The sequence below is a fragment of the Rhinoderma darwinii genome, chromosome 3 (genome assembly GCF_050947455.1).
Source record: "Rhinoderma darwinii isolate aRhiDar2 chromosome 3, aRhiDar2.hap1, whole genome shotgun sequence".
Lineage (NCBI taxonomy): Eukaryota > Metazoa > Chordata > Amphibia > Anura > Rhinodermatidae > Rhinoderma > Rhinoderma darwinii.
Window position 1 is genome coordinate 115843884 of NC_134689.1, and position 72089 is coordinate 115915972.

General features: G+C 44.1%; 1 protein-coding gene across 1 annotated transcript; it reads right to left on the reverse strand.

Annotated features, from left to right (window-relative positions):
* Positions 1-23568: 23568 nt before the first annotated feature.
* Positions 23569-41640, reverse strand: IL17B (interleukin 17B). Its single transcript, XM_075860042.1, has 3 exons — positions 41350-41640; positions 31119-31432; positions 23569-23971 (listed from the first exon to the last, which is right to left on the reverse strand). Exons 1-3 carry the CDS (start codon positions 41368-41370, stop codon positions 23716-23718), a joined length of 591 nt encoding a protein of 196 aa, XP_075716157.1. The 5' UTR covers positions 41371-41640; the 3' UTR covers positions 23569-23715.
* Positions 41641-72089: the final 30449 nt, after the last annotated feature.

Here is a 72089-nt window from a genome sequence, read left to right on the forward strand (position 1 = left end):
ATTTCAAAAGGCTATTTTTACAGGGGCCAGTTCAGTTGTGAAGCGGCTTTTAGGGCCTTATATATTAGAAACCGCCAAAAAGTCACCCCATTTTAAAATCTTCACCCCTCAAAGTATTCAAAACAGCATTTAGAAAGTTTCTTAACCCTTTAAACGTTTCACAGGAATTAAAGCGACGTAGAGGTAAAATTTTCAAATTTCATTTTTTTTTGCAGAAATTCATTTTTATTCTATTTTTTTTGTAACACAGAAGTTTTTACCAGAGAAACGCAACTCAATATTTATTGCCCAGATTCTGCAGTTTTTAGAAATATCCCACATGTGGCCCTAGTGTGGTAATGGACTGAAGCACCGGCCTCAGAAGCAAAGGAGCACCCAGTGGATTTTGGGCCTCCTTTTTATTAGAAAATATTTTAGGCACCATGTCAGATTTCAAGGGCTCTTTCGGTGCCAAAACAGTGGAAATCCACCAAAAGTGACCCCATTTTGGAAACTACACCCCTTGAGGAAATTATCTAGGGGTATAGTGAGCTTTTTGACCCCGCAGGTTTTTTGCAGAAATTATTGGAAGTAGGCCGTGAAAATAAAAATCGTCATTCTTTCAAAGATTATGTAGGTTTAGCTAATTTTTTCTAATTTCCACGAGGACTAAAGGAGAAAAAGCACCACAACATTTGTAAAGCAATTTCTCGCGAGTAAAACAATACCCCACATGTGGTTATAAACGGATGTTTGGACACACGGCGGAGCTTAGAAGGGAAAGAGCGCCATTTGGCTTTTGGAGCTTAAATTTAGCAGGAATGGTTTGCGGAGGCAATGTCGCATTTGCAAAGCCCCTGAGGTACCAAAACAGTGAAAACGCCAAAAAAGTGACTCCATTGAGAAAACTACACCCCTTGAGGAATCCATCTAGGGGTGTAGTGAGCATTTTGCCCCCACAGGTGTTTCATAGATTTTATTAGAATTGGGCAGTGAAAATAAAAAAAATCCTTTTTCTTCAATAAGACGTAGCTTTCGCTCCAAATTTTTAATTTTCTCAACAAATAAAGGAAAAAAAGAACCCCAATGCTTGTAAAGCAACTTCTGTGGAGTACGCCACACGTGGTCGTAAAATGCTGTTTGGGCACACGGCAGGGCTCAGAAGGGAAGGAGCGTCATTTGCTTTTGGTGTACAGATTTTGCTGCATTTGGTTTCTGGTCGCTATGTTGCATTTGCAAAGTCCCTGTGGGACCAAAACAGTGGATCCCCCCCAGAAGTGACCCCATTTTGGAAACAACACCCTCAAGGTATTCACCTAGGGGTGTAGTGAGCATGTTAACCCCACAGGTGTTTTGCAGAAATTCGTGTGCACACGATGTGGGAGAATGAAAATGGGAACTTTTCCTTAGATACGCCAATATGTGGTGCCCGGCTTGTGCCACCATAACAAGACAGCTCTCAATTATTATGCGGTGTTTCCCTGTTTTAGAAACACCCTACATGTGGCCCTAATCTTTTGCCTGGACATTCGACAGGGCTCAGGAGTGAAAGAGTACCGTGTAAAATTGAGGCCTAATTTGGCGACTTATAAAGTATTGGTTCACAATTGCAGAGGCTTTGATGTGAAATAATAAAAGAAACCCCTGAGAAGTGACCCCATTTTGGAAACTGCACCCCTCAAGGCATTTATTAAGAGGTGTAGTGAGCATTTTCACCCCACGTGTCTTTTCCATAAATGATTGCGCTGCGGAAGGTACAAATTAAAATGTTTCCCTAGATATGCCAATTCAGTGTCAAATATGTCATGCCCAGCTTGTGCCACTTTTTTTTTTATATACACCGTTCACCGTACGTTATAAACTACATGTTACCTTTATTCTGAGGGTCAGTACGATTCCGGCGATACCAAATTTATAGAACTTTTTTATAACTTTTTGCACAATAAAATTACTTTTGGAAAGAGAATGTATTTTTTTCTGTCGCCAAGTTGTGAGAGCCATAACTTTTACATTTTTTCATCGATGGAGCTGTGTGACGGCTTGTTTTTTTGCGAGACGAGGTATAGATTTTATCGCTACCATTTTTGGATACATGCGACTTTTTGATCACTTTTTATTTCAATTTTTGGAAGACAGTGACCAAAAAAACAGTAATTATGGCAGTGTTTTTGAGGTTTTTTTTTTACGGAGTTCACTGCGCTGGATAAATAACATAATATTTTTATAGTTCAGGTCGTTACGGTCGCTGCGATACCAAATATGTATGGCTTTATTATTTTTTTTCAATAATAAAGGACTTATAAGGGAAAAAGGGCGATTGTGTTTTGTGTTATTATTTGAAACTTTTATTGTATGTTTTCCAACTTTTATTTTTACTTTTTTTACACTTTTTTTTACACTTTTCTTTAGTCCCACTAGGGGACTTGAATGTCCAACTGTTTGATGTTCTAATACATTGCACTACCTATGTAGTGCAATGTATTGGAACTGTCAGTTGTTCACTGACAGCAAGCCGATCAGGCTCCGCCTCTGGGCGGGGCCTAATCAGCTTACGTAATGGCAGACAGGAGTCCATTGTTAGGGCTCCTGTTGCCATGGTAGCAGTCGCCAGCCTTGCCATCGCATGGCAAGGCTGCCGATTTTCTACAAACCTCTAGGATGCAGCGATCACAATGGATCGCTGCATCGAAGGGGTTAATGCCAGGAATCGGAGCTAGCTCCGGTTCCTGGCGATAGATCGGGGTGTCCGCTGTAACATACAGCGGACACCCACTGCTGATGACGCCGGCTCAGCTTCTGAGCCGGAAGCTGAGCCGGCGCCATCTTGCCGATGTTACCGGAAGCCTCCTGGGCTCCGCCGACGACGGGGCATAGGAGGATTCCGTTACAGGCTGATCGGGAGGTAAGCATTAGCCCTCCGATCGCCTTTGCAGCCACCGGCAACCCAGCGATCACGTTGCTGGGGTGCCGGTGGCTATAAACTCCTCACATGCTGGGGGGCGTGGCCAGGCACTGATGTGAGCGGTCGCACTGAACCTTAGCTCCGTGTGCTGAACCCTGTATTTCATCCTGTGGAGAAAGTATTTCAGCCAAGATTCCTTACCTGTTGAGAAAGAAGGGTAGGAAACCCACTCGACAAAATATGGGACCCTCCAAGACATCGGGAGCGGTGGAAAAACTGAAAGAGTTCGCCAGGAACTCGGGACAAGATGGCGCCCGGGGGGAGCAGTCCTCGTCGGCACATGTTCAGGAGAGACGGCCTGCTGCACTCACCGAGGCAGGGGAAGCGGCGCCCCCTGAGTTAACGCTGAAGCAGGTGACGGAGACGCTCCTGGCGGCGATTCTGGAGACACGTACCTCGGTAACAACGAAGGTGGAGGAGGTGAAGGTGGATGTCGGGCTGATGCGGCAGGACCTCCATAATCTGAGAGACCGGGTAACTCAGGTTGAGACAAGGGTTTCGGACCTGGAAGATGTGACGGCAGCAGTACCGCGCATGCTGAGAGACCTGTCGGGGAAAGTGGAGTTGTGGCGCCAAAAAGCAGATGATCTCGAGAATCGACTGAGAAGAAATAATTTGAGGATAATAGGCCTCCCTGAAAGGTCGGAGGGGCCTAGACCAGATGAATTTGTGGAGAAGTGGCTGAAAGACCTATTTCCGGATACAGTATTTTCAATGGCCTTTGCAGTTGAAAGGGCGCACAGGGTGCCAGCGAAACCACCACCACCCGGGGCGAATCCCAGACCATTGCTGGCGAGATTGCTAAATTGCAAGGACCGAGATTTGTTGCTGCAGGCGGCAAGGTGCAAAGGAGTGATCAGAGTGGAGAACACGACGGTGTCCATTTTTCCTGATTTTTCCCCGGAGTTACAACGACAGAGGGCCTCGTACATCCACGTCAAGAGACGACTTCGGGAGCGTCAGATCCCATACTCTATGGCGTACCCTGCGCGACTGAGAGTGGTGGATGGAGAGAGATCCATGTTTTTCACTACCCCTGAGGCGGCTGATGAGTGGCTCACCAGACATGGACGGTCTCCTCGACGCTGACTTGGAGACCACGTTGTATATGAAGGGGACAGTGAGTTTACATGATTGCAATATGCATTTATTGAGGGGTCCCTATGCAGTGGATGTTTAATCTCACACACACACGTGGGTTATATACAAGTGTATATAAGTGTTCTTGATGTACTGAATATATGTATGTACTAAACCTTGAAGAAGATAAAGGGAGAGGGGCAGATATATTGAGGCGGCAGAGGAGTAAAATGTTATAGTCTAAATAACTGGATTAATTACCCTCATGTGTATCTAAGTTATAAGGAAAGAAACATGGAATCTTATATGGCTGAAATACAGCTTAACAAAGGGTGAAGCCATTGAAAAGGTACTATTGCTTATCTTGATTCCTCTGTGTCACTAACCTAAGCAGTGGAAACTTCCCCCGTTTTTATGCACTTTGCATTTTTTATGCCTTGTAGGCTTAAAGAGGCTCTGTCACCAGATTTTGCAACCCCTATCTGCTATTACAGCAGATCGGCGCTGCAATGTAGATTACAGTAACGTTTTTATTTTAAAAAAACGAGCATTTTTGGCCAAGTTATGACCATTTTTGTAGTTATGCAAATGAGGCTTGCAAAAGTCCAAGTGGGTGTGTTTAAAAGTACAAGTCCAAGTGGGTGTGTATTATGTGCGTACATCGGGGCGTTTTTAATACTTTCACTAGCTGGGCGCTCTGAAGAAGAGGCTGGACGCAGCTGCAGGCTTGAGGGAAGCCGACATGACCGTCCTGGTAGGGAAAGGGTTAATGTTAAGAGGTGAGGGAAAGGTGAAGGAGCTGAAGGAGGGACGGGGAGGAGCTAGGGGGGACGGGGGGGCCGTTACTGCGCTTCCCGCTGTTTCTCGGCATTGAGCCGGAAGCAGCGGGAGGAGTAATACACAAGAAGCAAAGCTCCCCGTTGCCCGGTTTTTTAGTATGGCAGAGGCCCTGATTTTAGAGCGGCTGCGTGCCGCTGCTGTGCACCACGGTCCCGGATGGCTGGAGGAGACCGTGGCTGCATTAACGCGGATCCCGGACGCCGTTTCGCCACGTCGGGCACGGCGTTCGGGGTCTGTTGTAAGGGACAGGCTCCCCTCCCCCGGCCCCCCTACGAGCATGGCTATGGCGGCGGGGGGGGAGTCGGCAACAACCGCTCCTGCGCTGGGCAGGCAGAGAGCGGTAGCAGGGGTGACGGCGATGCAGGCTGTGTCGACCCGTCCCTCTCGGCGGTCCCGACCTCCAGAGCGCCTGAGTCCGGAGGTAGTCCCGCGGACACGGCGTCGCAGAGGGAGCCCGATCCCGGACGCTGCAGGCCAGGCAGCTGGGAGGACCGCCCCTTCCCAGGCCCTGCGTCCTGGCAGGAATCCCAGGCCGCGACGGGGTCCGGCGGTAAGCAGGGAGTCGCAGGCCGGGCTCCCTGTCACCCCTCCCCCATCAGATGGAAGATGTCGAGAGCAAGGTACGGCCGCCCCGCATGGTGATGTTCCGGCCAGGGGGCAGGCTTCGTCAGGATCGTCTAGACGGACGACTAGATCTGCAGCGACGTCGAGGCAACAGGTCCGGTCGGAAGTCTGGGTCCCGGCGGTCGGGCGGCAGGTTGCCGGCCCATCGGTCAGCGCGTCCTCATCCCCTTTCCGAAGAGGTCGTTGGGAGGGACAGTCGTCGGCGAGAGAAGAACTGGAGGAAGGTGAACTGGACGTCTATCGTCGAGGTCAGGATGGTCCGGCTGACGGGAACACAGCGCCTGTGCAGCCCGGTGAGTGTATAACTCCATTATTGTCTTATCCAGCGATTTTTATGTCGGGTGTCGGCGGGGGGGCTGCTAGCATAGCATCGGGGGCCGGTAGTGGCGCGGGCGGACGCGACGGAGCGGGTTTGGCAGATTTAGTGGGTTGCTTACGGGAGCTGGTGGGGCGCCTGGATAGGGCCGCGGCGCCGGTAGTAACGGAAGTGTCCCCTGCGGTAGTTTGGGAAGGCCCCAGGGAAGTGGGATCGTTGCAGGCGCGTCCTGTGGTGGCGGTTAGAGAGGCGGTCGCGGTGTCGGTGCAGACTGAGGCACAGAAGGACGGCGATCGAGCGCGCATGGACGATCGTGCTCGGGGGGAGGTGTATGTTTGTTTTGAGGGTCCGTTGGGGGCGCATTTAAAGCAGGAGGTGCGTGATCGGATCTGGAAAGATGAATATGTTGAAATTTTTTCTCTCTTGCCGCTGGCTAAATTCAATTTGGATAAGAGCAAGCGGGATGAGAGTAAAAAGGACGAGGAGGAACGGCGGCGGTATAGGCTTATCCCGCAGACGTTCGTTAATTGGTCGCAGGCGTTCGCCATATTGGCTAGTGTGATAGGGGAAAAGGCGCCGGAAAATTGTTCGGCGTTATTTTGTTATTTTGATGCTATTGGGGAGGCTCATAGGGCGTATGGGGGTCAGGCGTGGCTGCGATATGATGAGCAATTCCGTCAGCGGAAGGCGGTTCGGCCGGCGATTCGGTGGGACCAGAAGGATATTGCTCTCTGGTTACGGGTTACGGCTCCGGTTAGGCAGCCCTTTCCCGGGAGCGGTGGCCAGGGAGGCCAGACTAGTCAGAGTGGACCAAGCGGCGGGGGAAAGGCGGGGTTTTGCTGGCAATTCAATGAAGGCCAGTGCAAGTTCGGGGCCACGTGCAAGTTCAAGCACGTGTGCTCCGAGTGTAATGGGGCATCACACGGGGCGGCAAAATGTCTGCGGAAAAAGAGGTCCGGGAACCAGCACGGGGCTGGTCAAGGGGGTGTCGCCGGTGAGGGTGGAAAGGATGGCCCCTTATCTAAATGAGTATCCGGATAGGGCGGCAGCTAAGTTGCTTTATGAAGGGTTTAGTGTTGGTTTTGTTATTCCTCCGCCTCCTTATGAGGTTCCGGTTACGCGGAGAAATTTAAAATCGGCTTACTTGCATGCGGAAGTCGTGTCGGAAAAGTTGTTAAAAGAAGTTTCGTTGGGGCGCATGTCGGGGCCATTTGTGGAGTCGCCGGTGAAAGATTTAGTTGTGTCCCCTTTGGGTATTGTCCCTAAACGCGAGCCCGGAAAGTTTCGTTTGATTCAACATTTATCGTATCCCAAAGGTTCGTCGGTAAATGACGGGATTGATCACGAGTTGTGTTCCGTAGTTTATACCTCATTCGATAAGGCGGTGGGGTTAGTGCGGGCTGCGGGTCCGGGGGCGCTGCTAGCAAAAACCGACATCGAGGCGGCGTTCAGGTTGTTGCCGGTGCATCCAGAAAGCCAACGGCTGTTGGGTTGTTTTTGGAATGGGGCCTTTTACGTGGATCGGTGCCTTCCGATGGGGTGTTCTCTTTCTTGTGCATACTTCGAGGCGTTTAGTAGCTTCGTGGAGTGGGTAACGAGGGGAGTATCCGGGGTCGATTCGTTGATCCATTACTTAGATGATTTTTTGTGCGTTGGCCCGGGGGGTTCGCCGGTTTGCGGTAACTTGCTTCATGCCCTGCAGAAGGTGGCGAGGGATTTTGGGATCCCTTTGGCGCCGGAAAAAACGGAGGGCCCGGTAGCGACGATTTGTTTCTTGGGAATCGAAATTGACTCGGTGGCAATGGAGTGTCGGCTCCCGGCGGATAAGCTGGGTTCTTTGAGGCTGGAGGTGCGACGGGCTTGTAGAAGGAAGAAAATGTCGCTGAGGGAGCTTCAGTCGCTGCTGGGGAAGTTGAATTTCGCCTGCCGGATTATGCCGATGGGGAGGGTGTTTGGTAGAAGGTTGGCGGCGGCAACGGCGGGAGTGCGGGCGCCGCATCATTTTGTGAGGCTCAAGGAGGAGCACCGAGCTGATCTTCAGGTTTGGGATGACTTCTTGGGCCAGTACAATGGTCGCTCGCTATGGATGGCCCCAGCGCAGGATACGAGTGATCTGAATATTTTCACGGATGCGGCTGGGGCGGGTGGCTTTGGAGCTTACGGGGGAGGTCCGTGGTGCGCAGGTCAATGGCCGGCTAGCTGGGTGTCCAGTGGATTGACGCGGAATCTGGCCCTGCTCGAGCTGTTTCCCATCGTGGTGGCGGCTACCATTTGGGGGGACAGGCTCAGGGATAAGAAGGTCCGTTTTTACTGCGACAACATGGGGGTGGTGCTTGCCATTAATAACATCACGGCGTCCTCTCCTCCGGTAGTTCAATTGTTGCGACATTTAGTGTTGGTGTGTTTGTCGCTGAACGCGTGGGTGGTGGCGGTGCATGTCCCGGGTGTACGGAATTGTGTTGCTGATGCTCTTTCTCGCTCGCAGTGGGACCGGTTTCGGCAATTGGCCCCGGGAGCGGAACGTCTCGGTTTGGCGTGTCCGGATCATCTATGGGATCTGGTATCGGTCCCGTAGAGCAGCTGTTACAAAGGTCTTTGGCGCGCACGACGTGGAGGGCTTATGCTGCTTGTTGGAGGCAGTGGGAGGAGTGGGTAAGAGAGTTGGGTGATGTTAATACGGATAGAGACAGGTTGGTGGCACTTTTGTATTGGTTAGGGGATGCCTGGGAGGGGGGGTTTTCAGTAGCGAAGGTGAACCGGTTTATATCCGCGGTGGCGTTTGGGCTTAAGTTGCGGGGCTTGCGGGATGTATCGAAGGAATTTCTGGTATCGCAGGCTTTGAAGGGGTTGCGCAGAGGTAGGGTGGAGGCGGATAGTAGAAGGCCGGTGTCGTTTGCTTTGCTGGGCTTGTTGGGCGGTTCATTGGCATCGGTATGTCGTTCTTCAGATGAAATAGATTTGTTTCGGTTGGCTTTCTCGTTGGCGTTCTTCGGAGCATTTAGAATAGGTGAGTTGGTGTCGCCAAGTACTAAACAGGCAGGGGGGCTGAGATCTGGGGAGGTGAGCCTTTTTGCAGATCGGTTGGAGGTATGGTTGCGTAGATCAAAAACTGACCAATTAGGGAAGGGAAAACTGATAGTTTTGTTCGCTCTCCCGGGGTCGGTCATGTGCCCAGTAGAGTGCATGCGGGGTTTTACAAAAAACAGGGGGTCTCCAGATTTGCCTTTGTTACGTCATGTGGACGGGTCGTTCTTGTCCAGGTTTCAGTTTGGAGCTGTTTTTAAAAAATGTTTGACGGCGGTTGGGGTTGCGGCAGGCTCATATTCATCTCATTCCTTCCGGATTGGCGCAGCAACGGAAGCAGGGCGCTGGGGGTTGGATGATGAGGGGGTGAGGCGTATTGGTCGTTGGGAGTCAAAAAGGTTTAAGTCCTATGTCCGCCCCCATATGTTGTAATTTTGTTGTTTATGCTTGCAAATGTTATATGGTGGTGCCTAACTGTGTTTTCCGTTTCAGATTCGCCTCCTTGTCTGGTGTGGTTGATGGGTCATTCGTACGTGCACTGGGGGGCTTTGAGGGCGGACGTCCGCCCGGATGGTCGCCAGTTGCGCATTCCGCGACAGGATGCGGTTGTGCATTGGCTGGGGTTTAGAGGTATGTCGTGGAACAGGGTGTTGGCGGAATTCCAGACATATGTGCGGCTTGATAGGGTTCCGGAGGTTTTAGTGTTGCACGTGGGTGGGAATGACTTAGGAGTCCGCCCTTTTCGTGAGTTGGTGCGGGATATCAAACATGATTTGTTGTGTTTGTGGGTATCTTATCCCAAGTTGGTGGTAGTGTGGTCGGACATAGTCCCAAGGAAGCATTGGCGGTTAGCTAGATCGGTGGAGAGAGTCAATAAGGCTCGGATAAAAGTTAACCGGGCGGTGTCCCGTTTTGTGGCAAAGAACGGGGGCATTTGCGTGAGGCATAGGGATTTGGAGTCAGGATTGGGGAATTTCTGGAGGAGTGACGGGGTTCATCTGACCGAGGTTGGCATTGATATTTGGAGCTTGGCTATAGCAGAAGGCATAGAAAGGGCGGTGGTGGTGTGGAGGAACTCACAGGCTTAAGGTGGTCAAGGCCTGTTTCGCGGTGGCGGGGGGAGTCCTTGAGGCCAGTCAGTACAAAATGGTGGGGGGGTCGCATCGGGGGTATGCGTCCCCCAAAAAAGGTACATGGTTGAAGACTTCATCGGGTGTTATCCCTTTGAAGTGGTCTTCTGGTAGAAGGTATGTCACTTGAAGGCTTCATCGGGTGTTATCCCTTTGAAGTGGACTTCTAGTGGTCGGTATATCACTTGAGGGCTTCAACGGGTGTTATCCCCTTGAAGTGGACTTCTAGTGGTTGGAGCCATCTGCAGAGGTGAACGGTGCTTCCGAGCTGGTTTACGGCTGGAGGTAATTAGTGGTTTGCAGATGGCTAATTCGGTGTGTTCTTGAAAGGAACATCTGAAGGGGCTTCAAGGACTTCCTCTGCTCGGGTTAATGTTAACGTTTAATTGTTATTTATGATTCTGACCCATGTTGGGTCATGTGAATTATTAGGAGGAATTCTCTGGTGGATTCCTAACTAGTTATCCGAATGTTTCGGATTTAAATTGTTTTTATAAAACTGTGAAATTAATAAACGGCTGCTGTGGCCATTTCACATCCAACCTCGGTGTCATGTGTCGTTACTAAATGGGGGTGGGGGATAGTATGGTTTAAGGTTAACACACGACTCTACCTAGGCAGGTCATGAGAAGTAACATCCTCTTCTCTTCAGAACGCCCAGCTTGTGACAGTGCAGATCTGTGACGTCACTCACAGGTCCTGCATCGTGACGGCCACATCGGCACCAGAGGCTACAGCTGATTCTGCAGCAGCATCAGCGTTTGCAGGTAAGTCGATCTTACCTGCAAACGCTGATGCTGCTGCAGAATCAGCTGTAGCCTCTGGTGCCGATGTGGCCGTCACGATGCAGGACCTGTGAGTGACGTCACAGATCTGCACTGTCACAAGCTGGGCGTTCTGAAGAGAAGAGGATGTTACTTCTCTTCACAGCGCCCAGCTAGTAAAAGTATTAAAAACGCCCCGATGTACGCACCTAATACACGCCCACTTGGACTTTTACTTTTAAACACACCCACTTGGACTTTTGCAAGCCTCATTTGCATAATTACAAAAATGGTCATAACTTGGCCAAAAATGCTCGTTTTTTAAAAATAAAAACGTTACTGTAATCTACATTGCAGCGCCTATCTGCTGCAATAGCAGATAGGGGTTGCAAAATCTGGTGACAGAGCCTCTTTAAGCAGCTCCTGATGAGCTTAATTGTTCAAAGTTACTGGTTTAAGGTTCAAGTCGGTTTTGCATGCCTGCTACATGATGACATGGGAACAGGGTCCCATTATTACTGCTCGCTGATTGTGGGGGGAGGGTGCCTTCACATAGAGATATGGTATAGAGTGGAATATGGCGACACTTAAATTCATGTCCTGGAATGTGAGGGGGATGGGAACGCCGGGTAAGAGAAATGTGATCTTTTCTATTCTACGGAGGCATATGCCTCATATTATATGCCTTCAGGAAACGCATCTTACGGCAGATAAGGTGCATATGCTGAGTAAATCTTGGATTCAATGGGGGCGGCATGCTACTAGATCCGCAGCATCACGGGGAGTATCATTGCTAGTACATAGGAACTTACGCTGGGAGGCGTTGCATACAAGAATAGATACTGATGGTAGATATGTGATGGTTCATGCTAATATAAATTCTGTCCCTTATGTCATAATTGGTATCTACAACCCGCCACAGGGCTCAATGAGTATACTCAGAGAGGCCATCACATTCGCATCCACTTATCAGGAGGCGCGAGTTATACTAATGGGGGACCTGAACCTCACCATAGACCCTCTGTTGGATCGCTTTACTGCTAGATCGGGCCCCCGGGACCCCACGAGCCCCACTCCGCTAGCATCTATGATAGAGGAGATAGGATGGTTGGATCTATGGAGAGTGAGCCACCCGGGAATAAGGGAATACACGTGCCATACTCCGCAGTTTAACGCTTTGTCTCGCATTGACTACGTGTTGGGATCTCCCGCCATTTTCTCAAGCATGGCTTCTATAGAGCACTTGCCCAGAGGGGTGTCGGATCATAGCCCGATTCTCTTACAGTTACATCAACGGGAAGAGGGAAGGAGGGGAGCTCTTAAGATACACCCATTTTGGTTGCAGTTAGATGTCTTTTTAGAAGCGCATTCACAAGAACAAAATAGGGCACTGGTTTGGGATACATTAAAAGCGTATTTGAGAGGGTGCTTGAAATCCTCTATTTCCTATGTTAAACGCTCCTCAGCCAAACAAGAAATGGATTTAGCACAACAATGCAGGGGTTTAGAGGATACTTTCGTACGGGACCCATCCCAGGGTAACAGAGAAGCGTGGCTGGCAGTGGGTAGACAATACTTGCTTCTAGTCAAAGAAAAGGCAGCAAGAAGGATATTCTTCTCTAAACAATCCTTTTTTGAGCACGGTAATCAGTCGAGTAAGCTGCTTGCACAAATAGCGAAACAGAATACCATGTCCCCCCCAGTGCTACGTATATCCCAACCAAACCAGGGTACAGCTAATACACCATTAGACATACTGAATAGATTTACAGATTTTTATGGGGAACTCTACACTTCGCAGGCACAGTATTCGATGGAAGAATTGAACTCCTATTTAGACGTGGCAAACTTCCCAGGGTTGTCGGAGGAGAATAGAATCAAGTTGGAGGCCCCTTTCTCGATACAGGAGATAGAAGAATGCTTAGCCTCCATGACAAAAGGGAAAGCGTCAGGTCCGGATGGTCTACCTCTAGAGGTGTATATTAAATATGCAGATACTCTAAATTCCCAGCTATTAACTGTATATGAGGACGCCTTTCAGAAGGGTGAATTGCCAGTCTCGATGAAGGATGCCACTATAGTTGTCATTTTGAAACCAGGAAAAAATTCAGAGGAATGTGAGTCGTACCGCCCGATATCCCTACTCAATGTGGATTATAAAATCCTAACCAAACTTTTAGCTAATAGACTTAGTGGTGCTATCACAGATATTATTCATCCGGACCAATCCGGTTTTATTCCAGGCAAATCAACATCGGATAATATCCGCAGAGCTCAGGTAGTGACCCAGATAGGGTGGTGGGAGCAGCAAGACTGGGCATTGGCCTCGCTGGACGCGGCTAAGGCCTTTGATTCAGTAGAGTGGCCTTATTTGTTTGAGGTCCTTCGCAGATTTGGATTTGGCGAGAGATTCCTTAAATGGATTAACATCCTATACAAAGATCCGAAGGCATCGGTGTTGGTCAATGGGATTTTGTCTCCCTCCTTTTGTCTCCATAGAGGTACGAGGCAGGGATGCCCCCTGTCCCCTCTTCTGTTTGCAGTGGCCATTGAGCCCCTGGCTATCCGCATCCGTCTAGATGCGGCTTTTCAGGGTATCCGCATAGGACCACGGGAGGATCGGATTGGTCTTTATGCCGATGACATGATTTTGTATATGGCTAATCCAAACGCCTCCTTACCAAGAGCAATGACAATACTGGAAGAGTTTGGACGGTTCTCAGGCCTATATATCAACTGGAGTAAGTCATTTCTTATGCCCCTTAGACCCGATAACTGTGGGTGGGATAGGGACTTCCAGGGCCTGCAGGTGGTTTCCTGTTTTAAATACTTAGGGGTCCATATAGTTAGGGATAGTGGCGCTTCATATGATCTAAATATATATCCCCTGTTGACATATCTGAGGGATAAGTTTGTTGTTTGGAAGGCGCTCCCTATATCGACGGCAGGAAGAATAAATTTAATTAAAATGATAGTGTTGCCCAAAATGTTATACCTCCTAGAACACGCGGACACCCTGGTCCCTAAACGATTTTTCAACTTGGTAAGCTCCTTATTTTCCTCATTTGTATGGGGGGAGAGTCGCCCCAAACTCAAACTTAGCACGCTCCAACGCCCCAAGGAACAGGCAGGGGCTGCTCTACCTGACGTGTTTTTGTATTACTTGGCAGGCCAATTAAGATTTATTAAAACATGGGTGGCGGAGGAACCAATGCCTAATGCAGATCTCCACTTGGCCCATTTTCTTAGGATTCCCTCTTTGTGGCCCATACTTGAGCCGCATGGATATAGCCCCAGGCATTCCTTGCCAATAATTAAACTAGCCAAACAGGTTTGGTCACACGTTAAGAAAGTTCTGGGATGGGAGGACATAATTGCAGAGCTGCCACTTTGGTCTCATCAGGGTCTTTCTCATTTTAAGGGGATGCAGGATTCTGATTTTTGGATCGAAGTAGGTGTAGCGCAGGTACAAAACCTGATAGATGACGAGGGACATATGATATCAGCCAGAGAGATACAGGATACATTCCGGATCCCTGAGAGAGACGCATTCCGCTGTGTACAAATCAGGCATGCTTTAAAATCCCAGTTCAGGGAAGATCAGAGATCCATTTCTTCACTTCCACTCATTGGTATTCTGAGAACACAGGGACCAAGGGGAATGTTGTCTGCACTTTATACTTACCTCCTGTCGCAGAGGGTCGCTCACGCTGAAATGTCGGTTGAGGTTGGATGGAGGGGTCTTATTCCTACATTATCTAGTAAGGACTGGGGGGAGGCCTTGGGATCACATCTCTTGGTCTCGCCTGCAGCGAACAATAAATTGACACAATTGTACATCATACACAGATGTTATATTACCCCCATTAGATTATATCGAATGGGAAGGGTACCTAACACACAATGTCCTAGATGCTCTCAAGATCAAGCTGGCTTTGATCACATGATGTGGTTATGCCCAGTCATAGCCAATTTCTGGAAAGAAGTGACGCAAATACTGTCCTCAATTATGATCAACCCGATTCCATGTGAACCAGGTCTATGTTTATTGGGGCTGTTGGGAGAGAGACCCCGGACACACTATGAGGGTATCTTCCTGCGAGAAGCCCTGTTCTTAGCCAGAAAAGCGATAGCCATCCGATGGATGGGGGACACTTTTCCGGATACATCGCAATGGAAAAGCCTGGTCAATGCTATTCTCCCATATGAAAATATAGTATATAAACATAGAGGATGTCAATATAAATTCTTGAAAATCTGGGGAGAGTGGTGCTCCTCACCTCTTGCCTCTTTCAGCGTGGGTGACCTTAGAGAATCCTTACCACTTCAAGTAGGAGGGATCTGAGATCTATATGACCGGGTATTTTGATGCCCTAGATGTGAGAATGGAGCTTGATCCTGGTAAATAACTGCGACCTGTATGTCTATAGATTCACAAATAAGTGTGACACTGACCTGCCTGCGTGCAGTGAGTATTTGGAGTCTCCTGTGACTCGCTTTCATGTATAAATGTAAACTGCAAACTCTTGTTTCTAATGTGTATTCATGGTATGCAGGAATGTTAATGTTAATGTCATTATTCTGTTTCCATTTGCTGATGATTTTTGTATGTACTTTTACAATAAACCGAGTTTAAAAAAAAAAAAAACTCCTCACATGCTGCGATCTCTATTGAACGCAGCATGTGAGGGGTTAATCGGTCGGATCGGAGGCTAGCTCCGGTCCTGGCCGATACCTTAGGGTGCCAGCTGTAACATACAGCTGTCACCCGGTGGTGATGTCGCTGGCTCAGCTCCTGAGCCAGCTTCATCTCCATGACGTACATTTACGTGAAAAGGCGGTAAGCCACCGATTTTAATGACGTTTATATACGTGATCCGGCGGGAAGGGGTTAAAGGTGCCTAAATGTTAACTAAATTTAATTTTAATAAAGACATTTTGATACATAGATTCAAATACTTGTTTTCCTTTTTGAGATCTCACACCATGTGGGTCCATGCACACGGCTATAATATGGATCATAATACGGCTCCTGTGAAAGTGATTAGAATATGTTTAAACAATAACATTTTGCATGGACTCCATCTTGTATAGTAGGCGTCCATTTTGGATCGTTGGAATCCATCTTTTGGCCTGAAGGAGCCATCTTGAGATTAATAAGTAAAAAGTAATATGTTAATCTAAGTCAGCAGCTGTCTTGAAGCAATTCTATGTTATGTGTTCTTGAATTTAATGTTTTATTACTCTTGTAAGGAGCAGATCAATTGTCTTTGGGACAATGGCATTGTTTACCATAAGGGAGGGGATGAGCCTTGGAAAAGGGCTCTGTTTAAATGATTTAATGTTGGGCCATCTTATCTGCAGTCACCATTCTCTAGTGAGATAGAAAGTAGAGACAAATTAACTTGTAGGAGCCTTGGAGGGTGAAGAATTATTATAATGCATTGAAATATTCTCATTGGCTGAATCAGAGTCATTATCATATTGTATATGATTGGCTGAAATCAAAGCCGACACCTTTCCTGTCATTATACTTGTTTGGATCAATAAAAATCAGAGAAGGATTTTGAGCATACAAGCATGGTCATGTTCCATACTGTGCCCCCAATTTATCCGAAAGCGCACAGACAATTATTTTCTCACAGAATTTGCGAAAATACATGATAAAAAATGGTGGCATGGTCCATTGCATGCTGCATTATGGAGGTGTTCTCTTCAGAAGCTTTGCTTCAAGAGGAGAATATGGTGCATCACAGAGACACATTATGGCAAAACAGAGTACATACTGGTCAATAATATGGCTTAATAGGTTCCCGACCGCTGGCTGTATTTTTACGGCCAGCGGTCATGGTCTCTGAAGTCCGCCGTATAGACTAATTACGGCGGCACTTCAGAGACTGTGCACGCGCGATTGCGTGCACACAGCTCTGTGCCCTGGCTGTTGCTAACAGCCATGGGCACTGGGCAGAATGTCAGGGGCCAATCTTTTGGCCCCTAAACATGTGATCGCTGTGACAACCAATCACAGCGATCACATGCGTTTCTATGTATAATACAGTGTGCACATGATCGCGTGCACACAGCCCTGTGCCCACGCTGTTACCAACAGCTCTGGGCACTGGGCAGAGTATCAGGGACCAATCTGATGGTCCCTGAACATGTGGTCGCTGTGAAAACCTATCACAGCGACCACATTTGTTTTATTTTGACTTTTCTGGCAGCAAATCTCCTGCCTCTTTTCTTCTCCTCAAACATTGTTTCAGTGTGAGGAGAAGAGACTTGAGAGAATTGCTGCCAAAAGAATACAGTTACAAAAAAAATACAGTTACACTCTATAAAACATTCTCTGTATAGATAGATTTCTATCTATCTATACAATCTATCCATCTATCTTTTTTTCTATCTACCTTTCTTTTATTCTATTAGAATAGGCAGGTAGGGAGTATATAATTATTTATATATATATATATAATATATATAGCAATAGCGGTTTATTTTTTTGTTAGGCCTCATGCACACGACCGTAGCCGTGTGCACGGCCGTGATTTTCAGGTCGGCCGGCTGCGGACTGTCAGCGGGCTGTCAGCCGCAGGCCGCCTGCAATTCGCGGGACATGCACATGGCTGCCGCCATTGTTTTCAATGAGCCCGGACCGCAGAACCGGGCCGTAATAAGACATGCCCGTTCTTTCTGCGGTCCGGGCTCCCGGGCCGTGCAAGGACCGCAAAAAGTACGGTCGTGTGCATGGCCCCATAGAAAAGAATGGGGCCGCAATTCTCCCGTGGATTTTCGGGGGAATTGCGGCCGCAAAAACACGGTCGTGTGCATGGGGCCTTAGCGGTAGTGTAGATATATATACCAGTTGGTTTGTGTGTTTTATAAAAAAAAATTGTTTAGTGTTAGTGACGTTATGGCGAGGAAGTCGTTTAGCGCCGAGGAGGCATACGCCATGCTGTGGTCTGAGTCGGAGACCGCATCAGAGATGGTACCGGTTTTGGGCAGTGACGATGATAGCGTCACTTCAGGTTCATCTTCAGGGGACGTTGTCCCTGATGCAGTTGAAACTGCAGAACATGGAAGCGCAGGGCCAAGTAGCGCTGTAGCACGGGACAGCCTGGTCCCTCCAGTCCAGGCGCTTGTATGGGCACCTGCCCCATCTTTTGGGCCTAGAATCCACAGATTTACTGCCACTCCTGGCATAACCGTGGACAATACAAATTTTGTCCAAATGGATTACTTCCATTTATTTATAACTGACGACATCCTAAATCTGATTGTCCACGAAACTAATTTATATGCCGCTCAATATATAAGGCAGAAACCTTCATCCACCCATACCAGAGATTGGATGCCCACCAATTTGCAGGAATGAAATTTTTTTTTGGGGCTCACCCTAAATATGGGTATTGTCAAAAAGCCCTCCATTAGGTCTTACTGGTCAACAAGACCCGCCCAAGCCACCCCTGTATATTCTGCAGTAATGCCCAGGTCTCGTTATGAGACAATAATGAGGTTCCTCCACTTCAACGACAACGCACAGGCCCCCCCCCCAAGTACCGATGCAAACCGGGATCGGTTGTTCAAAATAAGACCGCTAATAAATTCCCTGAATAATTTATTTCTGCAACTCCACACACCTGAGCAGAATGTAAGCGTGGACGAATCCCTCCACAATTTCCATGGAAGACTTAGCTTTCGCCAATATCTACCTTCCAAAAGGGCAAGGTATGGCGTTAAGCTTTATAAACTGTGCGAAAGCGGGTCAGGATATACCACCGCCTTCAGAATTTATGAACGGCGGGACCACTCAATAAATGTTCCTGGATGCCCCCCTGATCTTTCCACCAGCAGTAAGATCGTGTGGGAGATAATGCAGCCTCTGCTTCACAAGGGGTACCACCTGTACTGTGATAATTTTTATTCTAGTGTGCCCCTGTTTAGGCATTTGCATGCTGCAAGGACTGGGGCATGTGGTACCATGCGCAAAAAACAAATTGGTATTCCACAGCAATTAGTGGGGAAGCGCATGGTAAAGGGGGACTCCTGTGCTTATGCATCTGAAGAATTGCTGGCGGTCAAGTACAGGGATCGCAAAGACGTGTATGTACTAAGCACAATACATACCGCAGGAACAGTGGCAGTGAGGGAAAGAGGGGCAACATCGGACCAGCACAAACCAGTGAGCGTGTCCGAATATAACAAGTACATGGGGGGGGGATGGATTTAAAGAGGCTCTGTCACCAGATTTTGCAACCCCTGTCTCCTATTGCAGCAGATCGGCGCTGCAATGGAGATAAGAGTAACGTTTTGTTTTTTTAAAAACGAGCATTTTTGGCCAAGTTATGACCATTTTTATATTTATGTAAATGAGGCTTTCTAAAGTACAACTGGGCGTGTTTAAAGTAAAAGTACAACTGGGCGTGTATTATGTGCGTACATCGGGGCGTTTTTACTTCTTTTACTAGCTGGGCGTTGTGTATAGAAGTATCATCCACTTCTCTACACAACGCCCAGCTTCTGGCAGTGCAAAGACACAGCGTGTTCTCGAGAGATCACGCTGTGACGTCACTCACTTCCTGCCCCAGGTCCTGCATCGTGTCGGACGAGCGAGGACACATCGGCACCAGAGGCTACAGTTGATTCTGCAGCAGCATCAGCGTTTGCAGGTAAGTAGCTACATCGACTTACCTGCAAACGCCGATGCTGCTGCAGAATCAAATGTAGCCTCTGGTGCCGATGTGTCCTCGCTGGTCCGACACGATGCAGGACCTAGGGCAGGAAGTGAGTGACGTCACCGCGTGATCTCTCGAGAACACGCTGTGTCTGCCCTGCCAGAAGCTGGGCGTTGTGTAGAGAGGTGGATGATACTTCTATACACAACGCCCAGCTAGTAAAAGAAGTAAAAACGCCCCGATGTAACGAACACAATACACGCCCAGTTGTACTTTTACTTTAAACACGCCCAGTTGTACTTTAGAAAGCCTCATTTACATAAATATAAAAATGGTCATAACTTGGCCAAAAATGCTCGTTTTAAAAAAAACAAAAACATTACTCTTATCTCCATTGCAGCGCCGATCTGCTGCAATAGGAGATAGGGGTTGCAAAATCTGGTGACAGAGCCTCTTTAAGCGACCAGGTTTTATAGCCCTATTTAGTAAAGCGAAAAACAAAAACCTGGTACAAAAAAGTGGCCATTTATTTGTTACAGGTGCCCATCCACATTTCATTTGTGCTCTACAAAAAAAACAGAGGCAGAGACACATACCTGGATTTGCAGGAGAAAATTATTGAAGGCCTCATTTTTGATGTTCAGGACACCAGAGAATGCCACCAGTCTGAGGATGTCACGCGACTGACTGAAAGACACTTCATCAGTCGGATTCCCCCAACACCAACCAGAAGCAACCCCCAGATAAAGTGCCGTGTCTGCAGAAAAGACGGGCACCGCAAAGATTCCCGATTATTTCTGTCCATCATGTCCCTCGCAACCAGGCCTGTGCATTGAGCCATGTTTTAAAAAATACCACACTGTTCTGAATTATTAGATTTTAGTTAATTAGTTGAAAATATATTTGCCCTACATTAAATTTTTATTTTTCCCCTGATTTTACTCCAAGGGTGAGGGAGGGAATGGGTGGGGGGTGGATGTCATGTTTGCATGTTTTCTAAAGTTCATCTGCTGGAGAGTTCCATTTGCATAAACCTGCAATTTCTTATTTTAGAAAACTCCAAAAAATTAATTCCCATTATACCCCGAGATGAATATTTTGGGATCTCTGCTTCAAGAGCAGATATTTTGGAAGTGTTAGGGTATGTTCACACGCTGAGCCAAAAACGTCTGAAAATACGGAGCTGTTTTAAAGGGAAAACAGCACCTGATTTTCATACGTTTTTTGAGCAACTCACGTTTTTCGCAGCGTTTTTCGCACCGTTTTTGGAGCTGTTTTCAATAGAGTCTATGAGAAAACGGCTCCAAAAAGGTCCCAAGAAGTGTCCTGCACTTCTTTTGACGAGGCTGTAATTTTACGCGTCGTCTTTTGACAGCTGTCAAACGACGACGCGTAAATTACAGGTCGTCGGCACAGTACGTCGGCAAACCCATTCAAATGAATGGGCAGATGTTTGCCGACGTATTGAAGCCGTATTTTCAGGCGTAAATCGAGGCATAATACGCCTCGTTTACGCCTGAAAATAGGTCGTGTGAACCCAGCCTTATAGAAACTCTGTTGAGTTTTGTAAAACCAGCTTTGAAAAAAGGCGATTTGTGAAATAAGCTTCTTCTATCGCCCGCCCTCCTACAGTTCTATGTGATAATAAGGCCCACATATTTGGTATCCCCATGCTCAGGAGAAGTGGAAGAATGAGAAAGGAGATTAATTTTGTCCGTGGTCTATACTGTGTGTGAAAAATGCTGGCATAAACTGACGCAATTGCTAAATTCTTGCATTTTTTTCCAATTTTGCCCACTTTAGAGAAAAAAAGAAAAATGATATATAATGACAAATGCCACTAAAACAAAGCCGTATCTGTCCTTTAAAAAGAGTGTAAAATTCAAAGATGAACTTTATTCACCTGCAGAGTTATAGTCATCTAAAGAAGCGCATAGCAAAATTGTGAAATTTGCTCTGGTCATTTAGCTGTAAAACAGCCTAGTCCTTAACCGGTTAATAGGAGATTCTCTAGAATTTTGTAAGTGGCTAAAGTACCAGATTCATACTCCTTTTACACTGTGGTCATGGCTTCCATTCTTGGAGCACTAGAACCTCAACAAAACAGGTAAAAATGCTAATGTGTACAGATCCTAACAGAAAGGAGCACAGCTATAGGTGGTCTCATTCGCAGCTGTTGCCTGAGGAGACCCAAAGACCTACCACATACAAAGACACAAGTATTATAAATAGCACATGGTAGGTTTGGGGCCCTGTAATGTATTTTGCAGTGAGGCCCCGATGCTTCAAGTTACGCCTCTGCTTACAAGGTATGACTAGTACACTCGTTTTAATTGCCTCCAATTGCTTACCTCAATAACCATGGCTGCAGAAGGGAGATTTGTATATTACCGTACTCACACGAGCCAGACTATGACCATATTCAGTATCCTATCTAATGGTTTACAGAGGAAGACTCCTGTAGGAATGTTGCAATATGTTATGCAGCTCTCCTGATAAGTTTCCATAGAGAACATGTTAATACGCCATTAGACGGCTCAATATCAGGAAAAAGAAAGAGAAAATCCAGCGCTGTGTTTGATTAAAAAGGAAAATTGTTCCCAATTTTATTGAAAAAATGGTTAAAAGTTACACGGAGACGCAGTCTCAAGGTGTATATATAGCGGGCTGGATGACCTTGGCCTACACGTTTCGAGCAAGCGTGTTGCTCTTAATCATGGCAAAAAGGATATGAGTGCCCCCAATGCTGTGTCTGCTTTATATACAAAGCAAACTACTATTCCAGAGTCAGCATAGGCTGACATTGATTGATAATGAATTCCGCAGGTGGAAACTTTAACCCATGTAGTGAACATGGGTGGAGTGTGTTTTCGTTACTTTGTATAACATGGTAAATTGGCTCTGAGTATCAGCGATCCACTGGTTGGTTTTTTACAAAACCAGAGCACTAATATAATGCTCTGGTTTTTCACATCGTATTTATTGAACCTTGGATCGTTTGATATTGATTTTATTATGAGTACTGGCCAGAAATACAAATTGAGATAGTCAGCGAACAGAAAATAGACTCAGCATAAAAGGGGCAAACATATATTAAACATTCCAAATATATAACAAGCGAAATAAGAATAAAAGTAAAAATGAATACAGATATAAAAAGACATTTACAGATCATGATCTAGTAATCTAGCTTCTAATATATCTGAATCACATTAGGATATAAACAAAAACAACGAGACATCTGCTTGTATATAATATTTAAACAGAACATTGTATTGCCCCTTTTATGCTGAGTCTATTTTCTGTTCGCTGACTATCTCAATTTGTATTTCTGGCCAGTACTCATAATAAAATCAATATCAAACGATCCAAGGTTCAATAAATACGATGTGAAAAACCAGAGCATTATATTAGTGCTCTGGTTTTGTAAAAAACCAACCAGTGGATCGCTGATACTCAGAGCCAATTTACCATGTTATACAAAGTAACGAAAACACACTCCACCCATGTTCACTACATGGGTTAAAGTTTCCACCTGCGGAATTCATTATCAATCAATGTCAGCCTATGCTGACTCTGGAATAGTAGTTTGCTTTGTATATAAAGCAGACACAGCATTGGGGGCACTCATATCCTTTTTGCCATGATTAAGAGCAACACGCTTGCTCGAAACGCGTAGGCCAAGGTCATCCAGCCCGCTATATATACACCTTGAGACTGCGTCTCCGTGTAACTTTTAACCATTTTTTCAATAAAATTGGGAACAATTTTCCTTTTTAATCAAACACAGCGCTGGATTTTCTCTTTCTTTTTCCTGATATACCTACCGCTGGCCGTAGCGGGGATCCGTGCGAGGTGTCTGGAGACGCAACTACTGGTGAGCTGGAGGTCTCCTCCTTTCTTTACTATAATCAAGACGGCTCAATAGTCATAGTTATCATACTGTACAATATACGAAGCATAAATATTATATTGTGTAATAATATCCAGCAAACCTACTAATCATATACATGGGGATTATTAATAAACTATGCTTCAATTATGATTTCAATATTTTTTTTTATTTAGATATGTTTGTCTCAAGCTTTATTAAAGACATGCATGATTTTGCGGTAATTTTCGTCTGTCGAGTCTGCCATGTTTAGAATTGTTGGTTTTGAAATAAATAGATGAAAAGTTATCTTTGAAACATTTATACAGTGTATAGGGAGAATGGTACACAGTGCACATATGTTCTGCCACTGAATTACTAACTTTTTCCCATTGCTACTATATTATATATAGGAATGAAGATATGGGAGTATAAGGGGAAGCAGCACTGTCTTCAGAAGATACAGGTACAGCCTACAGCTATATTTTCCATCACTGCAGTGGATTCTTTGTGACACTTCTTCCTTCTTCTTCCCTTTAGTCCAGGGGAGCTGTTCTCACAAAACCGCCTGCGTACAGGTATCTTGCTATAGATGGGAATACTGGACATGCTCAGGTCCTCCTGCATGGTAAAAGGATTGATGCAGCCGGAGCACAAACATCGAGCTTCTGGTATGTCGACTGGGATGCGGTTCTCATCATGGTTTATACTGGAAGGAGACAAACAAATATTCTATGAATATTGATCAAACCTAATCAGGATGACAATACTGCTCCGACCTCAATGTTTAATAGGGTTGTGAATGAGATTCAGCTGCAATACCAGACACAGCCCATGGACAAGAGTGGTGCTATTTCTGAAAGAAAGCAGCCATGTGTTTGTAATCTCATACAGCCTATTTAATACCCTTGTACTTTTCAAGGAAGTCATTTGTTATATAATAACTTTGGATCTTATAACCTATCTAAAGTGGGAACATTCTATCAACAATAACTTATTATATAACTTGTAATACTTACATTTTTTTGCAAAAAAAAAAATGCAGAATTAGCTATACACATCTCAGTTTCGGTCCACTCAGGGCCGTGCAGGATCGTGATGTCAAATGGAAGTGTATGAGAAGATAAAATAAAATATCGGATCCTTTTTTCTGGTGCTACTAGATAAAATAGTAAAACAGCGCTAACCAATTTTCCAGGGCCTATCCATACTGTACTAATGATTTTTGTCAATCTGTTTGAAAAACAGTTTGTTTCGTCCAGTTGCGCCATTAAAAAGGATCCGATATTTTATTTTATCTTCTCCACTCCATTATTCTGGACGGAATCGGCCCAGTCTGGGATCCAGGCTGCAACTGTGTCTAACCATCACTCATTGGTGTGTTTTGGGCCTACGCTTATTTGGATGTTGTGTTCCTAGCACAACTGTATCAGGTGAGCTTTATTGACCACTTTTCCATCCAAACATATTGCATTTTATACAGGTTCATGCACTATGTGCGCTGTGGTTTTTCTTTTTCACCCACATATCAAATGGAAGAGTATGTCACACAGACATTTTACAACTTATTTGGATAAGTCTATTTATTGATGATCCTGGCACATAAGGAGTCTGGGCAGATGCCTCCTTTCACTGAGAAACCTGCATGTCATGTCTATGAATACCCGCAATTCTCAGCTGTCAGAAACCCTAACAGATTTTGTGAAGTAAATGTCAATAATAAAATACCAAAATATTTTTCACTCCTGCTTCTCAGATTTTTTTGTTTTTATGGACCCCTAGTCATGGGAACTTGAAAACTCGTATCCGAAAATGCATTGGGATTTTTATGCAGTCTAAGGCCTCATGCACACGACCGTAAAAACACCCGTTATTACGGGTCGTAATTACGACCCGAAATAACGGGCCCATAGACTTCTGTTGGCCACGGGTACCTTCCCGTTTTCTCACGGGAAGGTGCCCGTGCCGTTGAAAAAGATAGAACATGTTCTATTTTTTTCTTTTACGGGCCGTGCTACTATACTTTATAATGGGAGCACGGCTCGGAATAACGGCTGGCGGGCCGTGCCCGGCCATGCTCGTAATTACGAGCACAGTCGTGTGCATGGGGCCTAAGGCCTCATGCACACGACCGTATTTTTGTCCACCCGTAAATTCTGGCGGAAATACGGGTACTTGGTCACACGTAATCGACCCGTATTGCACCAGTATTTATGGACCCGTGCCCGTAAATACGGGTCCGGTGTCACCCGTATTCCACTCATATTCCACCCGTATTTACGGGCACGTTTTCGCTGCAAAATTACACTGCAGTAATCGGCAGCCCTTCTCTCTATAAGTGCAGGATAGAGAGAAGAGACAGCCCTTTCCGTAATAAAAGTAAAATAAAAATTCATACTTACCTGGCCGATGTCTTGGTGACGCGTCCCTCTCTTGACATCCAGTCCGACCACCCTGGATGACGCACAGTCCATGTGACCGCTGCAGCCAGTGATTGGCTGCAGCGGTCACATGGGCTGTAACGTCATTCCAGGAGGCCGGACTGGAGGAAGAAGCAGGGAGTTCTGGGTAAGTATGAACGTCTTTTTTTTTTTTTTTACAGCTTTATCTATATTGTGATCGGTAGCCACTGTCCCTGGTGCTGAAAGAGTTACTGCCGATCGTTTAACTCTTTCAGCACCCTAGACAGTGACTATACACTGACGACACCTAGCAACGCTCCCGTAATTACGGGTGCACACACGTAGTCACCCGTAATTACGGGAGCCCCATAGACGTTTATGGGCCTGCCCGTGCCGTAATTGCGGCCTAAAATAGGACATGTTCTATATTTTTCAACGGCACGGGCACATTCCTGTAAGCATACGGGGAGGTACCCGTGGCCAATAGAAGTCTATGGGCCCGTAATTACGGGAGTTTTTTGACGGTCGTGTGCATGGGGCCTTAGAGATATTTTAGGAGCCAAAATGAGACTGATGCCATTTGCTACATACCCTGATCATAAACATTTTCACTTTCCCTCCAAGAAGACTTAGGAGAGGTTACTTGTAGTCTGTAGGGTCTTTCCTGTTACTCCACAGAGTGGGAGTCTCTATTATGCCTTGAAAAGTCAAAAACTATAGTGCCCTATAGTTTTTTTTTATTTTTTTAATCTATTAACCGGTATAGAAGTAGGAGTATATTTCCAAATCTTATTATAAGCATTGATTTTATTCTTTTTTTTTTTTTCTGTTTACCCATAGAATGTACTTATTATAGTTATTGTAATAAATTGTGCCTTTCATTAGAGAGGAATTAAAAAAAACTCCAATAAGACTAAACTAATCAAGCACTAGAAATGCCCTTACATTGTTATACCTACACTATTATAAGTTCAATCCAAAATCACTGGTATCTCTGAAGTCACTAGGCAGGCAGGGTAAAGCTTGTTTATGGACAGCACGTTCATGGACTTGGGATAGGTACATAGACTAAATATTCCTCCTATTTGACCACAACTTATTTTTAGAAAGAATCCCCCCTCCTTTTATTTTTACAGGTGTGGCCCCGCAATATTAGGACTCAGGGCCCAAGCTTTAATATGCATATTGTAACGGCCGCAGACCGTTGGGATTACTCACCCCTGACGGCCGCAGCCATGGATCTGTGAGCGCTGGCCTGCATCTCCTCCCCAGGAGACGCCAGCGCTCACTTTCGCTCCGTTCTGTGTCCCGTAGGGTGCACGCTCGTGCCCGGCCTTAAAGGGCCATTCCGCGCACATGAAAATCATCAATTAACCCATGATCACCCTGGACTATAAAAAGGTCTCTCCCCTTTGATTCATTGCCTGAGCGTTGTTGTGTTTACCCGTGTTAGTCTTGCAAATAGTCCCTTAGTGTTAACCTGTTACCGTACCTGTATCCTGTGCTACCGTTGTTCCTGTGTCTTAGAAAGTTGGAATCGAGTTGTGCCATCGGTCACGCCTGCTGTATTGCACAACGCCTGGTGTCTGCTGCCGAAGTCCCATCTGAGCCGTTACTACGGTCTCAACTGCTACAGGTACCCTTGTTCTTGGAGTATATAGACATTGACTTGGTACACTGTTTGGCCAGCTAATATCCCGCTACGGCAGTACGGCCCAGTGGGTACACATACCCACAGATCGTGACATATATATGAAGTTAGAGCATGTCTAATGCTCTTTTATTTTAGCCTATAAAGTATATAATACTTTAATAATATACTAAGAGCTACAATATAACATACCGTATTTTTAGGACTATAAGACACAGTTTTTAGCAAGAATAAATCTTGCTACAGAGTCCCTGCGTCTTATAGTCCGCAGTCATCGCCGGGCCCCCTGACCGCTTCATTCATTACTTAACCCCTTCCCGAACCATGACGTGCCAGCACATCATGCAGTGGGGGGGGGGGGGGGGTGTATGCACAGGATAGGGGATACATGTGTAATCGATTAAGGAGAACGGGGACCGAAAGTTACCAAGAGCGCTGCATGAGAAGCTGTGACTTCCACGTTCTGTGTCCGCCAGTTTCATAGAGATCAATGGGATTCTTCTGCGCATGCGCGAGCGTCTCTCCATTGATCTCTATGGAGCTGCTGTACAGATAAGCCGTACACAGAACCCGGAAGTCCAGGCTTCACATGTAGCGCTTTGGGTGACTTTCGGCACATTGTTCTCCTTATCGCTCGGGGTCCCAGCGGTCGGATCTCACGTGTAACCCCTATTCTGTGGATAGGGGATACATGTGTTTTATGACAAACCCCTATAACTAGTTAAATGCCACGGTCAATAGCGACCGGGGTTTTTCAATGAAGGACATTTATGACATATCCACAGGATATCAGAAAAAAGGAGATTTTTGAAGCAGCACTAGTCCCGAGTATGGTGCGGTGCACGCTGTCAAGCCAGGCAAACCCACTCCAGCACGATGTATATCCAAAGAAGTAGTAGGACAACAGCACACGTCTTCAAATCATCAAAGTGGTTTTATTGTCAAGACATCCACAAACGACAAGCAAAGTTTCGACCCATAGTGAGTGAAGGGTCTTTGTCAAGCCTAGTGAGTGAAGGCTTGACAAAGACCCTTCACTCACTATGGGTCGAAACGTTGCTTGTCGTTTGTGGATGTCTTGACAATAAAACCACTTTGATGATTTGAAGACGTGTGCTGTTGTCCTACTACTTCTTTGGATATCCACAGGATATGTCCTAAATGTCAGATAGATACGGGTGTCACCTCTGGGACCCGCACCTATCTCTAGAACGTGGCCCCCTAAACCCCGTTCTAGCTTTCTGAGCTCTCCCGGCCACTTGATTGCATGTGGAGTTACTGAAACAGCGTAGCTCGAATGCTATGCTGCTTCCGTAACTGCCATTCACTACTATGGGAGTTAGGGAAACCGCGTAGCTCACCTAGTTACGCTGTTTCAGTAACTCCACATGAAACCAAGTGGCCGCTGGTTCAAGTGCCCTAGGGGAACTAATAAAATGTGTAAAAAAAAATAAAAAGTTAGATACATTTTCAGGAGTGTAAAAAAAATAAAGTGTGAAAAGTTGAAAAAAAACAACTTTTCCCATTTTTTCCCAAGCACAATGTAAAAAATTTAATAATTTGGTATCGCTGCGTCTGTGAAAGTCCAATCTATTACAATATACCATTATTTAACTCGTACGGTGAGTTTAAAAATTTAAAACATCAAAATCGTTTTTTGGTCACCTTAGCGCTTAAAAAATTTAATAAAAAAGTGATAAAAAAAATCGTATGTCCCAAAAAATGGTGCCAATAAAACTACAGCTCGTCCCACAAAAAATAAGCCCTCACACCGCTCAATAGATGAAAAAAATATAAAAAAAAGTTTTGGCTCTCAGCATGTGGTGAAACAGAATAAATTATTTTTTAACAAATAATTTTTTTCCTATTTTCTGTTGTCTAAAACCTGGGTGCGTCTTATAGTCCGAAAAATACGGTAATGTATTCACTTTCATAGCTGTTTTGTGGCAACAGCATTCATTTGTTAGGCTGATTATTCCCTCAAATATGTAATTCTCTTGAAGTAGAACTTCATATTCTAGAGTTGTGTTTGTTTTCATTTACTTAAAAAGCTGATGACCACAATTTGCAAATAAAGTTGGTGAGACGGTACCCAAAGCAGACACAAACGTATTTCTAAAGTACATTATCTTGCTCTGCCTGAGTATTTAGAGGGTTTCCAAGCACCTCAATTAGTAACTGACCCAGCTACTTGAAAATTGAATGTGAGCTGAGTCCTGACACGTTCTTTGCCGGCTGGCAAAAGATAAAGGGCATACAGAATAGAGGAAAAGTGTGTGTGAAACTTGGAATGAGAATAAAGTGACTATAATAACCCAATGTGGTGAAAAGCATTTGAGAGGGATTTTAGATTCTTGGGTTGATAAGAAAAATGAGTGATCTACAAGGTTAATTTTGGAGATGTTAGATGTCAAGGAGGTTCTCTATAATGGAGTACATAGTATATACACTGTTTAGCCATATCAATAAAACCTCCTGCCTAATATTGTATAGGTCCCATTTGTGCTGCCAAAACAGCTCTGACCTTTCGAGGCATGGACTCCGCAAGACCTCTGAAGGTGTCCTGTGGTATTTGGCACCAAGACGTTAGCAGCAGATCTTTTAAGTCCTGTAAATTGTGAGATGAAGCCTTCATGGATCGGACTTGCTTTTCCAGTACATTCCACAGATGCTCAATTGGATTCAAATCTGGAGAATTTGGAGACCAAGTCAATACCCTGAACTCTTTTTCATGTTCCTCAAACCATTCCTGAACATTTTTTGCAGTCTAGCAGGGCGCATTATCCTGCTGAAAGAGGTGGTCAATAAACTTCTGACACGTCATAGTGACATGTCAGAAGTTTTGATTGGTGGGTGTCCAAGCACTGAGACCACCACCAATCGCTAAAACTAAGCTGCAGAAACACTCGTGTGAGGGCTTCGATTTAGTTCGGCTTTTTCTGGAAATCGATTGTAGTGGTGTACGGGCTCAATAGAAATTCAATGAGCCCGTACTCCGCTACATCGGCTTTCCGGAAAAAGCAGAACCGAAACTAAGCGGCTCAGCGCTCACACGAGTGTTTCTGCCGCTTTATTTTATCGATTGGTGGGGGTCTCAGTGCTCGGACCCCCACCAATCAAGACTTGATATGTCAGAAGTTTGTTGAATGTTTAATTACACTTTCTAGTTCGGTTTTATAGCCACAACCCAGATTCCAGTACTTTTATGAGAGCCATAACTTTTATATTTTTTTCATCGATTGAGTGGTGTGAGGGCTTATTTTTTTTGCGGGACAAGCTGTAGTTTTTATTGTTACATACGATTTTTTTGATCACTCTTTATAAAAAAAAATTGACCGCATAAGGAGACCAAAAAACACGATTCTGGTCCTCTAAATAAAAAAATATTATGCTGTTCACCATGCGAGTCAAATAATCGCACATTGTAATAATTCGAACTTTTACGGACACGGCGATACCAATTTTTTTTTTAAATATAATTTTTTCATTGTGCTTGGGGAAAAATGGGAAAAGTGTTTTGTTTTTTTTTTTTTTTACTTTTAAGATTTTTTTTACACTTTGTTTGTTCCCCTAGCAGACTTGAACGCTGCTTCCGTAACGGCCATTCACTACTATGGGAGCTGTTTACGTAACTCCCATAGAACTGAATAGTAGTTACGGAAACCGCGTAGCTCACATGATACGCTTCATCTGTAACTGCCATTCACTACTGTGGGAGTTACAGAAACAGCATAGCTCAGCGAGTTTATATAGGCCTTTCTATTAGCCAGTTAAACATGTTGGTTAGCTGTGGGTTAACGTACCTGTAAGTCCAGGGTGAAAGACTTCTTCTGTTAGAAAGCCAGAGCCTCAGGTTCACTTCACATTTTCCACCAGAGGATTCTGAGCCATTTCGTAGCTGATTCACCATCTCCATTAAACTTTGTTCATATTCCTCCACTAAACTATAAATTTGTGAAGGGGCAAAAGAATTTACTCCTAGAACAGGGTCTGGAGATGTCTTCCCATGAGAACTCTCCTTTCCTTTGGTTTGACCTCTTTTCCTGTTTTTAGAAGGCTTCGATGTGTCTGAGCTGAAGACATGGACGAGGAGGAGAGAACTGGCATACAAAATGAGCTATGAGGGTAGACAAAGTTTCATCAGTATAAATGGTTACCATACAACTGTCATTTTCCAGTTTACCGCTAGCAATCTGTCTACATCAATAATAATTCTTAACATGTTTGATTTTCACTAGGCCATTTAATCATGTCTAATTGAAATTGTTCCTGCATATAGGATAGCCGATAATGGCCACAGACCCTGGTCAATGTAGTTTTCTATTGAATCACTACTAAATATTTTACCAAATAATAGTAGTAATCTAGGTACCCCCCTACCAAGCTGAAAGGACATAATTTCTCTATTTGGATACAGTGATTATAACTTTGATCCATTTTCTTTTTCTGAGCTAATTTTTCCCATGATACATGTAAATGCAGTCTCAACGTGTATGTCCAAGTGTTGGCTGTAGGCAGCAAGAATTTTATAATATAACGGGGTTATCTGCATTCACCAAAAATCCAGCCAAGGGGGAGCCAAAAACAAGTAAAAGAGCCATTACTCACCTGACAAATGCCCCGGCGTTCCAACGCAGCTGCTCCAGAGCACTCCGTCGCTTTTTGTAAAGGGTGCTGCAGCATTGACGATCCCGTATACGCACGTGATCGTTGCAGCCAATCCCTGGCCTTTGCGGTCTCGTGCCATATACCACTGACGCCAGTGATTGGCTGCAGCGATCATGTGGTTATACGGGCACGTCAGCGCTGCATCGCTGTCAACAAAGAGTGGTGGGGAGCATTGCCGCAACTCTGCTGGAATGCTGGTGGTTTTCTCAAGTGAGTATTGGGTCTTTTATTCTTTAATGGCTTTACCCCTTACCAGATTTTTACTGAACGCAAAAAAAACCTTTAATGTAATTGTAATTTAATGTGATAATTGTGAATATTCACTTTAAAGGGGATGATAGTTGCCTGATCACTGGGGACACCAGCACTGGGAAACCCACCGATCGCGAGAACTGCAATCGCAAACAAATTGTTCCTCCGCACTGGACCCCCCTGGAGTGAGGAGGCGCTTGAATGCGTTCAATGTCTATGAGAATGATGAAAACAGCCGTTCCATTAAATGTCCTACTCAATGCGGTCGTATACAGTGAGGAGGAACAAGGGGTTCGAGACACGCGTTATCGCGATCATTGGGAGTTTTAGTTGTAAGGCACCCAGCGATTAGACACTTATCACCTATCTTGTCAATAGGTGATATATTCAATTCTGGTACAACCCATTTCATCATTGTTTTAAAAGGCATCTGTACAGTTAAATACCACAAACTAGTGGTTGTTCAATAGTTATTTCTAGCTATATTACTATAGGATAGGATGCAGCTATTCTCATATTATCCAAATGGCCGTAAAATGATTTTTGATTCTCAGTCGATCACTAGAGATTAACGCAAGAGCAGTTACTACACACATAGTTTCTGTAATGACAAGGTGGGGAGACAGACAGGTGAGCCCTAATCTACCCGCCACTCAGTCCCTGCCTACTTGCAACGACCCGTCCTAAGCGACGGGGTACAACTGGGCGACGGTCCCTATGCTCAGTAAGTGCAAGACAGACAAAACAGACAGGGGTACACAGAAGCTAGGGAAACGGGGCAGCTGCCCACGGAGACACCGTGAGCCAGAAGAGTGGTGAACGAGCCGAGTCAAACCAGGAGTGAGCGAGGTACACAACGCTGAGCAGGAGAGTGGTCAGAAAGCCAAGGTCAATAACAGGCAGAGGATCATTAGTACAAGCAGCAGCAGCAAGCCAGGAAACAAGCATAGAAGAATCACAGGCAAAGGAGGAACAGGAAAGGCAGGTATAAATAGACAGTGGGCGGGAACTAGCTCCGTCTGGCCAGGCTGTGATAGGCTCTCCCACTCCTAAGCCTGCCATCCTGAGTGGTGGAAGATGGAGTCAGTCTCACAGACATAGGAGCAGGTGCAGACTGAACCTGTGTCTGGCAAATCCTTTACAGTACCCCCCTTTTATGAGGCGCCACCGGACCCTTTCTAGGTGGACCTGGTTTATTGGGGAGTCAGAGGAGAAGGCACAAAAACGTTCAAGTCGTCGTTCCCTGAGACGTCGGTCAAGTCGTACCGCTAAAGCCATAACCTGATCTAGGGAGTCAGCAGAGGGATAGCTAACTAGCAGGTCTCTCAGGGCGTTCGACAGACCCAATCTAAACTGGCACCTCAAGGCAGGGTCATTCCACCGAGAAGCTACACACCACTTCCTAAAGTCAGAACAATACTCCTCTACAGGTCTCTTACCCTGACGTAAGGTCACCAGCTGATTCTCGGCAAAGGCAGTCTTGTCAGTCTCGTCATAAATGAGCCCGAGAGCAGAAAAGATCAACGGAGGAAAGTTCAGGAGCCAAGGAGAAGGCCCATTCTTGGGGCCCGTCCTGGAGCCGGGACATAATTATACCCACCCGCTGGCTCTCAGAACCTGAGGAGTGGGGCTTTAAGCGAAAATAGAGTCTACAACTCTCCCGAAAGGAGAAAAAAGTCTTCCGGTCCCCTGAGAATCGGTCAGACAACTTGAGGTGGGGTTCAAGAGGTGAGGTGGGGGGCACTACCAGGGAAGCATCACGCAGATTGTCCCTCTGAGCCAGGGCCTGGACCTGTAGGGAGAGGCCCTGCATCTGCTGAGCCAGGGTCTCAAGGGGGTCCATAGATGTGTCAGGGACCAGGGTAGACTAGGTATATGGGCCTGTGATTATGTAACGACAAGGTGGGGAGACAGACAGGTGAGCCCTAATCTACCCGCCACTCAGTCCCTGCCTACTTGCAACGACCCGTCCTAAGCGACGGGGTACAACTGGGCGACGGTCCCTAGGCTCAGTAAGTGCAAGACAGACAAAACAGACGGGTACACAGAAGCTAGGGAAACGGGGCAGCTGCCCACGGAGACACCGTGAGCAACAGGAGTGGCGAACGTCATCCTGCCCAGCCAATCAGCGCCTTTCATAGACTCTTCGTTCAACCCCCAGGAGAACTGCGCAGAAGAGAGCAGGTCTCCATGGCTGCCGGACGGCGTGGGAGCGGGATTAAGGTGAGTTTAAATAGTTTTTTTTTTTTTTTTCAATTGTAATAAAAGTGTGTGGCTGTATCTACGGGGACGACGACTTTATCTACGGGGGGGGGACTTTGTCTACGGGGGGACTTTATCTATGGGGGGGTGTCTATCTACAGGGGGGACTATATACTGGGGTGGGCTATCTATAGAGCACCATATACAGGGGTGGGCTATAGCTACAGGGGGGGCTATATAGTATATAGCCCCCCTGTAGCTATAGCCCAGCCCTGTATATATAGCCCACCCCTGAATATAGTCCCCCTGTAGATATAGCCCACCCCTGTATATAGCTCCCCCTATAGTGCTCCACAGAAAGCCCACCCCTGTATATAGCCCCCCTGTACATATAGTCCACCCCTGTATATAGTGCTCCACAGATAGCCCACCCCTGTATATAGTATATACAGGGGTGGGCTATCTGGAGCACTATATACAGGGGTGGACTATCTAGTGGAGCACTATATACAGGGGTGGGCTATATCTACAGGGGGGCTACATACAAGGTTGGGCTATCTGTGGAGCACTATATACAGGGGTAGGCTATATCTACAGGGGGCTATATACAGGGGTGGGCTATATCTACAGGGGGCTATATACAGGGGTGGGCTACCTGTAGAGCACTATAGGGGGAGTTATTTGTGGGACACTATATACAGGGGTGGGCTATATGGGGGCTCTATCTACAGGGGGCTCTATCTACAGGGGGCACAGTGTGTGTGTGTGGGACACGGTGTATGGTACTATTATAATTAGAGGTGCAGTGTATGGCGCTATTATATTTAGGGGCGTAGTGTGTCGTATAATGAGAACTTTATCTTTATTTATAAGTGCAGAAATGTTGGAAAAGTGAGAAGCTGAAGACATGTGAGCAGCAAACTGCAGAAATGGGCTGTGACCGGGAGAAGTCATCATAGAGGTCTGGACCGGATGGAGAAAAAGAACTAGAATCTGAGACGTCACCGGTGAGTCACTTAATGTAAATGTTTATTCTGCCTCTAATCAGCACTGTAGTCACTGTATGATCTGAAGCGAGATGATTATGACAGGATTTATTTTTTGTGAAACAGCAACTCCCAGCATATCCTTATCATTGTTCTGTCCATACTGGGAGCTGTAGTTTTACGCCGTACAAACCTGTACAGCAGGGGTTGCGCTAAATTGAGCTGTATTTGTGTTGGTGCTGTATTTATGTACTGAGCTTGGTTCTGGTGTTGTGTATAGAACCATATTGCTTGTAAAATGTACAAATGTTTTTATGCTCGCGTTAAATAAAAAGAAATGACACGTCGATTGGTAGAGAAAACAAACACGGTGAGGGGGAAGGAGATGTCGGGAAAGAGGTTGGGGGGGGGGCGCCAAACTGAATCTTTGCCCCGGGTGCTGGAGAACCTAGCTACGCCTCTGGTTAAGCACAACTATTAAATATAATGAATGAGCTTTTTAATGGGTATTTTTTTGCTATTTGCTATTTTTTTGCGATTTTAAATATTTTTATGGAAAAAATACATGTTTATATTTTTAGGATAAATTAGTCTTTCCTGCACTCAGGTGTTAATGAATATCGCTGGGCAGGAAAAATTAAGCAGACCTGAATTAGAATAAACTAGCAAGTGACATGTTCCTATAAACATCCTCCTGATATGAATAGCTAGAAAACACAACACACACAATATTTCTTAGTCCTGTCAGGATCGCTGCTCTCTGAGCACTTCCATATGACTGCCTTAACATACTAGAAGTAAGGAAGAATTACTTCCATTTGATGACTAAGTTGAGTTTAAAACCATTGCACAGCCTATTCTGCCACTTGTTGAGTAGTACCTAAGGTAAATGATAAGTGGTTATATAGAGTTCAGTTAATTTAACGCAAAATGTACCTGGTATTTTCAATGTTTTTATAACATAATGGGGTTATTCGTTACTATTTAATCAGATGGGCTGCCCACCACCTTTTAAGTGTACCACACAACATACTGACACCCCGTTCTCTCCTAATATCACAAGGCCAGACAATATCCTGCAAAAATGATAAACCTGAGGTATAAGTTGATATTTTGGAAAAATATGCAAGTTGGCAACCCACGACTCAAGAGTCCTTAGAGTCCCTACACTAGCATTAAAAACAAACCACAGAAAATTGCAGGATGCAGTCTGGCATTGTACTGTTGGGGGAGAATAGGGTGTCAGTACTGTGTGTGGTCCACTTAGAATGTCCTAGGCAGCTTGTCTGATCTAGTAGTATGGGCATTACTAAAAGGCCGCTAGCCAGCATGGTACACTACACATATCCGTGTGACTGACACATTATTGTAATACCAAACAGCCACCCACCTCATGGATGAACGCTTTGTGAGTGCATGTTTGTCTCTGTTTTGTACCTTTGTTACCTCCCCAAATAACATTGTGGCTTGTCTGCATGCTGCTGGGAATTGTGTTTTAACCTGCCCTTGTATCGGTAAGTATGTGTCTTTTTTTCTGTGATTTCGAGTAGATTGGACCATTCAGCCATAACATTAAAACCACCAACAAGTGAATTTAATAACATTGATTATCTCATTACAATGGCACCGTTCAAGAGGTGGGACATCTAAGACAGCAACGGAGCAGTCAGTTCATTAGTCAGGAAAAAATGATTACAGTACGGGACAGTTGTCCCGCAGCGAGGCAGGGACTCCTAGCGTCGTACATAACTATGATGCTAGGAGCCCGGCTCCCTGCAGTGTGTTCGGTCCGGGACTTACGGCCGAAATACGTTCCGTCCTTTACGGACGTAACATGCTTGTGCGAATCCAGCCTTATAAACACACAGGAGAGCCAGCAGTTTATCTAGATGAAGAGAGAGCCTGCATACAGCACTCCTAAGATACAGCAATGAGCTCTCCCCTCTCCTGCTCTTCTCACGGTGTGTAAGCTGCAGGCTCTCCCTCATCTTGAGTCATATAGGGCTGGGCTCTCCCTTTAACCCCTTAAGGACACGGCCAATTTTGGCCTTGAGGACAGAGCAATTTTTCTACATTTCCCCTCTTTGCATCCCGACGCTCAACTCTTTTATTTTTTGTACGATGTAGTTGTATGAGACTTTTGTTTTTTGCGGGACGAGTTGTACTTTATGTAGGTACCATTTTTTGGTACAAATACATTATCGTTTAATTTCTATAAATTTTTATTTTGGCGGAAATGCAGAAAAAAAGCAGTTGCGCAGCAGTTTTAATATTTTTTATTTTTACACCCTACACCGATCATCATAAATAATGTTATACATTTGTTGTACAGGTTGTTACAGTCGTGGCGATACCAAATATGTCTATATTATTTCATGTTTTGGGACTTATATTTTAAAATGTTTATTTATTATTAAAAATGTGTGTTTCTGTGTATTTTTTTTCACTTTTTATTTATTTATCATTAATTTTTTTTTACATTCATTTAACTTTTTTTTTAATCCTATAAAGGGATTTATCATTTTGATTTTGTAACTGCAATGTACTGGCATAGATCTATATACCAGTACATTAGCCTGTTACTGATCGTACACAGGCAGTTGTTAGGGCATACCTCCGTATGCCCTAACAACAGGAAATATGTTCAGACAGTCCCTGGTGTCCTTCAATGGACCCTGGGCTGTCTCGCCATATGAGTTATGGGCTTTGATCGCGTCAGTTATTTTCTGTGACGCGATCAATGTGCAGTCCCCCCTCTTTGAACGCCGCGATCAGCTTTCATCGCGGCGTTCAAAGGGTTAACGGCGGAGAGAAGATGTTTTGTCTCCTCTCCGCTGTCAGAGCAGGGCCGTGGCTGTGTATTACAGCCGTTGCCCCGCTCTCGATCGCGCGCACAGACGGCTGTCACACAGGACGAGTATGCTCGTCCTAATGCGCGAAGTGCTCGCCGCTCAGGGCGAGCATACTCGTCCTGTGTCGGTAACCATTTAAATAGACATGTAATGGGGGGCATTATAAAGCTTCTCCTAGAGAGAAGGCAGAGGCAGTGAAACAATGATTTTCCTCTATAAGCTATGACAGGGAGGGGAGGAGCTTGTGAAAAGGACACGCCCCCTGAGCTGCCAGCCTGAAGAAAATCTAGCAGAGCAATGAAAAGAGTTTGTTATGCACTATATTATGTCTGTTTTGTTTTTTTCCATTAATTCTGGGACTACCCCTTTAAGGAAACTGATCTCTCTTGGTTTTCGTCTTAAACTAAATGTGCGATCAGCGAGTTATCACTTGTTGGCTCTACTTATTCTCTTCCCCTCACTGTTTGGGTTCCTCAGGGTTCAGTCCTAGGTCCGCTCCTCTTTTCTCTATACACAGCCCATATTGGAGAACCTTTCAGCAGATTTGGCTTCCAGTACCATCTCTACACTGACGACACCCAGTTATCTACCTCTTCCCGTGACATCACCCCTGCTCTAATACAAAACACAAATGATGATCTGTCGGCTGTCTCTAACATCATGTCCTCTATCTGAAACTAAATCTTTCAAAAACTTTGTATTTCCACCATCTACTAACCAACCTAAATCTAATGTTTCCATTTCATTGTGTGTATCATAACTCTTAGGCAGTATGCCCGCTGTCTTAGAGTTATGATTGACAGGTCTTTTCTTTACTCCTTGTTATTCAATCACTTGCATGGTCATGTCAAAAACCTAAAAAATATCTCCATAATCCGCTCTTTTCTTATTGTGGAAGCAGCCAAATTCCTAATGTTGCTCTGATTCATTCTTATATTGACTACTGTAACTCATTACTAAATGGTCTTCCCCTCACTAAACTCTCCCCTCTCCAATCTATCCTGAATGCAGCAGCCAGGCTCATCTTTCTGACTGACCGCTACACCGATGCCTCTACCCTGTGCCAGTCACTGCACTCGTTGCCCATTCACTTTAGAATACAATTTAACTTAGTACTCTCACCCAGAAAGCTCTCCACAGTGCTGCACCTTCTTACATCTCCTCCCTCATCTCTGACTACCACCCTACCCATGCTCTACGTTCTGCCAACAATCTAAGACTAACATTCTCCATATTCCGATCCCCCCACTCCCATCTCCAGGACATTTCTTGTGTTGCACCTGTTTTCTGGCATGCGCTACCCCTGGATAACTAGATTAATTCCAACATCCAGAGTTTTAAGTGTGCCCTAAAACACACGTATTTTTAGGCAAGCCTTCCGTATTTCATAAATTGACTTCTTTACTTTTCTCACCATTATTGCTCAAATACCTGACCCCTTCATTAAACAGTATCCCTCACACTCCTTGCACCCTAATGCACTTCATATCTGTCCATACACAGATACTAGCTAGGCGACTAGCTCATGACACTTTGTGTACTAACCCATTTCGTATAAAAGACAGCAAAACCATTGTGCAAAACAAGTACTTTTAACTTTTGTGTCACTCCATATTTTTTTAATAGATTGTAAGCTCTTGAGGGCAAGGCCCTCACGCCTCATTTGATTTGATAATTAGTTTGCCATTATGTAATATCTGATTTCGTTTGTACAAGGTCCCTCGAAATTGTAAAGTGCTGTAGCATATGTGGATCTATATAAAGTATGTATATATATATATATATATATCTCAGAATACAATGTGATGTATTTTAGGCTACTATTACTTTTATTATATGTGTTACATTTTACAATTAGATGTTTTACTGGTATTACCGCCTAAAATATTATATTATATGTAACTGGTTACAGTAGAATGTTTTATTACATTATACTGTCAAAGTTATTACAGGATACAATAAGATGTATATATGTATTCTAGGCTACAATCCGTTGCATTATATATATTTCAGGCTACTATCAGATGTATATATGTACTACAGGCTACAATCAGATGTATATATGTACTACAGGCTACAATCAGATGTATTTATGTATTAGGCTACAATCCGTTGCATTATATATATTTCAGGCTACTATCAGATGTATATATGTACTACAGGCTACAATCAGATGTATATATGTACTACAGGCTACAATCAGATGTATTTATGTATTAGGCTACAATCCGTTGCATTATATATATTTCAGGCTACTATCAGATGTATATATGTATTACAGGCTACAATCAGATGTATTTATGTATTAGGCTACAATCCGTTGCATTATATATATTTCAGGCTAATATCAGATGTATATATGTATTACAGGCTAAAATCCGATGTATTTTATATATATTTCAGGCTTCTCTCAGATGTATTATGTGTATTACGAGCTACAGTTTATTGTATCATTTGCTTTACAAACACAATCTAGTGTTATATTTATTACAGGCTATGTGTATATGTGTTCTGTTGATATATTTTAGGTATTACATGCTAGTATATTATATATTACAGCCTTCACAACTTAGTTAGCCACCTGTAAAGGCCATATCTTCTTTATTAAGTTTATTCAAAAATATTATCCAATTCCCTTATGGAAATAAAACTTCATACGTGTAAAGTTTCAATATTACGTGGCAAAATACTCATCGTAAAGGCAAAACCATACATACAGCTAGAACTCGGTTCATTTCTTCTGCTAGCATACAAGGCATCTATCCTACATAGCATCTGTTCATACACAAGGCTGGAATGGTAACATGCTTTACTACATGCACATATCCTCAATGGCGTGATAAATTATACACATTTGATTAACCGCTTACGGCTATGTCAATGGATTAACAAAATCACATAAGCAAATCTTATGCCCACTAACTGCCCATAGCATATAAACACAACTTATGCCCACTGACTGCCCATATTATATAATCACAGTTTATACCCACGGTCTGTCCAGAACATATAGCAGCACCAGGTAGCCTGATCACATAACTCTAATACCCATGTTTGTCTCTTGGAGAACTTACCAGTCTATTTGAGCCAAGCATTGTGTGGCGAGACGTAGCAAATGCAGCTGCTCGTGGACTATCCCCAGTGTCAGTGGGGCACAAGCTGCACCTACTCTGAGCCTCTCCAATAGGGCTGGGCCAAATCCAATGTACAGTTAGATTTCTAAAGGTGCTGAGTACAATGTTAACAAAGGCCCAGCTTGTCCCTTTTGCCTTCTGTTCTGTGCCTCTTGTTTTGTGTCCCTGACTTCACATGCAGGGACTGTGTTTGCAGACTGGGAACACGATGCACAGCGGCTCTGTTCTCACACTCGGCACACAGACCTGGCTGATATGTGCTGTTTGTTTGCTTGTTCTTTCAACGCAGTTTGGAATGGAATCCCCCAATTAATAGTTCAATGGAGAATTGTGAAATTGTAACATTACCAGCTGCAGAATGGGGCAGAGTATCCATTTTCACAATCTGTACGGCTGTGGCTAATTTAGCAATAGGCATGAACTGAATGGTTGGTTTGTAAATTTTCTAAGTGAGAATGTAGCGCAGTGTATTCTGAATATTGGCAGTGGGATTCCAGCATGTGCATCGTTGAGTAATTGATATTATCAGAGCTGATACCCTACAATGTGTCAGTGCTCACACACAAGTTTATTAAATGCACTTTTTTACAATATTTCCACCTACAATCTATAAAATACATCACTGATCTGTCCGCTTCTGTAGTCTTTGGATATTTTATTCTACAATGTCTGATTTATCTTCTAAATTGGTGGGTGGTGACAACCAATAATGGCCGCCACCAGTATCCTTTTTTTTTTCCACGCTGACCCGGATTGGTTATTATACAAAGTTACATCCCCACCCTCCTCTACGAATGCCATGCATGGATGAGTGTCAAAGAATTTGTGTCAGAAATTATGTCGTTCTGGCATTATATTTGGGAACCAGGAGGTGCAGGATAATATGGTTCACATAAAAGTTCATGGGCCATACTATGCCCAGATGCCTCTGATTTCATACAAAGGCATACTGAGTTGTTTTTTCTGTTGGATTCATATGAGCAATTCCCTAATTCCCTGTTATTAGTGGAATTATTATATATTAGGGAGGTATTGTAAAGGATCTGCCAGGCACTACGTCTGGGTATACTCCCAGGATTAATCAGTCGACACCTGAGGCCAGACCTCTGAGACTGACACCTGCTCCCACCAATCAGGGTGGCAGGCTCAGGAGTGGGAGAGCCTATCGCGGCCTGGTCAGTCAGAGTTAGCTCCGCCCCCTGTCCATTTATACCTGCCGTTTTCTCTTCCTCCTTTCTTGTTATTCTTCTTGGATTCCTGGCCCCACTGCTGCCTTGCTCCAGCCTGCTTCTGCCGTGCTTCTGCCTTGCTTCAGTTCCGTTTATCCTGCGTTGCTCTGCCCCTGGCTTGCTTCTGCTCCGTGCTCCCGTTTGTATACTCCACTACTTCCTGATCCTGACTGGCTCATTCACCGCTCCGTTTCCTCGCGGCGTTCCGTGGGCTACTGTATTCCCTTGCGTGTTCCCTGTTTGTACTCCCTTGCACTTAGACAGATTAGGGACCGCCGCCAAGTTGTACCCCGTCGCCTAGGGCGGGTCGTTGCAAGTAGGCAGGGACAGGGCGGTGGGTAGATTAGGGCTCACTTGTTCCCTTCACCTCCTTCCTGCCATTACAGGTATTCTCACAGTGCCGCATTGGAGGCACTAAATGGAAGCACATTGAGTGCCTGCCGTGTGCATGAGGCATATATGTTGAAACAGGGTCTGACTTTGGCCCAATAATGGGTCTTAAAAGGTCTAGCAAGCACTTGCCACTAGGGTCTATTTCTTATGGTTGATTCCCAAATAACCTATTAGACTTTACTGACGATATGTCCTATGTGTACAATAAGCCTAAGGGACCCCAGTCAGACGCTGTACGTGGTAGTGCTGGTAACAGTTTGTGTTGTATGACTTATGTGGCAGAGCACACAGTACTTCATCTTTTGATTTTGATTTTTTTAATCGGCATGCCGAACAACAAAAGTTGCCTACCTCTGGACTAGGGAATTGATTGTGTACTTTAAAAAGAAAAAAAAAGTTATACGGCCCCCAGGACAAACTAGGACCCTGAGCTGCTGCTCTTTTAGCTTCAATTAGGACATGTTCACATGTGGATTTTTAAGGTGGTGTTACTGGGTGTCGCCCTATTTTTAGCCTTCCTTACCAGCCACCTAGTGATATATAGTGTTCACCTGCATGAAATCCTCCATTAGCTATATACTTACTCTCAGGGCCGGCGTCAGCACCCAGCAAACCTGGGAAAGTGCCGGGGCCCACTGGTCCTGGGTGGGCCACTTGGCTGCCGGGTGCTTCATGCTGCATGGCAGCGGGCAGCGTTACACTGGCGCCGCTCACTCTTATAAGCAACAGACCGTTAAACTAAAGGGGGTTTAACTAATATACGAGGGCACAAAGGGGGCCTAACTTCTATATGGTGGAACAAAAGGGGCCTAACTAATATATAGTGCACAAAGGGGCCCTAACTAATATATAGGCAACACAAAAGGAAAGGATTCCACAGCACTGGACCCAGAGTGGGTGCACGCCTCAACAGGACCTGGTCCACAGTCCTAGATACTGGACAAGACAATAGACACAGAGGCAGCACTTCCAAAGAAAATGGCTTTAATCACATGTGCGAGGTTTCAGTCCAAGAGGACCTTTCTCAAGCATGAGAAAGGTCCTGTTGGACTGAAACGTCACACGGGTGATTAAAGCCATTTTCTTTGGAAGTGCTGCCTCTGTGTCTGTTGTCTTGTTAACTAATATATAGGGGCACAAAGGGGTCCTAACATATATAGGGGCAAAAGTGGGCCGAAGCAGAATGTGTAGATTTTAATTAAGTAATATAGCGTTTTGCTGCTCACAAAAAAAACCTAAAGTTTTTTTAACTGTTTTATACCAAACAGTATATATATTTTTGTCAGATAACAGGAAAATAGTTTTCTTCGCAGATGAGCTATTTAGTCTCAAGTTAAGTGACAAACCAATCCATTTTGTAGTTCCTTGATATCTTGCACTTTTTTCACATTTTTGCACTAGTGTTTTTCAAAGTTTACTTCTTTACAATGTGTCTAAATAAGATGTTTTAATATTCGGTGTCTAGTTTCTGCCTTTATACTGCTGTGGCCGTGTGAGTTACACAGCAAAATGGCCTACTAAGGCTCCATCACCCAAGGGTCCACGTAAACCTGGAGCCGTGCATGTTTAACCTACTCACTCCCGGCTCTTGTTCAGCAGTGAGCGTTGGTGCACTGGGTCCTGGCGCCGGATGGTCTACAGCCCAGTGTAGCGAGGCCCGGAGCTGTATAAGAGCTTGGAGCAAGGTAAGTATATAGTCTGGTCTAGGCTCTGAATTTTTTATTTTTTTTAACTGTCTGATTTGGGGTTTGAAATTAATATAGGGGATCTGGTGTAAGGTCTAACATTGATTTAGTGGTCTGATCTGAGGTCTGATATTAATATAGGGATTGAAATATTTTACCACACACTTTTATTTTAGCCACGCCTTCAAAAGGCCACTCACATTTTTGACACACAACCTGTTGCTCAAGTATCATCCTGTAAAGGGCTCTCCCAGGTTGACATCTTTGCTTTTTTACCAGGTTTTGTAAAAACAGTAGGTAAATTATTCCCTGACCATTTTTAACGGTTGTAATAATTCATGGAGAAAACACCACGTTGGTACATATTTGTATGATTCATCACTGAATAAAGCTGAGAAAAGCCCCACCTTCCATATCCAAAACATACATGACAACATTGCTGGGCCTCGGTCACACAGTGCAGAACATGCACTTATATTAAATACAGGATTTCTGACATGTCGCTGACTGGAGTTTCATCACAGTTTCATTTGGGGTCAGTGTGAGGAATTGGGGAACCACTTTGTCCATTTTGCTGCAGGTGGAAAGTGACATTTTCAGACACTATTTCTGTTATTTACCCCTTGCCGTGAGCTCAGAAGCTTCCCAATTTAAATGAGACAAGCAGCAGATCAAACTGGCAAACCAGTGAACCAGTTCATACCTGTGTAGAAGTGTCTGAAAATAATACTCCCCACTGTCCGCTTCAGACTGTCCGACCAATGGTGGATCATCATTAGGGCATTTTCGGCGGCCTCCCGGCAGACCCATGGCCGCCCAAAGTACAATGCAGTTTTGTTGTGTTTTTTTCTGTGAATCATGACAAAACTGCTTTGTTTATGTCCTGCAAAAGGATCTGCAGACATAAAGTAACATGCAGTTCTTGTTACTGTTTAAAGACCTGCTTGTCACATGACCACAGGTCTTAGAACAGCAGCAAGACTCCATAGAGAAAACTGTGAGGTGAGCTGCTAGGTAAGTATAAGGGGATGGATTTCTTTAAGGATTCTGGAGTCTGTATTTAAGGGGTTTGGTCTGGGGTCTGGTTTGGGGGTCTATATTTAGGGTGTGGTCTGTATTTAGGTGGTCTGGGGCCTGTATTTAAGCGGTCTGGTCTGGGGTCTGTATTTAGGAGGTCTGGTAAGGGGTCTGTATTTAGGGTTTCCTGGTCTGGGGGTCTGTATTAGTTTAAGGGGTCTGTATTTAGGGGGTCTGGTCTGGGATCTGTATTTAAGGGGTCTGTATTAGTTTTAGGGGTCTGGTCTGGGGTCTGTATATTTAGGGGTACTGGTCTGGGGGTCTGTATATTTAGGGGTCTGGTCTGGGTTCTGTATTAGTTTAGGGATCTTTATTTATGGGTCTGTATTTAGGGGGTCTGGGGTCTGTATTAGTTTAGGGGGCCTGGTCTGGGTTCTGTATTTAGGGGTCTGGTCCGAGTTTTCTATTTAGGGTGCTTGTTCTGGGGTCTGGATTTGTTTAGGGCGTCTGTTCTGGGGACTGCAATAGTTTAGAAGGTCTGGGGTCTGTACGTATTCTAGGACCTAGTCTGGAGTCCGAATTTATTAGTCGGAGTAAAAGGGGTTGTCCGGACACATCAATAGGTCATCACTATGGAAAACCGGTCCGTGCCCGGACAAGCCCTTTAATTTATGGGCCTGGGCCTTGGTGTTTGAATTTTTTTGTTTCTATAGAGGCTGGAAATGGCTGCAGAAGCGAGGAGCATAGATGTCTCATCAGGAGAAGTCGCCATACTGGTCTGTGTCAGATGGAGAAAAAAAGAGAACGACTTCCATCAGGGAAGATGTCACTTGTCACAGTCACTGGATCTATAGAAGATCTGTCCCCTCTCCTGACATGTCTGTTGTAGGAAATCCTTGTATTCGACACAAAATCTTTGTGTACCCAGGGCTAATAGACAAATGTGTGTTACCATTCTACTATTCCCTTTGTCAAGAGGCTGTGTCCCTACACAGTGTGATACTGTCAACGATGGTTGGAGACCGTCAGTATGTAGGGACACAGCCCTTTGACAAGGGGAATCGTAACACCCATTTGTCAATGCTCGCAGAGAAAGGTGGTGTTCACTATAGACATGGCAGATCGGTGGTGGTGGGGAACGGGGGCCTAAGTTTGTGGAACAGCCCAGGGCCTATGGTCCACTTAATCCGGCCACTGTGTCCAACCATACACCTAATGAGCCTTGTTATTGGTGTTCCCTGTTTATCTGCTAGTTATGCATATGGCCCCAGTTACAGCTGTGACCGCTTTATAGGGTACCTATTTGCTTCTGAAATGGCAGAAGTATCTCTCGCATCCTTCAACGTAAAGGGTTTCAATGTACCTTAAAAGAGGTTCCAGGTTGTTTACTCTATGCATAAAAATAAGGCCCATATAGTGTTCCTGCAGGAAAATTCACTTTCACACTGATCATTTCCCAACATTAAAAAATCCCTACTATACGTCTGCATATCATAGTAGCAACCCTGATAGTAACACGAAAGGTGTTTCTATATTATTCCATAAATCTCTACCACATAAAATACTTCAAGTTAAGTCTGATCCAGTTGCACGCTATCTCTTTGTGACATATGTGATTGGATCTAATATTTACACTATAGCTAATATTTATGCCTCACATGTAAATAAGGTTGCCTTTCTGGTCAAGATCTTAGATGAACTGCAATCCTTTATTTAGGGAGGGCTTTTACTTTGTGGAGGTTTCAATGTCTCTATTAACCCCTCATTGGACACATTCTCGGGACGCGCCAGTCTTGCATATAACAAACGTAATAAGGTGCAAAATGTTTTACATGACATAGAGCTTTGTGATGTTTAGCGTTTGACTTTCGGCGCCCCACCCCATCATAAAAAAATGGCCCATAAAAAAAACTATAATGCCCCCCACAGTATAGTGCCCTGTATAGTGCCCCATACAGTATAATGCCCCTTTAGTGCCCCCCATACAGTATAATAATGATATTTAATATATTATAACCCCTTTAAGGACACAGTATTTTGTCCTCTAATTGTGCCCACACAGTATTATGCCCCCTATGTGCCACACAGTATATTGCCTCCTGTAGTACCCCTACACAGTATAATGTTCGCTTAGTGGCCCCACACAGTATAATGCCCGCCTCCCCTGGCTGCCACACACAGCCCCCCCTTGTAGATAGTGCCTCCTTGTAGATCGTGCCATATAGCCCCACACCGCCCCATGTAGACGGTGCCATACAGCCCCCCACCTCCCCCTTTTAGACAGTGCCCCCAAACAAACAAAAAATTGTACTCACCTAGGCCCCATTCCCACAACGAACTGAGCTGCTCCACGACGGGATCCTTGCATAGGCCGGCGTGATCCTGTAGCCTAGTACAGAGTTTCCCAACCTTTTCTGACTCGAGGCACCACTGGAAAAATAAAATTTCCTCAGGGCATCCTTACCAAAAATTGTTTAGAGAAAGACAGAAAACGGCTAAAAACAAGCACTACACTCGTAGGGTATGTTCACACAATGTTTTTTGTAAGGCAAAAAAAATCTGCCTCAAAATTCCTTCTCAAAAATGCTTGTATAATCTTCCTTCTCCCTACGCTGTGCAGTCCACTCCCTCACAGCCCCACAATATGTTTGTGCCACAGCGCTACCTTCCATTCCTGAGACAGATGCAGCACAGCTGGAGGCTGTAACGGCTATGGCCACGGTCTGTTGGTCTAACGTACCCCTTGACCGCAGCCATGAACGTCGTGCTGCTGTGCTGCGTCGTCCCCCTGTGAGGCGCCGGCACTCACTTCCGGGTATCAAGCCTGTCTCCCTTTAAAAGCGGGCACGAGCGCGCGCACCTGGAAATTATCATCATCAACTCCTGAATTCCTGGACTATAAGAGGGTCACCGCCCTTCTTATCCTCGCCAGAGCGTTGTTTTTGTTTCCCTTAGTCTGTCTTGCAAATGGTCTCCTAAGTGTCTTCCAGCTTCCCAGTGTTCCCCGTACCTGTATCCTGTTTCCCGTGCTATCAGTATCATCCTGGTCTACTGCCGTGCTGAACTGTTGTCGTGTTGGGCTGCATTCCACGCTTGTTCTACTACTCCACGCCTGACGTCTACCTACTGCCTGGTCCCAGCCGAGCCTGCCTTGCTACTGTCTACATTGCCTCAGGTACCCTTTTCTGGACTATAGTCTCTATACCTTACCTGTTAGTCCAGCTGCCATCCCGCTACGCGGTACGGCCCAGTGGGTCCACACCCTGCCTCGTGACAGGGTACACTTTTACTCTGGAAGAATTGTCTAATGTAATTAAAAGCCCAGCGGGTAAATGCCTTCGATGCTCTATGCCTTAGTGATGGAGCACCTTCTGATTGCTATAAGAAAGAATCCTGATATCAGGGGCTTGCAGATTGGACAACATCATATTAAATGTTCAGCAATTGCTGATGGTGTTCTATTATATATTTCTCAACCTCTTTACTCGCACTTATGTCTACTATTAGGGAATACAGTCAATACAGCAATTTTAAAATTAATCTTACTAAAAGTAATGCTCTGAATATATCTCTAGATTCTCGTCTTGTACAATCCCTCCAATCTACTTATAGTTTTCACTGGCCGCATAATGCAATTAAGTATCTGGGGATCATGATCCCAGCAGACCTCACAAACACCTATAATCTTAATTACTTACCCCTGCTACGCATTATCCAACAGGAGCTCACTAACTGGGAGGGTTAACTTTTATCTTGGCTAGGTAGAATTAACGTATTGAAGATGAATGTCCTCCCACGCTTATTGTACCTTTATCAAACGTTACCCTGTACGTCCCCTAAAATGCTATTTCACGCCTTAAATAAACTATTCAAACGCTTTGTCTGGGCGTCTAAAGGACCTAGAGTGGAACGTCACATTTTAACACGGAAAAAGCGAAAAGGGAGGCTGGCCCTACTGGACTGCTTTTTTTACTATATGACGGCGACCCTGACATATCACATAATCCATCACTCAAACTGTGGATACATTTGGAAAGTACTCAGACACATTTACCCCTGACGTCTCTTCCCTGGTCCCCGGGTGCGACTTGGTCCAGGTCCAATGTTGTGGACCTGTCTTATGTGGTTAGGAGTATAGTTACAACCTGTAAGATGTATCTCTTTAAGACAAAACTTTTCTCTAGAGATGGACCGCTGATAACGATTATGGGTAACAAGGACTTTGCTCCAGGCCTGCAATCTTCTTCTTTTTTGGGTAAATCCCGGACAGACGCAGACTTGAAATTTACACATATTTTATCAAATGGTCGATTTGAAATCCTATGAAGATCTAGTACCGGTTGGTTCCAGAACACCTAGAACACAATGGGACAACCTCCAACTTGAACATTATTACAACAAAATCCGACAAACTCTCAATCTACAGAGATCTCACCCCCTTTGAGCATCTGTTCTCATTGCGCTCCACAGTGCCAAAAACAATAGCTATAATATATAACCTTCTACTAGATGAGAGTACGGTAGTGAAGCCCTCATATGCACTTAGCTGGGAAAAATAATTAAATGTCTTACTGTCTCCTGAAGAATGCCCTAAATCATTCACACTATGTCACAAATTCTCAATCTCATGTAAGGCTCAAGACGAACATTAAAATATCTAGATGGTATAAAGTTCCTGTACTCTTGCAAAGGATTTATCCTAACACGTCTGATATATGCTGGCATTGTGGATGGGCTAGGGGAACGATGGCTCATATTTGGTGGGAATGGCCACTGATACACTGATTTTGGTGCTCTATAATCTCTCTCATTCAGAAAATCACGGAGTTCCCATTAGGCGATAACCCGGTTATATTGCTCCTGTCCATGGTTCAGGGATCTTCTAAGTGTTTATCACGTGCCTTACTTGGTTATTTGCTTGTGGCGGCTTGAACGGTGATCCACAGACATTGGAAAAGCACTGTTGTACCTACCATCTCGGAATGGTTTATGGAAGTGACTCATATGCAGAATAAGGAAGAGTCAATGGCTCTTTCTCACCAACGCTCAGACCACTATTTTAGAGTTTGGCAACAATGGCTGGACCATCGGAACTCACCGAATTTCCATGCTCAACCGTCACTTTGTCCTTGAGTTCCCCTAGTCCCCAATTCTTTAGTCAGGGCTATATATATATGGCCGCAATCAGGGCAGTACTAGAGGTACTGCTGTCAGGGGCCCGGACCAAATGTAACTAAAAGAGGGGCCCGCTAGCCGCTGCTATCGCGTGCCGCTGGCCTGCCGCTAATTATAGCCTCTCTGCCAGACCAGTTTCACATTGCAGGGGCCCGTTTTTTTTTACCACATTAAAGTTATGGGGGCCCGACTCCCCCCTCCCCTGACCAAAAATGCCAGCTGCCAATGGAGCCCGACTGCTCCGCCCCCCCCCCCTTGCACCCCGCCTCATGCGCACCCTCCCCTCTCGCACCCTCTCTTTTACTTACCTCCTCAACGTAATAACGTAGCTGCGTGAGGAGAAGAAGAAGGGTCATGTCACGATTTATAATGCGGTGGGAGTTCTCTGAGCCAGCTGTCCTGAGCCTGGAGGACTGACCTGCCGTGCTGGATTCACCACCTGGAGCCAGTGCCTGGTCATGGAACGACGAGGACTGGAGTGGGAGCAAGCAGCTTCACTTCTCTTCTGACATAGTATGTAAAGTGTCTGAAAGTACTGATTGAGCTGCTGCCGATCTCTTAATAGGCAGTTGCTTTAGTAAAAATTGTAATTGTTATTTATTTTATTTTTTTTGCAGATATCATTCCTTCTCTTTCCGCTTGGTTCAAGATATTCAAAGATAAGTGGCGCAAAATGACCAGCTTTGGAAAAAAAATTGTGTTAGGCTCTGTTTACATCTGTGTTGGGGTCCTGTTCTGACGTTCCGTCTGAACTTTCCGTCAGAACGGGACCCTGAACAGACACAAACTGACAAAACGGAAACCAGAGGTTTACGTTTCCATCACCATTGATTTCAATGGTGACGGATCCGGTGCCCATTGTTTCCGTTTGTCTCTGTTGTGCACCAGACGCGTCGTTTTGCCGGAAGCAATTGCGTCGACTGTGCTATTTTGTGTTTCATTTGGAAATCAAGGTCCCAGAGTCTGGAGGAAGAGTGGAGAGGCTCTCAATCCAAGTTGCTTGCGGTCCAGTGTGAAGTTTCCACAGTCCGTAATGGTTTGGGGAGCCATGTCATCTGCTAGTGTTGGTCCACTGTGTAATCTTTGCTATTTTATTGTGTAGGAAAAACTAAAATATTTAATTGACATAAGTATTCAGACCCTTTACTCCGTACTTAGTTGAAGTACCTTTTGCAGTGATAACAGTCCTCCAGTCTTCTTGGGTATGATGCCAAAAGGTTTGCACACCTGGATTTGAGGATTTTCTGCCATTCTTCTCTGCAGATCCTTTCATGCTCTGTCAGGTTGGATGGGGACAGTTGGTGGACAGCCATTTTCAGGTCTCTCCAGAGATGTTTGATTGGGTTCAAGTAAGGGATTAGGATGGGCCACTCAAGGACATTCACGGAGTTGTCCCTAAGCCACTCCTGTGTTGTCTTGGCTGTGTGCTGAGGGTTATTGTCTTTGTTGGAAGATTAACCTTTGGTCCAGTCTGAGGTCCAGAGCACTCTGGATCAGGTTTTCATTAAGAATATCTCTGTACTCTGCTCCATTCATCTTTCCCTCAACCCTGACCAGTCTCCCTGTCCCTGCTGCTGAATAACACCCCCACGGCATGATGCTGCCACCACCATGCTTCATTGTAGGGATGATATTGGGTAGGTGATGAGCAGTGCCTGGTTTCCTTTTAGACACGAATTTTAGAATTGAGGCCAGAAAGTTCAATCTTTTTTTTCATCAGACCACAGAATCTTCTTTCTCACAGTCTGAGAGTCCTTTAGGTGTTTTTTGCAAACTCCAGGCGGACTTTCATGTGTCTTTTATTGAGGAGAGGCTTCTCTTTGGCCCCTCTGCCAGATTGCTGGAGTGCTGCAGTGATCATTGACCTTCTGGAAGTTTCTCCCATCTGCACACAGTATATTTGGAGCTCAGCCAGAGTGACCATTGGGTTCTTGGTTATCTCTCTTACCAAGGCCCTTCTCCCCCGACCTACTTAGTTTGGTGGGGGGGGGGGACCAGCTTTAGGAAGAGTCCAGGTTGTTCCAAACTTCTTCCATTTAAGAATTATGGGGGCCACTGTGCTCTTGGGAACTTTCAATACATCAGAATAATTTTTTTTGTACCCTTCTCCAGATCTGTGCCTACACACAATCTTGTCTCTGAGCTCTACAGGCGGTTATTTCCTCCTCATGGCTTGGTTTTTGCTCTAATATGCATGGTCAGCTGTGAGACCTTGTGTCTTTCCAAATCCTGTCCAATCGAATGAATTTACCACAGGTGGACTTCAATCAAGGTGTAGAAACATTTCAAAGATGATCTAGAGAAATAGAAGGCCCCCAGAACTAAATTTCATATGCCATATCAAAGGGTCTGAATACTTATGTCCATGCGAAATTTGAGTTTTTCATGAATGTTTTTTAATGAATTTGCACAAATTTCTAAAATTCTGTTTTCACGTTGTCAATATAGGATATTGAGTGCAGAATGATAAAGAAAAACTTGATTTTTTTTTTCATTTTAGCACAAGGCCTCAACATAACAAAACGTGAAAAAAGGAAAGGGTCAGAAGACTTTCAGAATGCACTGTATATACATAATATTTATTAGTTTTTTAATTTCTTGCAGTGGATGATGTAAAAAAAACACTGATGGTGCTGTGGATAATAGTTACACAAAGAAATGACCAACTAGGGGAAGAGTGGGTCTGACACAACAAAAAAGAGTCCCTATATCTATAAAGAACAGTTAAATTTTCTATGGGATAGTCTTAATCTGCGCCCATATAATAATTGCCTATACTCAGAATAAGCCATTAATATCTGATCGGTGGGGGTCCGAGCAGCGGTTCATCTCCTATTTAAGTGAATGGGAAATACCATACACTAATATCATTCTTACCATATCTCTACATGGTAATAATGGTAAATGTTAAATATATAAAAAACAAATACTAATATGGTTCTTATATATACAAAATTGCCATCGGCAAAGAATCCCTATTTCCCAACTATCCCTAAATAATTAATATCAACTTTATTATGTCATTTAATTTTGTATATATTATGTTCTAGTGCCTGCCAACTATCGGGGTCTTCTCTCTTTTTTTGTGCATTTAATATGGTTCTTAGGCCCCCTTCACGCCTCGTTTTGGCCTACGGTCTGGGGTATATGGAAGGCCAAGGGGATTCCGGGCCTTGGGAAGCCCTTGGGAAGCCCTTGACGTCACTGACCATATATGAACAGTGATGTGAAAGCTTTATGCTGCTGTAGTCCCCAGCCAGATAGTCTTCAACGCTCTGGCCAGGGATTCCACCCCTGGAGAAGTTCCTGACGTCACTGTCCTTATATATTCAGTGATGTCAGGAGCTTTCTAAGGGCCAAAATCCATGGGCAGAGCGCTTTCGATGCTCTGACCAGGGACTTCGGCAATGAAAAGCTCCTGACATGACTGTCCATATATGGACAGTGATGTCGGTAGCTTCCTGACGTATATGTTTAATGTATACCTGTGACTGTTCAGTCAGTGAAAAACTGACGATTCTGCGTCAGTTTGAATCAATGTTTTCTGCGATTGTCTTCAGTTTGTCAGTTTTTTTCTGTCCGAATGGCATCAATGGGCCATTAATTTTTCATGTCCGTGAAAATAATCTGAAGAATGTCCTCAATTGTTCCAACACACTGAAAACACCATCATGAAGGTCACACCATTTTCTATTGCTTATATCATGGAGAGCATTGTGTGAAATTTCTTGTGCATATTTTTGGCTTCTGATCATGTCAGGACCCCACTGCTGTGGCTCTACTTTCTCTTCTCAAGTGACTCCAGGCAACCATCTGTGAAAAACCGAATGGAACGGATGGCATCTGTGCGGCGTCAGTTTTTCATGCAAACTCATTGACTTCTATGGGCTATTCCTATATGAATAATAGACAAAGAGAGAGCATGCTGCAACTTTTTTTTTTATCACGAACAGATGGTTTATGAAAAAAAATTGATGTCTGAATTGGTCCATTAACTATAATGTGTCAGTATTTAGTCCGGATGCTGTCCATTCTACTCTCGGACAGCACTTGGACGTGAAAATAGTTTGTCTTAATGAGCCCTTAACACTACAAAAGCCATTGAAAAAGTTGCGTTAACCACTTCACGCATTATCACATACATGAACATCACGGGATGGGTCCCCTTCCCATATTCCGTGTACGTGATGGTGATTGCGGGAGCCTGGTTGTGACTGACAGATGGGCTTCCATTGCAACGGCAAGGAGAAACCTCCGCTCCCGGCTGTTTAACCCCTTAAATGCCATGATGGGTTGCCTTGGCAGCTGGGGGCTTAACAAAATTTCCAAGGCCGGCCATGAGTGTATGCCTATAAGGTCGTTCTAGGGGCACCTCCTAGTAGACTGCCTGTCAATTTATGCTGAATATTCTGTGCAGAGATGCTGCGTGTCTGGCCCATGGACTTCAGTGGGGAGCATACATTTTGCAGTAAAAATTGCAAGTTGAGTCGTGTTGTGGTTTGTACAGCGATTCCGCTGTGGAATCACAGTAAAAAATGCAGAGAATCCGCATGCTTTACTCTAAATCTGCAGGTAAAACCGCTGTGAAAAATCTGCAGCGTTTCCACAGCAAAATGTTCTGGATTTCTGTGACTGATTTACCTGCGCTTTTTTGAGATTCCGCTTCAGATTTTCTGTTGCAGAAATTTCTGCAGCATATCCTGCCTGTGGGAAAATACCTAAAGGCTGGGTTTCCTTGTAGCGGAACTCTGCGGAATTTCCGCAACGGAATTCTGTGCAGAAATTCCATAGCGTTTACAGTAGCAGCAAAGTGGATGAGATTTAGAAGATCTCATGCCGATGCTGTAGAAAAAAAATGCAGCGAAAACATTCATAAATTGATCTGCAGTGCGTTCAATGCTGCGATCAATGCTGCGTTTTTGTTGCTTTTTTGTTACAGGTTTTCCCCATTGAATTCAATGGGGATGTAAAACCTGCAACAAATAGCCAAGTGTGGCAACTTTTGTGGCGGAGAAAAATAAAATAAAGCTTTTACTTACCACCTGGGCATTGTCATAGCGTTGCTATCTTCTGTTCTGATTCTAGGCCTGGCTTCCAGGGAGGACGTTTTAACCATGTGAGTGCTGCAGCCAATCACAAGCTGCAGAGGTCACATGGGCTGCAGCGTCATCTTGGGAGGCTGAACTACATGTCAACGGACAATGGGCGGGGTAAGTTTGAACGGGTTTTTATTTTTTCCTAGTGCTGTTTTCCGCAATGAAAATTGTGCCCGAAAAACTCCACCACAGTGTGTTGCAGTTTTTTCGGAAGGAGTGTACTGCAGGTTCTAGGTCAGTTACGCTGCGTAGATTTACGCAGTGTATCCGATCCATTAGTAAAACACACAAAAAGGCTGGAATAGCTATTTTTTTTAATTCCCTCCTAAAAAAGTTATTAAAGTAAATCAATATACAGAGGTAGCAAAGTTTAACTCGACTCTGATAACGCTACAGTGTGAGATCTCTAAACAAAAGCCATTGAAAAGATTGAGTTTAAGTTTCTTACCACAGTGTATGTAACGTTTTAAGTTAAAGATTGCTTCATCTGTACACCCCTGACTGCCTCAAGGGATGTAGTTTCCCAAATGGGGACACTTTTTATGGGTTTCCATTGTACTGTTATCTCAAGGGCTCTGCAGATGTGACATGGCGCCCAGAAACCAATCCAGCAAAAATCTGTGCTCCAAAAGTCAAATGACGCTCCTACCCTTCTGAACCCTGCCGTGTGTCCAAACATCAGTTTATGACCACATATGGGGTATTTCCGTACTCTGAAGAAATTGCTTTACAAATGTTGGGGTGCTTTTTCTCCTTTATTCCTTGTGGAAATTAAAAAAAAAATGTAGATAAATCTACATCTTATTGGGAATTTTTTTTTTCTTCTTCATGGCCTAATAAAATCTATGAAACACCTGTAGGGGCAAAATGCTCACTTCACCCCTATATGAATTCCTTGAGGGTGTGGTTTCCAAAATGGGTTATTTTTGGGGGTTTTTCCTATGTTTTGACACCACAACCTCATGAAACCTGACATCACGTGTGAGATATTTCTAAAAACTTCAGAATCAGGATAATAAATATTGAGTTGTGTTTCTTTGTTAACACTTGATGTGTTACAGAAAAAAAGGATTAAAATGTAATATCTACAAAAAAATTTAATTTTTAAACTTTCTGTGGAAACGCCTAAAGGGTTAAGAAACTTTGTAAATGCTGTTTTGAATACTTTGAGGGGTGCAGTTTTTAAAATGGGGTGATTTATGGGGGTTTCTAATATACAGGCCCTTCAAAGTCACTTCAGAACTGAACTGGTACCTAAAAAAAATGGGCTTTTGCCGTTTTCTTGCAGATATGAGAAATTACTGTTATAAGCCTTGTAATGTCCTAAAAAAATAAAAGGATGTTTAAAAAAACAATACCAACATAAAGTAGACATATGGAAAATGTTAACTAGTAACTATTATGTGTGGTATAACTATTTAGCCTACAAGCGGATACATTTAGTTTTAGAAAAATTCTAATTTTTCAAAATTTTCTCTACATTTTGATGTTTTTCACAAATAAACACTGAACGTATCGATCAAATTTTACCCAACATAAAGTAAAGTGTGTCACAAGAAAACAATATCAGAACCGCTTGGATAAGTAAAAGCACTACAAAGTTACAACCACATAAAGTGACACGTCAGATTGGAAAAATGAGGCTATGTCAGGAAGGTCAAAACTGGCTGCAGCTGAAAGGGGTTAATGTATGTTTTGTGTTGTGTTCTATACATTATTCTTGAAATTACGTTCAGGCCTGTATCTGACAACACGAATGAGAATTTCTATCTTGTATAGACAGTTTTCTGTGTAGATCAGACAAGGCTGATATTTCCGTAAAGTAGTTGTAGACAAGTATATTACTATCACTGTTGCCAAGAGGCTTTGTTCTGGGAAATATCTCTGAGCAGCATTTGTGTTTGACCTTCCCTGTGTCGTTTTTAGGAAAGGAAGCGGAGATAAATGTTTGGTTGTTCACAGTTCATCTGTTCCTTTTTTTCGTCCATACAAGTCATTTCTCAAAGATCTGGTGCTGCACAAGTGATGCATCTGCTACATCCGGAACAAAAGATGGCTGTTGACATAGAGGTGTGTTGTGTTCAAAACACTAAACCTCCCATCACCCCTCGCCCGGACATGTACAGCACGCACAGGCAGGTGAGTTAGGGCTAAAACAGATATCTACTGTATAATTAAAAACATCACCTTAGACATGCTAAAGATTTTAAGGGAAATTTACAAATACAGTCGTAACAAGCATCTATATGGGCGTATTCACATAGTGCGGTCAATCCCGGCCCCTTTTGTTGTGTCCAATGCTCCCTTTCATCTCTTTGTAGTGGGGTGGTGCATGCTTGTCCTGCTCTGTGGCCAAATACATGGATTTGGGGACCCTCACTATCTGCAACGGTAAATTTCATACAGATCAGACACCCACTTAACTTACTTTCATGATCTAATTGAGTAAAAGTAAACCATTAAATAATGAGTAATATTTTCTGCTCGGGATAGAAGTAGTAATAGCTCATAAGATGCATTTCATTGTTCTCAGATAACACTGGCTGCCTAGCAAACTTAAAATGGAAATATACGCAAATATACCATGCGGTGCTGCAACCAATAGCGTGGGGACGCACTTAAAGGTGGTCATCGTGAAGTGGCAAATGGGCTTATACAATTTGATCAAAATGTTAACTAAGAACCTCATGTTTATATTTACTGATTAATACTGTGGATGTGCGGTCCTTAGTTTATCCTCTTCAGTTTCACTAAAATTGAAATATGTTCATGTTAAAAAGAACCCTAATACTTACATATTTAGTTTATTAATAAATTCGATTTGTACAGCTACATCACCACACATTCTTCTCTGTAACCAGCAGGGAGCACTGTGCTCTTCTTCATTGATAACATGATTAATGTTCTATTTTACCCTATCAGAGATATGCAGTAATACCTATTGGATTTGTAGGATCATATTTGTGTAGAATGTACTTGGCAAGGAATGTGAGTATTGAACCACTAATAAATTATTACGGCAGCATAAAATTAGAACATAACATATATATTTCATCAGATTTTGCTCACTGTAAATTATATTTTTGAGTATGTAAATGTTAATTTATAATGCCCAGTCTAGGTTTATATAACTTACATATAGCAAGGAGTATTTCCTTTCCCCAGTGGTTTATATTAAGCCATCAGATTCCGCAGCGCTGTACAGAGATTGTAAATACTCATATCATTTTCTGATTGAATTTCCCTATCTCATACATACACACTAGGTCCAATTTCAGAGAAAGCCAAAAAGGGTCTATTTAGATGTAGCCGTGATGTCGCAATTTATTGCTGCAACTACCGCAAAATCAATGCAAAACCCCGCAATTTTAGGGAAGTCGTGGCAAAAAAAAGAAACATGACTGCTACGTCTAAATATACCTTTTAGATATGTAGTTAACTACTAAAACTGGATAGATTTTGGTATTTTTCCTGGTACAGCCAAGCATGCATGTTATTTCAGTAGGGAGATTACCACGAACACCTCTTGCACACGGCCGAGTTCGGGCCGAGATAAACGGTCTGTGTGTCGGACGGATTTCCCAGCCAGACTGCGGTACAGGTGAACGGGACTCCTGTCATCATAGGCATTTATGATGCTAGGATTCTCTGCCTCCTCACGGAACTGCTGTTTTCAGTGGCGGATTAAGTAGTCTATAGGCCCTGGGCTGTTACCAAAACTTGGGCCACCCTTCAACCCTGCCGCGCCGTAACTATTTTTAACACTACATTTTTGGGCAAGCATTAACAAATGGGTGTTACGATTCCCCTTGTCTCAGGGCTGTGTCCCTACATACTGACAGTATCACACTGTGCTGGGACACATCCTCCTGACAAGGGGAATTGTCTATCAGTCCTGGACTGCAGAAAGACTCTATGTGAAATACAAGGATTTCCTATAATAAACATGTCAGGAGAGGTGACAGATTCTCTATAAATCTACTGACTCACAGGTGACTATTTCTCAGATTCTAGTAGTTTTTTTCCTCTTTTCTCAGATGTCTTCGGCTCCTCACTTTTCCAACATTTCCACACCTATAAACGAAAATAAAATTATCATGGTGCCACATACTGTGCCCCTAAATATAATAGCACCAAACACTGCGCGCCTGAATATAATAATACCATACACTGTAAAACACCACATACACAGCCCCCTGTACACAGTGCCACACACAGCCCCTGTAGATATTACACACCCCCATAGATAGCACCACACACAGCCCCCTGTAGATATCACACATGCCCCCTATAGCTAGCAACACACCCCCCATAGAGAGCGTTACACACAGCCCCCTATAGATAGCGCCATACAGCCCTCCTGTAGAGAGCACCACACAGCCCTCCCCCTCTTGTAAATAGCGCCACAGAGCCCCCCCTGTAAAGAGCACCGCACACATACCGCTGTGGATATCGCTACACAGTACCCCCCCCCCTTGTATATAGTGCTACTCAGCCCTCCCCCTTTGTACATAGTGTCACACAGTGCTCCCCCCTTTGTATATAGGGCCACACAGCGCTGCCCCCTTTGTATATATAGGGCCACACAGCGCTCCCCCTTGCATATAGGGCACTTAGCGCTCCCCCTTGTATATAGGGCCGCATAGTGCTCTCCTTTATATATAGTGCACACAGCGCTCCCCCCTTCGTATATAGTGCCACACAGCGCTCCCCTCCCCCCTTGTATATAGGGTCACACAGCACTGCCCCCTTGTATAAAGTGTAACGGAGAACTCCCCCCCCCTTGTATATAGTGTCACAGAGCACTCCCCTCCCCCTTGTATATAGGCCCACACAGCGCCACCCTCCCCCTTGTATATAGGGCCACCCAGCACTCCACCCTTATATATAGTGTCACGGAGCACTCCCCACCCCTCCTTGAATATATACACTGCGCTACCCCCACCTAAAAAAAAAAATTGTTTCAACTGTTGCCCACACCCTTCAGAATCAAATTCAAACGTATTACTCCCATCCACAAAGTTTTCCACAGTGCTGCACCTCCTTACATCTCCTCTCTCATCTCTGTCTACCAGCCTACTCGCGCTCAACGTTCTGCCAACGACATTAGATTAATATCCGCCATATTCCAAACCTCCCACTCCCATCTCCAAGATTTTTCCTGTGCTGTACCAGTTGTCTGGAATGCGCTACCCCAGACAATCAGATTAATTCCCAATATCCACAGTTTTAAACGTGCCCTGAAAACACATCTATTTAGACAGGCATATAACATTCCCTAATCTGACTACTTTCCCTGGCCCCCTTTTACATTAGTCATGAGAACTTGACCCCCTCATTCAGTAGTATCCCCCACACTCCTTGCATCCTAATGCACTTCATGTCCGTCATACACAGATACTGGCTGGTGACCGGCTCATGCAACTTTATGTGTACTACCCCATATGTATAAAAGATGGGTGGGCCATTGTACTGAACAAGCACTTCTTACATTTTGTGTCTCTCTTATTTCCTCGTAGATTGTAAGCTTTTGCGAGCAGGGTCCTCACTCCTCTTGTTTGAATTGTAAATTAGTTTTGTCACTATGTAATGTCTGATATTGTCTGTACAATGTACCCCCTGAATTATAAAATGCTGCGGATTATGTTGGCGCTATATAAATAAAGATTATTATTTTTATTATTATTATTACTGTATTCTTACTTCTTTATACAACTATACATAAATATATATTTTTATGAATATATATGAACCTAGACATCCGCAGGATGCTGCTATTGAATAAAAGCTATGTAAACCTTTGAAAGTGATTTTCTTTTTTTTTTGTAATAAAAAGGTCTGTCAGTGTGTAAAATACAGCTGCTCTGTATCCTGTATACAGAGCAGCTGTATCTTTCACTTCGACCTGAATCCGTCAGTCCAGCGGACCTGACGGGTTCAGTGTCAGCAGGTCCTCCGTGTCTCTGACATGCAGGATCCACCTGTAATCTATTACATCTGGATAACAGGTGAATACAGAATACAGAGCAGCTGTATCTCTAGAAGTAAAAATAATTTTTAATAGAAACTAAATTATAAAGTTGCACCAAACACACTCATATACATTTTTATATATATGTAAATATATATATATATATATATATATATATATATATATATATATATATATATATATATATATATATAATATAACTTTCAAAGGTTTACATAGCTTTTAAACTGTCTATTACCAGTTTATTTACAGCTAGATCCATATTACATCACTTTCCTGTCGTAGGATACAGTCTAGGAATTACTCTACGCCTGTTCCTCTTAGGCAATTAAACCGTTTTAAGGCACAATTGTAAGGACAGGTGTTAGCTTGGGGGTAGCCATCCTTCTAAGATAGTGCTTCCATTAGTTAGAGTGAAATGTCATGTTCAGACGTGGCAGAAGTTTTGTCGCCAATTACGCAATGAATCTGCAGCAAAATTTGCATATTTCACAGGTAATTCAGACGTGGCGGACATGACAACCTACTTGCCGCAGATTGCAAAGGCTGAAATCTGCAATGAAATTCCGCTGCTTCTCCACAACAGACTGTAAATGCTGCAGAGTAAAAATCCTACACCGCAGCTTAAATTCCGCACTGTTATTTTCCATTGACCATCCAGCCTGGACGTCATGTGTATTCAGAATCCTGATACTTCTGAATCTTTTCTGTGAGATTCCAGCAACGGATACGAAATCTCGCGAGGTAAACGAGATTTCGTATCCGTTGCTGTAAATCTCACAGAAAAGAGTCAGAAGTATCAGGATTCTGAATACACATAACGTCCAGGCTGGATGGTCATGTGTATTCATTATCAGGACACTGTAGTAATGTTAGGGTTTGTGTATGTAGCTGCACATAGTGATATAACTATATCGCTAGTGCAGTGTAAATGAATGGAGAGGAGTGCATGATGCCGATTGGTCAGCGTCATACACTCCTCTGTACAACGCCCACTTGGTCGAAAGTAAAAATACGCCCACTTGGGCATTAAGAAAGCTCATTAGCATAAACCAAAATCGCTCCTAACGTTGTGAAAATAGATCGTTTTTTTAAATAAAAAGCATTACTGTCACCTACATTACAGCGCCTATCTTCTTATATAGGAGATAGGGCACTTATAATGTGGTGACAGAACCTCTTTAAAGAACTCCTGGGTTGCTTTCACAGTATGTTTTGGGTCATTGTCCATCTGTACTGTGAAGCGACGTCCAATCAACCTTGCTGCATTTGGTTGAATCTGAGCAGAAAGTATATCCCTGAACACTTCAGAATTCATCCGGCTCCTTTTGTCTTCAGTCACATCATCGATACACACTAGTGACCCAGTGCCTTTGGCAACCATGCATGCCCATGCCATCACACTGCCTCCACCATGTTTTATAGAGGATGTGGTGTGCTTTGGATCATGAGCCATTCCAAGCATTCTCCATACTTTCTTCCTCCCATCATTCTGGTACAGGTTGATCTTAGTTTCATCCGTCCAAAGAATGCTGTTCCAGAACTGGGCTGGCTTCTTTAGATGTTGTTTGGCAAAGTCTAACCTGGCCTTTCTATTTTTGAGGCTGATTAATGGTTTGCACCTTGTGGTGAACCCTCTGTATTTGCTCTCATGAAGTCTTCTCTTTATGGTAGACTTAGATACTGATACACCTACTTCCAGGAGAGTGTTCTTCACTTGGTTAGATGATGTGAAGGGGTTTTCCTTCACCATGGAAAGGATTCTGCGATCATTCACCACTGTTGTCTTCCGTGAACGCCCAGGCCTTTTGGAGTTCACAAGATCACCAGTGCACTCTTTCTTTTTTTTTTTCAAGAATATACCAAGCTGTTGATTTGACCACTCCTAACATTTGTGCTATCTCTCTGATGGACTTCTACATTTTTTTCAGCCTAATGATGGTCTGTTTCACTTGCATTGAGAGCTCCCCTGACCTCATGTTGTGGGTTCACAGCAACAGCTTCCAAATGCAAATGCCACACCTGGAATCAACTCCAGACATTTTACCTGCTTAATTGATGGTGGATTAATGAGGGAATACCTCATGCAGCCAATTAAATAGCGTTTGAGAGAATTGTCCAATTACCTTTTGGTCCCTTGAAAAAGAGGCAGCTACATATTAAAGAGCTGTAATTCCTAAACCCTTCCTCAAATTAGGATGTGAATACCCTCAAATTAAAGCAGAGAGTCTGCACTTTAAGCCCATATTGATTATATAACTGTATATTCAATATGTTTTGGTAAACAGCTAAAATGATAAAACTTGTGTCGCTGTCCAAGAAATGTAAATAAAAGTGCTTCACCAGTAAAAACCACGACCACATCTAACAACGCAGTAAAAACGCATTTTTCTAAAATGTGTTTTTGATGCGGTTTTAAACTCAACCGTCACGTGTTAATATACCCTAGGAAGAATGGAAAGTATAAAGGAAAGACTGATGTGTCTCTTCTTTTTTGTATCGACTCCTGTATTTGGCTCAAAAAGCTACCACAAAAACTGCATGTATAATTCCAGCATTAGGCCTCATGCACAGGACCGTAAGGGTCTTTACTCTCCGCAAATACGGAAACGCAAATATGGACGCACATCCGTAGCCGTCTGCAATTGTAGAAGTGTCCTTATACTTCTATGGGCGAGTCCGTGTCGCAATTGCAGACAAGAATAGGCACGTCCGTAAATATACGGAAAGGTGTCTGTGGTGAATAGAAACGAATGGGTCTGCAATATTATGCGAAATTACACACAATTTTTTCATAATTTTAGAAAAAATATTGTAACATTTTAAACATGCCGTTTTTTCCTATAGAGAACCCTATGGGAAAAACACCAACAAAAATATCCTACCTAGAGCATGCTGTGTTTTTAAAAAAGCTGACCCCAAAAATGACACAAATAAAATTGCCTTGTATGTAGTGTTTTCTATATTACGCTATAGACTTGAACCCTTTTGCTGCCAGAAGTTTTTGGACATTTTGCACCTCTTGTAGCTAGCAGATTTTTCACCCTTTTGACATGTACAAATAAAATCTAAATTACTAAATCAAAAAATCATTCTAAACCTCTGTATCCATATACTGTATTTTCTGAAGTATACACCTGGTACATTGTCAAAATGCCACTTATCACTTTCTATACACAGGTACCTTCATGCAATTTTCATAAAAAACATACAAAAGTACAGAGTTCATACATACCACTTAGACCTATGTCTACATGCACATATATTCATAAAATCACCAGAATTGAAGAACCCAAAATCTGGTTTAAAGCTGGAAAGTATAAAAAAAAAACAAAAACTATAAAATACAGGGATTACATACCTTGAAAAGTGAGTGCATTACCAAACCCTATAAAAAGAATTTAATGGCTACAAATTATTTTTTTAATTATATAAATGTATTTAGTGTTTTTAAGCAAATTTCTAAATCCCTTTTAACCCCTTCCCCCTGCTTGCATTCTGGGCCCTAATGACCAAGCTATTTTTTAAGTTTTTCCATCGTCTCATTCAAAGAGCTATACATTTTTTATTTTTGCATCGACATAGCTGTATAAGGTCTTTTTTTTTGCGGGACAAGTTGTATTTTTTAATAGCACCATTTTGGGGTACATATTATTTATTGATTAACTTTTTTTGGGGGGGGGGGGACAGAAAAAAACCCTGAAATGTTGCCACTCTTTTTTGCGTCCTAAATCTACGCCATTTACCGTGTGGTATAAATAACACAATAACTTTATTCAACGGGTTGTTACGATTTCAACAATACCAAATTTGTATAGATTTTGTATGTTTTACTACTTATACAAAATAAATTATTTGTTTTTGTGTCTCCATATTTGAAGAGCCATAACTATTTTATTTTTAGGCTGGATTCACACGAGCATGTTCGGTCCGTAATGGACGGACGTATTTCGGCCGGAAGTCCCGGACCGAACACACTGCAGGGAGCCAGGCTCCTAGCATCATAGTTATGTACGATGCTAGGAGTCCCTGCTTCGCTGCCGGACAACTTTTTCGTACTGTAATCATGTTTTCAGTACGGGACAGTAGTTCCATGGAGAGGCAGGGACTCCTAGCGTCGTACATAAGTATGATGCTAGGAGCCCGGCCCTCTGCAGTGTGTTCGGTCCGGGGCTTGCGGCCGAAATACGTCCGTCCATTATGGACGTAATGTGCTCGTGTGAATCCAGCCTTATGCCGATGCAGTTGTATGAGGGCTTTTTTTTGCGGGACAACATGTAGTTTTTATTGGTACCATTTTGGAGTAGACACAGACTGCAGAGGGCCCCTGTGCAAAGAATGTGCCTAGGCCCCCATAACCTAACCACGCCCGCGCGCATATAAAACTATACAAATCTAGTATTGCACATTTTATTACTAGTTTAGAACACAAGTAACAAACATAAATAATTTCCATATTTAAAGTTCACAATTGCGCCCCTAAACCCACAGGCCCCCCGTAGCTACACAGCGCTCGCCTCGCTGGTCCCACTTCCTGAATTCTGGAGCAAGGAGCCGACAGCTCACTGTGCCATGAGCGGCTCGGCGCAGGCAGACGCGATGTAGTGACGTCATCGCCTGTCTGCGCCGAGTCACTCACAGCACAGACCGGAGGAGAAGGATCCGTCATGGTTACGGGGATAGGTAAGTAATTATGTTATTATTTTTCTATTAGGCACTATGGGGCATTATACTGGGTAGGGAAGGGGGGCTGATATGGTAGCTGCTGTAGGAGCATTTTACTATATGGGGCGGCATTATACTGTATGGGGGCATTATACTGTGGGGGCAGCTATGGGGAGGCATTATACTGTATGGGGGCAGCTATGGGGAGGCATTATACTGTATGGGGGCATTATACTGTGGGGACAGCTATGGGTGGCATTATACTGTATGGGGGCCTAATCGGCTTCTGTAATGGGAAAGCAGGTGGCCATTGTGTCTCCTGTTGCCATAGCAGCAGTCGGAAGCCCTGATTGCATGTCAGGGCTGGCGATCTGCTAACAACCGCTAAGATGCAGCGATCGCTTTCGATTGCTGCATCTAAGGGGTAAATGGCAGGGATCAGAGCTAGCTCCGGTTCCTGCCGTTACAGGTGGATGTCAGCTGTAACATACAGCTGACATCCACCGCTGATGACGCCGGCTCAGCTCCTGAGTCGGCGCAATCATGCCGGCGGCTACAGAAGCCGTTCAGGCAGACCAGGAGGCCAGTACTAGTATTCGTAATTTCATTGCCGTGTTCCAATGAGCTACAAACACCTTAAATGCAGTGATTGCGTTTGAGCGCTGCATTTAAGGGGTTAATGGCGGGGATCGAAGCTAATTTTGGTCCCAGCCATTACAGTTGGATGTCAGCTGTAAGATACCGCTGACATCCGGCGATGATGGCACCGGTTCAGCTTCTGAGCCGATGCCATGCATTTGGCGTATGGATACGGAAAAATGCAGGAAGCACTAGCTTTCCATAACGTATCCATATGGCAAATGTCTGGAAGGGGTTAATTGAACGACACAAAAAGGAGTAGCGACCTTCACCTGGTAATTAGCGTACAGTGTATAATATATACCAAACGGATAAAAACAAGGGGACATATAACACAAAAACACAGAAAAAAGGCCATACTTACAAATGGACACAGACAGGTCAGAAACGCTGATGAAGGAGAGTGAACAGGTGCTGTAAATAATAATAGTAGGACTCGCAAGACTGGGGATCCTTGTCGTGGATTGCGAGCTTGCATCCTTTTGGCCAAAATGATTACTAATACCCCAGGTATTTTTCATTATTACTTATATTTGCTTCTTTTGGACACAGCCGGGTCTTTGATGCTGGGAGAGTATGGTGTGTTGTTATCTGGCATAGCAAGCAGGGTAGCCCGCTCTATGCATTATCAAGGCGTCACAAATAGGCTTTTACCTGGCTATACACATTGCGCCTCATGACTTACACACTATCCCTCCATGTTTCACACACTTGCACCCCCTTATTCATTTATTTTCATTTAGGCACTTTACCCATTGCTGCCCCCTATATTTCACTTATATTATTTTCACTTGCACATACACTATTCATTTATTATGTTTTACTACACATCCCATGCACCACACGCCACTCCCCTCAAGACTAGTGGGAGTGGCTATTATTATTTAAAGCACCTGTTCACTCTCCTTCATCAGCGTTTCTGACCTGTCTGTATCCATTTGTAAGTATGGCCTTTTTTCGGTGTTTTTAGAGTATAATATATATAGCACTATGTTTAGGGTCATTGTCCTGCTGTAAGGTGAACTTCCGTCCCAGTCTCAAATCTCTGGCAGACTGAAACAGGTTTCCTCAAAGATTGCACTGTAGTTACTTTCATTCATCTTTCCTTCAATCCCGACCAGTTTTTCAGTCCCTGCCGATGTAAAGCCTCCCCACAGCATGATGCTGTCTCCACCATGCTTCATTATGAGAATCGTGTTCTTGGGGTGATGGGAAGTATTGGGTTTGCGCCACACATAGCATTTCCCATGATGGCCAAAAAGTTCAATTTTAGTCTAATCTGACTAGAGAACCTTCTTCCATCTGTTTGGGGAGTTTGCCACATGTTGCTTGGCGAACTCAAATGTGTTTTTTTTTAAATTGTTTTCTTTAAAGGGAATGTGTCGTGAATTAAACCTTTTTTTTCTTTTTTTTTTTTAAGTAAGTTACTTATTTCTATTATATTTTTAAGTTTTTTGCTGTATTGTTTTTTTTCTTCCACATGGTGGAAAGTATTAAAAATTAGATCATTTGACATGTTTTCCTATGTTGGCCACTAGAGGGAGCACTTCCCAGAATTACAGCAAGGTGAATAAGGCAAAGCAACCTGACTCACAGCCGCCGTAAATGTGGGAGGGAATCTCACCCCCCCCCCTCCTACAAGCCAGGAAAAGGTGTCTTCAAATTGCTAAGCAGTGTCCGGCTGGCATTTTGGCTGTGATTGTTGAAATGCAGCTCGCAGAAGCTATAGGACACACCAAAAGGCTAAGGGTATGTTCACACGCTTACCAAACAAAGGGAAAACAGCTCATGATTTTCAGCCATTTTTTAATCAAACTCGCGTTTTTGGCGGAGTTTTTACGGCCGTTTTTGGAGCTGTTATTCTATAGAGTCAATGATAAATGGCTCCAAATACGTCCCAAGAAGTGATATGCACTTCTTTTTGGCGGGCGTCTTTTTACGTGCCGTTTTTGGAAAATGGCCGTGTAAAAAAACGCCCCGTCGGAACAGAACGCCGTATTTCCCATTGAATGGGCAGATGTTTGGAGGCGTTCTGCTTCCTATTTTTCAGCCGTTTTTCGGGACGTTTACGGCCCATAAAACGGATGAAAACACTGCGTGTGAACATAGCCTTAGAATGATGAAATTGAAGTGAATGACTTTTCAGTTGACAGGTTCACACGGCGTATATTTGACACGTTTTTTTTTTTGCGCATTTTACATGCCTCTCCTGCTAAATGTCTTTATCCCTCCATCCTGCTGACCGTCTCCTCCAGGATCACCACCCAATACTGCTGACCGTCTCCTCCAACATCACCATACAATCCTGCTGACAGTCTCCTCCAGCATCACTGTCAGCAAGATTGTATGGTGACGCTGGAGGAGACTGTCAGCTGTATTGGGTGGTGATGCTGGAGGATACTGTCAGCAGGATTGTATGGTGATGCTGGAGAAGACTGTCAGCAGGATTGTATGGTGACACTGGAGATGACTTAGTAGTATTGGGTGGTGATGCTGGAGGAGGCTGTCAGCAGGATTGTATGGTGACGCTGGAGGAGACTGTCAGCAAGATTGGGTGGGGACGCATCACCATACAATTTTGCTGACAGTCTCCTCCAGCGTCCCATACAATCCTGCTGACAGTCTCCTCCAGCATCACCATACAATCCTGCTGACAGTCTCCTCCATCGTCCCCATACAATCTTGCTGACAGTCTCCTCCGCAGTAGAGGAGACTGTCACACCACTCTGTGATAGGAATAACCATCTGCTGCTGACAGTCTCCTCCCCGACCTCCTTCTGACGGATACCTCACCTCCTCACCCGATCACAGTCCGCACACCGTCCACACTGACAATACATATAGCGACAGGGGGGGTGGCCGTCGGGGGGGGGGGGGGGGCTGTCGGGGGTCATGTGAGCAGGGGTCTGTGAGAGAGAGAGGGACAGACAGAGACACACACCTTACCTGCAGTGCGGCCGGTCTTCATAATGGTGCCTGCTATCCCCCTACAAACCAGCTTTTCTGCTGTGTGGCTCTGAACTGCGCCTGCGCAGAGCCAGATGGCAGAAGCAATGGACGGCTCCCGTTCATTGTGTCCTATGCACTGTGCTGCCATATTCCATCTGTGTATGTATCGTTAACAGACACATACACAAATGAAATAAAACATGGCAGCGCCCAGTACAGTAAGAAAGTGTCAATAAAAAAAACTTTGTGTGTGAAAAATGTAATAAAGTCAATATAATATTTTATTAAATAAAAACACATAAATGAATTAAAAAAAATAAATCATGATACTGTCCCTTTAAGCATTGGCTTTTTTTTTCTCTGGCCCCTCTGTGGAGTGTGAGGCTTATAGTGCTCCTATAGACAGATACTTCCATCTCCGCTGCGGATCTCTGGAGATCCTTGAGTGTTATCGTTAGTGTCTTGTGGAATCTCCGATTAGTGCCCTCTTTGCCCCGTCTGTGAGTTATGGTTGGCGGTCTTCTCTTGTCAGGTTTACAGTTGTGCCATATTCTTTTTATTTTATTATAATGGAGTTAATAATGGTCCGTGGGATGTTTAAAGTTTGGGATATTTTATTATAACCCAACCCTGATCTAAACCTTTCTAGAGCTTTGTCTTTGACCTGTTTGGGGAGCTCCTTAGTCTTCATGTTTCTTGCTTAGTGGTGTTATAGACTCACAGGCCTTTCAGAACAGGTGTATTTATACTGACATCATGTGATAGATCATGTGACACTTTGATTACACACAGGGGAGCTTATTGAACTAATTATGTGACTTCGGATGTTAATTGGTTTGACCGGATCTTATCAGGGTATGTCCACATGTAGCGTAAACACTGTGGATTTTCCGCAATGGATTTCATTGCGGAAAATCCGCATCGTAATACAATAGCAGCAGCAGAGTGGATGAGATTTGAGCAAATCTCATATACGCGCGTTTTTTGAATCCGCAGCATGTCAATTTATGCTGCAAAATAGCTGTTTTTATTTTGCAGGATTTCCCCATTTCAATGGGAGGTAAAACCAGCAACAAATAGCAGATTTTGCTATTTTTGAGGTGGAAAAGCTGCAATTCCGCCGCAGATAATTTTTAAAAAAAAAAAGCTTATACTTACCCGTAGTCATGGCGGCGCTGCAGCGGTCACATAGGATGAAACATCATCCCAGGAGGCCAGGCTGCAGGACATCAAAGTGACGAATCACCATGACTATGGCTAAGTATAAGCTTTTTTTTTTTTTAACCTTCTGTTTTCTGCAGCGGACATTCTGCCCCCAAAAACTGCACCACAATTTAGTGCTGTTTTTCAGCCGGAATTCCCTGTGAGGTCCAGGGCGGATACTCTGTGTACTTTTACCCAGCATATCCGCCCTGTGTTAACATAGCCTTAAAGGTAATGTGTCGCTAGAAAAAATATTTTTTTTTTTTTTAGTTAAACAGTTAGTGTATAAGTGATTAACCCCTTCAGGACACAGCCTGTTTTGGCCTTCAGGACACAGCCAATTTTTTCAAATCTGACATGTTTCACTTTATGTGGTAATAACTTCGGAATGCTTTTACCTATCCAAGCGATTTTGAGATTGTTTTCTCGTGACACATTGGACTTTATGTTACTGGCAAAATTTTCTCGATACATTAAGTATTTAATTGTGAAAAACACCAAAATTTAGCGAAAAATTGCAAAAATTAGCATTTTTCTAAATTTATATCTGCTTATAAGACAGATGGTAATACCACACAAAATTGTTGCTAATTAACATCACCCATATGTCTACTTTAGATTGGCATTGTTTTTTGAA

Bases quoted from the DNA above. Each gene is read 5' to 3' on its own strand.
- IL17B (XM_075860042.1), bottom strand. From the start codon at position 41,370: ATGCTTGGCTCAAATAGACTG. The intron at 31,433-41,349 runs GTAAGTTCTCCA...CTACCCTCATAG, and splicing joins TGCTTGGCTCAAATAGACTG to CTCATTTTGTATGCCAGTTC. The intron at 23,972-31,118 runs GTACGTTAACCC...GTCTCCTTCCAG, and splicing joins CTTTCACCCTGGACTTACAG to TATAAACCATGATGAGAACC.